The sequence below is a fragment of the Poecilia reticulata genome, chromosome 6 (assembly GCF_904066995.2).
Source record: "Poecilia reticulata chromosome 6, P_reticulata-male-v2, whole genome shotgun sequence".
In the NCBI taxonomy this organism is placed as follows: Eukaryota; Metazoa; Chordata; class Actinopteri; order Cyprinodontiformes; family Poeciliidae; genus Poecilia; species Poecilia reticulata.
In genome coordinates, this window is record NC_088835.1 from 8,691,954 (window position 1) to 8,752,901 (window position 60,948).

At 39.4% G+C, this 60,948-nt stretch overlaps 1 long non-coding RNA gene across 1 annotated transcript; it reads left to right on the forward strand.

Moving 5' to 3' along the window:
- The first annotated feature begins 31,282 nt into the window (after positions 1-31,282).
- On the forward strand, positions 31,283-49,102 carry LOC103465932 (uncharacterized). The gene is made up of 4 exons (XR_014087817.1): positions 31,283-31,854; positions 32,063-32,132; positions 46,641-46,748; positions 48,727-49,102. It is a non-coding gene; the product is annotated as an uncharacterized LOC103465932 (long non-coding RNA).
- The last annotated feature ends 11,846 nt before the right edge of the window (positions 49,103-60,948 follow it).

A 60,948-nucleotide genomic window follows, 5' to 3' on the forward strand; every position in this document is an offset into this window, starting at 1 on the left:
GAGGTTTTAACAAACGTTTCATTCACAAACGTTGTGAATGAAACGTTTGTGTGTTTCATTCACACAAACGTTGTATCAGTAAATGCTCTAATTATGACACGGAGCCTGCATTGGGACATTCTCACTGTTACAAACTCTTGAGCGGTGCCCTCATGACGTTCCCCTTCCTGTTCTTGTACTTGTTTCCTCTGCTCAGTGGATGTCCTCCACTGAGTTGAGTCACTGGTTTAAAAGTCCTCCTTCCTCTTCCTTTGGCTTTTGAACACCTCAGAGCGATTACACTCCTTCTCAATGCAGAGAGTCACCTGCAAAATTCAACTTATTGCACAAACACACGTTCAGAGCGCGATTACTTACTGTCTGCGCTGATAAGTCAGCCTCACTGGTTTTATCGGTCGATGGTCAGCCGACTGTGGAACCACTGAGGCTCCGCCCACTGAGCCTAAATCCGCTCACAAACGCACCGTGGTAGCTGTAACTCCGTCACCTCATGTGAACCCCATAAAGCAGAGGGAGTCTGGCTCCAGAGCCTCCCTCCTGCCCGACCCCCAGGGGCCAATGTCGCCTCCTGGTTCAGATTGTAGAATCCCCCTGACAAGGAATGCCCTGTTCAAACTGCAGCCGTTTATTGCAGGTGATAGCAGGGGGAAAGGTGAAGGGTCAGGTCAGACAGAGCGACTGTCTTGGTCAGTAGGAAGTAAAGGCTGAGTGGGTTAGTAAGTATTGTGGGATGGATGCAGGGGGTTGTCTGGGCAGATGTTGACTTTTTGTTTTTTTTTGGCGATTGAGATGTAAACATCAAATCTAAGAGCCAAGATTTTGTTTTTTAAGTGTAATATTACTGCTGCTGTCAATACCACTGTGATCACGATTAATCACTATATGACTAACTTTGTAAGCTTGAAATATGAGTATACACTCAGTTGTGGTTCTTGTCTTTAATTGGTAGAATTTTTATCTACCAATTAAAATTCAATAATTTTTTTTGTAGCAGGTAATGTCAACAGTAACTTAAAAAACAAAACTTACTTCACTGCACATGTATGAAAGTAGTAGCAACAAAATTGGGACAGCTGACAGATAAGCTATTTATTTTATTTTATTTTCTACTTGCTGGGTGTCACACCCCTTTCTCATGCCTCCCTGGGCAACCACCCAAAAGGCCCTTGTCAAAAAACGCCGCTGCATGGACGTTTTCAAAAAATATTTTATTGTCTCAAACCAAACATGTCTGAAGAGTCTCAGTTCTCCAGGTTTTTATATGAATTTTGTTTTAAATGTTAAAGTAGAAATGTGCGTCTCCATTCATTTCCTGTGGAGCCTGTGCGACCAGTCGCTTGTCCTACTCCAGCCGAACGGCCGGCATAATTTGTGCATATTACATTTTGAGCTACTTTATGCACATAAAGAGATGCAACCCAAGAAAGTTGGAAAATGTTCAGCTTTTGTCGCTGGTTTCTGCTGTAAACTCAATCACTCCGAGACGGAGGCTGTTGTGTCAAAATAGGCAGTTTGACAAGAAATCTCCAAACATTCAATTCGCCCAGTGTAATTTGTATGTTTGTTTGAAAACAGGTTAATCTCCGCTCTGTCTTTCCTTCAGCCTTTGCGGTGGGTGGTAATTAAAAGCTTGTGAAGCGCACAAAGCAGAGTATAACAAGGCGTGTGTACAGAGTAAAGTCGGTCCTTGTTACGCTCTATTTGCTTTAGTAAAATGAAAAAATGGATCCAGATTCTGTGCAAAGCCTAAAATGATTGAGGAAGAAATAAGTATTTGATCCCCAGCTGACTCATTTACTGCTCACTTGCAGAGAAACCATCTCGCCCTGATTTCAACGGTATATTCATTTATTCACAGAACAGAATATCAATTAGGACAAACCTTTGTTGGTAAGCTCAAAATGTTCCGCATAGTTGGTCAACGGCTTTGTTTGTATAAGCATTTCTGATTCACTCCTCTACAGGAGGTTTTTTTGGGGAGAAATGTACTCCTTTTTTATTTTATTTTTTCTATCTACAACGTCCCTAATACACCGTCGTATTTTTCTGGCTGTTCATTGATGAGTTTAATTTAATTTCCCTGCAGAATCATTGAAGTATTTCTGAATTTGAATTTAGTTTCTCTCATGTTAGACTAAATCTACTGCTACAAATCAAGAAGTTATTAATTGCTCTAATATCCTGATGGAGTGGAAATTGAGCTAAAATTCTTAAAGTGTGTTTTCTTTGCATCTAAATATATATATATATATATATATATATATATATATATATATATATATATATATATATATATGTCTTTTTTGTGCTAAACTTGTTACAAAACAACAAAGTTTATTAACACTTGCCTTGCTTTGTTCTCTAAAGTCCTTCTCATCATTATTTTGTGTCATTTAAAGCTAATCGAAGCTTTTCTAAACTAAAACACACAAAAAACAGACTATTTGGTGTAATCAAATTTCTTACTCAAGTTTAGCTTCATAAGCCTCTGAGGAGTTTAGAGGCAACACTTAAACAATGCAGCAAAAATGTCTTGTAATTGATGAAATGTTTTTGTCCTGATCTGAATCTGCCCGTGGTTTGGACAGGAGGTTCGTTGTGAAGTGAAGCGGTGGCTCACGTTAAGCATACCGCGTCATTCTTAATGTATTTGCTTTGAGGTGTGTAAACAAAAGCGTTTGAGTCTCTGTTTGGTAAGGATCATCCAGCTTTTTCCTCCTCTTCCCAGGTGTGTGAATATTACACAATACTTACAGCGATATTTAGTTTTACTGCCAACAGACCGAGTTTTATTTCCTCCGCTACCAAGAGGTTGAATGCAGACATGACCTTTTCAATCATTTTTTATTTAATCTGCTGTACATTGTTTTTCTTTAAGATTTATCAATTGATTTGACTGGAGGATACATGTGAAAAGTAAATGTAAAGACTGGAAAGCGCATTATATTTACAGATTAAACACCGTTAAATCTCCTCTTGTGGAGGAATTTTTCTGCCATAATCCAAGAGAACATATTTTCAGTCTGAAAGCAGGATTTCATGTCTTATGTACTAAAAACTTTTAATACTTTTGCTTACATTTTCATTTTGAAAGCAGGACTTCATGTCTTTCTTCTCAAAACTTGTAACGCTTGTAACTCAAAGCGTTACAAGCGCTCACGCTTAGTCTCTGCTCGCTTACGAAACATGGAACTCCCTTTTGGCACGGTCGCCTGGCAACCTCTCAGCCAATAGAATGAAAGTGTTGGGTGCGTTTGTTTCCTTGTAGCGGGTGCGACTGTGTGGCTACTTTACATCTGCCAGCAGTGTAAAAAGTTTTGAGAACAAAAGACATGAGATCCTGCTTTCAGGCTGAAAACGTATGCTCTACGTATTACGTATTATGGCAGAAAAATTCCTCCGTACTCCTCCCACTTTACAATTATGCACCATTCTTTGTTTTGGATCAACACAAACTATTCCTGCGACAAAAAAAGATACAAGTTTTGACTTACAATGTGACAAAACGTGCAAAGCTCCAAGGGGTGTGAAGACTTTTGCGAGGCCTTCGTTTCATAAGGTCAAAAACGATAGGAGTCTGTTTGTTAAACAAGTTCAGCTTAACCATTCTCTTTGCAAAACAAGAAAAATATTTTCACCTTTTTTCCTCTTCTTTTTCCTCATCTTCACCTTGACTTTGAGCGTCATCACCGTCCTCATAACTTGCTGCTGGAAACAACGAGCCTCCTCACAGGACATGTTTGGAACAGAGGGGAGGGCAAACCAAAATATGACGGCCTTTAAGGTAAAAAACGTTGATTTGCCTGGCTGCATGCCTTACACACCTGTGCAAAGCCTCCATTCACACTCCCTGTGTTTCCTGCACAGAGTCCGGTCTGTTCTCTGGGGCGTTAGCTGCTTGGAACCCGGGCAGTGTGTATCCAGGCGTAACTCCTCAGCGCTTTCGACTGGCACGCTGACAACACACACACGTTTACGTCCTTACACACTTTTCGCAGAGTCGCTGAGACGTGTGGACTGGGACATTTTGTGGATGGACGTCAGCAAATTGACTATTACGCTGAATCATGTTTATGTGCTGTTTATATGAAGTCCTAAAATTTGCAGAGTGGAACCTATTTGACTGAGAAAAAAAAGTTATTTGAGGCAATAGGAAGCAATATAGAAAAAATATTAAAAGAAAAATATTTTCCAATATTTAAAAAATATTGAAAAAATTTTTTTCTCATGTATAGAAATGAGGAAAGTGTTTTCTGATTTCTATAAACCCAAACAAATCCATTCAAAATACATATTAAAACTGAAAATAAAGTCTTCAAAAAAAATTACTTCAGGTTAAATATTTAATTTATGTCCTGAATAAAACGCTGACATTTCACATTTTGATTAAGCATCATATTTCCATCAGAAGTACTAGACCGAGTGAGGAACAGTCATTTGGTATTTTTTCTTTATGGGATGTTTCTTGTTGCGGTTTAGAGGGATGCTGGTCAAAATCATACTTACTGCATTTTTTTTCCAGTTTCCTCCCACAGGGAAAAAATGTTGGGTAAAATAAATCAGAATCAACTTTAAAGGGGCAGCATTGTATATTTTCTAGACACATAGCGCCATTTTAAAGCACAGTTGAGTAACTATGTTGCCTTCAGTGGTAATAAAAAAAACATTGATCTAAATTATAGTTGTGCTTCATGTTAATATTTCTTTAAAAAAAAAAAAAACATTGATAAATTCGAGATTGTCCATCAATTCTCCTGTATAAAATCAGCGCCGCTGAGTGTTGTATAATCATTCCAGTCTGTTAAAAAGGACGCCTTACGCTTAATGGGCAAAGATCATCGGGATTAACGTGACATTCAAGCTTATAATCACCACTTTTGAACCTTGGGGCCACAACTGTACATCAAATGCTGCTAATTACACAAACATTTGTTATGGCAGAGGAATTAAACCCATGTCGCTCCTGCTTTCTTAACTTTCCTCAGTCAATAACCTAAGCAGAGATAATCTCTTGTTAAGAGCGTAAAAGATCTGTGGTCAGCTGCGAGATCCCGTGACGAGTCGGTTATCATGTGCAGGCGGTCACACCCGGGTTAGATGGAGACCACGGAACGGGCAGGACCATCCATCAATGGAAACCAAAAGAGAACATTTTTAAAACTTAAAAAGATTTAAGTTTTTAACTTTAAGAGAAAAGTTGATATTTTCAAGGGATTGCAGCTCTTTGTTCATGTTAGTTTCAGACGGGCGTTGAATGGACTTGTAGGTTTGTGTCAGCAAAACTATTTTTGTATATTTGATACATTGTGTGATAATAAAAAGTACAGTAAGTGCATGGGCCAAAAAAAAAAAATCATAAAAAATAGGAATCACAGGTTGCAGACCCCTGATCTAGATTGACACTTTTTAAAAATATTTATCTTTTAGGATGAGATTTTTATTGGTGAATTGAGACATTCTTAAAATGGAAAATGTCCAACACAAAATATGTTTTAATTAACCACGAATTTTAATTACATCTTCATTTTATGCTAAACAGAAACACAATTCAGTGACTTTTACTTTAACGGAAAACTTTGCTTCGACCTGTTCATTACGGTTGGTACAGTATATCAAGAATAATAAGAGTGGCTAATTTCGAACAAAAAAAAATAATAATCATAATAATAATAATTTCACATCAATATTATTTTAAAATCATCAACAATTTTGCATTGTTGATGATTTTAGTCCACAAAAACGTTAAACTGGATGGCTTTTTCCGTTACGCCGCCGCCTATTTTTTCAGTTTTTCCCCTATTTTTTGCGGTAAAGCCGCCATTTTGTGCTAAATTGTGGCGACTTCATTTGAACCTACAGTGTTTCTAAGGACAACGACTCTTTATTGAGGCCCTGTAAGGTCAAGGACACACTCAAGCGAATCAGATGGCCCACTGGCTGAACAGATGGCCCAGATGATCCATTTTGAATGCACCTCTTCTGACCTGCCAGCAGGTCGTTAGGGCAAGAAGGGAAACTATGAGTGTCACATTGGGCTGTAAAAGTGCCGTCGGTGGGTCAAACAAAAAGAGCGTCACAGCTACTACTTTTCAAATTTCCATATCCTGACAGAGATCTGGAATAATCTCGTTTTAATCTGGATTAAATTAATTTTGTCATTCCGAGTTAAACATCTGTCTTCCTCTCTAGACACTGATTGTTGTGTTAGTCGCACAAATGGACAGACTGGAGTGGCTAGATAACACAACGCCAGTTTGTAGACCACACACCAAACACACACACCAGTTCATTGCCACACATAGACACACACACGCACGCACACACACACGCAGTCAAATATCTGGGTGGTCTCTCAAGAGCTACCAGGGTTAATGACAGTCCGGTTAGGAAGGATTGACTCCTAAGCCACAAATACACACATTCATGCATTCACACTCACACACTATACACACATCTTGTGACTTGTAACAACTGCGTCATGGTGACAGAGGTGACGAGGTTGTGTTTTGTTTTGTCTGTGCTTTCAGGACATGTGTGAGCAGCGTCCTGAAAGATGATTCTACAACAGTTCAATGAAATGATAAAATTATAAATTTATTAATAAGACGGACTAGAAAACAAGCGTGACAACAGCAGGATCTGACTGAACCGAGAAGTACGTATAGTGGGAACTTGAACATGAAACAACAATAAGCAAACTAAACCAAGAAGTCCAACAGAATGTAACAAACGTGCTTTTACAGTAAAATCAAAATGAGAGTGGATATTTTCTACATTACATTAGCTTGTGAACATCCAGTTCTCGAGAGAAAGCAATATTCGAGCGTACAATAAAACAAGAGGACATTAGCAATAATAGTGGGAAAACATTTTTTCTTGTTTGTTTTTAGAAATAAAAATTAGGAAAAAATAGTGTTTTGTGCTTCTGTAAACAGTTTAGACTATTTCAGTCCAAGTTTGTCCAATTTCATGAGTGTCTTAATGGCAAGAGAAGCACAAAGAGATTCGAATCGGATGTTAACGTTACCGCTGTTAGCAGGCTAACAGTTAGCTTCTTTCCAGTTCACCCATGCCTGTTCACCCAGTGTTGCCGGTGAACAGGCACGTGCTGAGGGGGGGTTAGGGGTGCTTGAGCACCTGCCCTTTTTGCTCCTTGCCCTCAAGTGCCCTTTTGGTCTTTTTTTTTCTTTGGTATTATTATTTCCTAAGCCCTCTTCTGACACATAAAAACATGTGGTAAAATGTTTTGCTTTTTTGTTTCTTTTTTGTACAACATAATAAGCCGGTCACCTTGTTACCTTTGACCTTTTGCCCGTGACGCATGACGCAATTGCCTCTCGCGCAGTGAGATAAGGCGGCTAACTGCGGAGCTCAACGTAGCGAATGTTCCAGATTACAGAACAGTTTTTGGTGAATTATTTAAAAAAAAATGTTTTTGGTGAATAAAATGGAGTAGACTTGCTACTTGTCAGGTGACGGAAAACGTTGAAGTATCGTTTCTGCTTCAGCTCAGAGTCGCGGTTTAAGCAGAGAGGTAATGAAATACAACAGACACAGGCCTCTGTGTCTGCCTTTCTCTGAAGAACCACTGAGCGGGAGGAGACAGCCAGGTGAGGAGAAATTGTTCTTATCTATCGATTCACTATTTTTATTATACAGACATTAGGCTGTTGTTGTTGTGCTATTAGCTAGCTGATAGCTAACGACTTTGCTAGCAAAGTTAGATAGGCAAAAAGCTTCTCCTCTGTATCTTTAATGATATCAGCCATTCTTTAGTATTGCTTATGCAATAAGGGCACATCGCCCGTCCAAAACGTATCATCTCCATAATGAATATATGTCCGATCTTCGAATTTCCTTTGCTGCATAATGTACATTTCATTTATTCTAGCGTTAGGTAAATGTATCTTGAAGGAAAATAGCACTTAAATAAAAGTCCAACAAGGATACTCATTTAGAATTAAAAACAACTCACCCTGAATTACCATGATAGATATAATGTATGTAATAAAAGTGTGTCATTAATGAAGGAAAAAACTCAACCCAGACTTTAAGTTTAGGGTCTGGTTCACAGAGTATGAAGTTAAATTTGTTTCCCAATTATTCAATGGAAAAAAAAACTAACCTCAGTTAAGTAAAATACAATTGTAATCAAAACTTTTGGAATTGTAATGATTCCTTTAAAAAAAGTTTTGTTTAAAATACTTTTTTTAATTAAATAACTCATTTTTTACCAAACATAAACATTTATTTGCACACATCAGAAATTTTTTGTTGTGATTTTGGGCCCTGCACACGATATCATGTGAGAATCACAAGCAAAACTTTGAGTCACAAACAAAAACTTAGAATAGCAAGAAAAGATTTATGACAAGCGCAAATAAGTTTATTTTGCAAAAAAGAAAGTTAACTTAATGAGTCAAAAATGTGTGATTTAAATTTTTTTTTTAAGCAAAACTCTCATGGTGACATACATTAACAATTACATTTTGCTTTTGTTTTTTTGTTTTTCTGCAGTTCCACGTTAAAGTTTGATGCAGCTCTGCTTTCCTGAATGGACCATCTTCATCTCCACTGCAGCAAACAGGCAGCTCTGTTTTATAGATTACAGTCACTAAAAGGTTGCATTGTGCCCTAGTTTATATTTTTAATAGTGTAATTCTGTAAAGACAAAATATGTCTGGTGGTCCAGCTCTGATTTATATATCTTGCTCAATTGCGGGTTTGAATATTGAAATACTTTCCTATAACAAAATAGACCTGCAGAAAGAAATTACTAATAAAATATCTTACATAGGCATAGTGTTATGCTCTATATAGAGATGTTCGTTAGCTTTGATTGTATATCTCACATTTTTGTAATTTATCATTGTTTATTAAACTCTGAAAGCTGAGAGGCTTTTAATATTCTGTCCTAGAATGCGGTTAGATGTGCTCTTTTTTTGTTGTTGAGCACCTGCCCCTTTAGTGGTCTCTGCACGGCCCTGCCGGTGAATACACTTAATTAGTAGACACAACAGAGCAGCTCAAGAACTACTTCCTTTCCTACTTCAAAATAAAAGATGAAGGTGTCAAATTTGCACACACTTTTATTTTTGGTATTCCTAGTAGTACCGATAATAAAACTTAGCTCATCACATGCTAACAGGGGCTATCAGATAGACTTAAGTTTGTCAAGAAATATATACCAACATTACTGTGATCTGTTGGATCGAAGAAATCTCCCCATCATTTAATGACATGATGAAAAACAAAGCTTCATGCGGCAGTGCTGAGAGAAAAAAACCCTTCTGTTCATCTGAAAGTAGCCAAAAACAAGAAGGGGCTCTAAAATGAGCGGAGATGAATGGTTTTGTGTGCAAGCCTGTAAATAACAGGTGCGGCTTTTTTATTTTTGGGGAGGTGGGGGATTGTTTTGTTTTGGGAACCAGCATCATTCCCAAACACACACACACACACGCCCACACACACACTCCTGCACTAACACCCCATCTGAGCCAAGCGAGCGATAGGGTGAGAGAAAAAGCTCTCTTACTGCCGCACACCTTCCCCACCCACTCCTTTGACAAACAAGAGGCGATCTCTTCGGGTTTGCTTTCACACACAAACACACGAATACTCGCGGCCCCCCTCTCGTCTCGCCGCCCCAAACACTGAGGCATGTTTTAATGCTGACAAATGCACACTCGAGCATCACCCCCGTCCACCCTCACCCCGTCACAGGAAAGCCCACTAATAAACACTCACTGTTGTTCTTCCATTCACCCACTCATGACACTTTAGCTCTTCATTTGCAAACATGCCCAATTCAATTGCGTTTTATGGCTCCGGCATACCATATTTTCTTTTTTTTTCTTCTTTTGCTACTAATGCATCGTTGTTGTTCTTTGCAGAACATTTGACGTTGGCCCTTTCACTTTATTGGGCAATGTTACAATTATATTATGCATGCAACGAGTGCTTGTGTGCCGATGCCAAAGGCCGGACCGACACTCGGTGCCAAAGTGGATAAAGAGCAGATGGCAGCCGCTGACAGGGTGGAAAACCTACAATTCCCACATTCGCTAAATCCATTCAGCTACCACTCCCGTGCTTCCAATTGCAAGAATAGCATGTGTGTGTGACAGAGACAGCCTAAGAGCTGGAGTTCAATGCATGCAAGTGACAAAAAAAAGGGGGAAAAAAGCATCTGTTCAGCGGTGCAGACACTGTCTGTGAATGGGGTTTACAAATGATGACAACTAAACCCTTGTGCCAGGTCAGTGACGGAAATAAGTTGGTTAATGTTGGGCTTTGCATGTGTGGAAGTGGAAGATACATTATTAGCACTGTAGAGAGATTCAGGGAAAAATGCAGCAAAGCTGTCAACAGCTGGAAACCAAACAGTTGATCTCTTTAAGGGAATTATAGAGAAGGAGAGGCGTCGGTTCAGAGTGATGTGCTCCTGTGAGATCTTCACTGTTTTTCACTCTTATCACAATCAGGTGTGGTGATCAGGCTGCCTGACCTTCTCTACTTAGTTCAAACCAACTCTAAGCAAAATGGTGGGAATCACGTTGTCTCCATCGTCCTTTCGTGACAAGTGCAGCATTGTTTTATTATTTATTCAGAGCAGCGTAGCACGAAGGTTAGGTGGCTACATGTCTCGCTAAAGAAGAAAAAAGTAAAAAGAAAATGTCTCTAATTTGCAGTAAAATATCACATCTATGCAGTGATTTTTACTCAAAAGCAAACTTTTACAATTGCTTTTAATTAAGTTATTAAATTTGGTTAAATACAGCAAGCATCTTTAAAGAAAGAGTGACCTTTATTCCTGATTTTATTGATCAGAATTGACTAAATTGGGTTCTGTTGTTTCCAGTTGATGCCTAGAAAATTTGCCAAATTTCTCTCAATAAGACAAACCAACAAAATCCTTTTAACATTTTGGATCTACCACAATTCACAACCTGACTACTTTATTTGTTTAATTAAAGTACTCAGTGAAAGGACATTTTATTTTGCTCCTCAGTCCTTTAGACTTCATGATTTTGGCTCTTGTGACAAAACGTTTGGACGTTTCTGTCTCTGGTGAATGAGACCAATTGACCTCTTGTTAAGTAATGGTTTCTCAGGAACCTTTACTTTCTACCAATTTTTTTACTGTTTTTTTCACGTGTTGCTACAATCCAAAAGCCACTAAATCGGCTGCGTATGTTAAACCTGGAATGAAATATATTTCTGTGTACCAGGTGTTCAGCCTCAGATGTCTTTGTACCTGCTTTACTTTGGCATTTTTTAACCTTTTCGTCCTGTACTTGCAGGAAAAATGAAGGGTGGTGCTAAAACGTGGGAAGATAACATAAAAGAGAGCAAGAACGATATTTGGATGCAAAGGGCAAGGAGCAATGTTTGTTTAAACTTCTTCCCACTCCTTGGACTTTTTCTGCACCGCCTGCCTGCGTCTGATTGCGAGTGAGGGCGGCGGTTTAGCTGTAATGTTCACACAACCGTACAGTAGATAAGCGAAGGGGTTAACCCGCTGCACGCGCCTCGAAAATATGAAGCAGAACAACGTAAAGTTGAAAAGGCAGACGATGCTGGGAGCGATTGAAGTGGTCGATGTGAAAGTCCTCGGTAGCTTTCGCTCACTGTCTGAAAGTGCTCTGAACGTGCAAACGCCGGCGCTGCGCGACACAGCTGTTGTCGGTTTTCTGTAAGGTTACGACCGCAAGTTGTGTCTCAGAGGAATACATTTTATGTTTATCTGAAAGAAGAAAAAAAACACAATTTCGACTACTAGACAGTATGTCAGTATGATACGACTACGAGGAGGTTTTCACAGATTGTCTCATGTCACACTGTCAGGATATGCTAACGGTTTTAGCAAATATGTAAAAAGCATATTTTTGTATAAGTATCACACTGCAGCTTTAAACTAATCCACTACTTTAACACCGGCCTGTTTGCTGTGTTCCCTGAAATTTGTTATGTTCTCGTTTGCTAAATGTTCGCTGACACCCCTTTACTCAACTCTGGGTTTTCTTCAGCAGTAAGGCAACTGAATACTAAAAAATGCCTCATTTTCAGATTTTTATTTGTAAATACTGTAAAAACTATGATTTGTAAAAACATTCACCAAGCGTGAATGTTTTGGAGGCTTCTTCAGACTTGCTGTAATACAGACTGCTACAGGAGATCCTTACTGCCCACAGCCATCAGCATCTACAGCAAATTTTTGAAGCAATGTTTTGTCAAATTTAAATCTAAATTTGAGTTTGAACAGAAAACCAATCATTACTTTACAATTTGTCACTTACAATCCCAATAAAATCGTTTCAAGCTCGTCAAAACCTCTTTTTCTTTTTTTTTTTCTTTTGGTTGTGTGGTTGTAACTTGACAAAATGTGCAAAGGTTCTGCACCACTCTGTAAATCCTTGGCAGTGAAGGATCTCCTTAATGATGTGGTCTTCACTTTGTAAACCCTCCCGTCTGGTTGCCCGGAGCGACAGGTGGTATTGTTCCCACAGAGACAGTTGCTGTCGTGTGGCACGCTCCTGAGGGTGTAACCTGTGCGTACAGACGCGGACACACCAGCCTCTTTGCTAAGCTGCTTCCTGTGTGTGTGTGTTGCTGCCAGACAGGCGGTGTCGCGTCAGGAAGCGCTCCGTCTCTCTTCAGGTCATGTTGCTGCAGCTCTTCAGGCAGCCAGGTGTTGAACTCTTGAAGTTTCTCACGTGAAGCAGACGCTTGCTGCTGCTTCTACCGTCTAGTCTGAAGAGAACCGCCCAAAAGTGTTTTTACTGTGACCCTCGGGGGGATAAGGATTCAGAGGAGCTAGCAGGGCAGACAGGATCTTTCCTGAATTTCAAATCCATTCACTTTGGAAGCCATTCAAATATTTTAATAGCTGAGGTTTGAAAACTCGTCGTTTCTTTTCAGCCTCTCTGATGTCAGTTGCTGCTTCATGTGTAGTAGGGGGACGTAAATCATATTGTGTGACTATCATTGAAAATAAAGCTAAAAAATTTCATTTATTTCCAAAATGTTCAATTTGTAGTCCTGTAGAGGTGGATTTCCACTATTTCCTCCTCTAGTTACATTCTTAAAGGGGCGGTATTGTGTAAAATCAACTTTTGTAAGTGTTGCATCATGTTATAATGTTATTTAACCATCTTATTAACATCTGGAGTGTTGCTTTTATTCTTTCATGCATGTTTGAGAAATCCTTTAATCTCCATGGCAACCATTCAACTGTGCAAAACGCCCGGTTGGACCTAGCTCCGCCTTCAAGGACGAAGCTACTCCACAGTTGCCAATGTTCTGCCTCAAATAGCATCCCTACCACCGGGGTTCCCCCACTCAGCTCCTTCAGACTAGTTAGCAGCAATTAGCAAACACCTGGTGGAACTGCGCAACTTCTGAGCTCATTATTAGCTGCTTTTCAATGAAATGCTCTTAAGAATGCTGTAAAAGACATAATGGAGTAACGGTGTTGTGGAGTGTCGGAAAGAACAGGAGCTTCTTAAAGAGACAGAGGCCCATTTTCAAGGCGTTAAATTGAAAAGTCAAATTTCTTCTGAGTCATGTTTCTTATGTCATGTAGGATATATTTTTTATAACAACTGAAGGTAACATAGTTTCTTAGTTGTACTACAAAATGATTCTATGTGCATAATACTGCCCCTTTAAATCTGCTTCAGTCAGTACAAGTGAACCAGCAGCTTTATACTGGGACCTCAACGTGACAAAAAATATACACATTGTTCATGTAATTGGCTGTTTCCATATAATGAAGCTAAAGATAAGAAACCTTTAATGATGGGGTTAAATTTGTGTTTCATTTATGGTTCAGACATTACAGACTGGAGTCTCACCAGAGGAACACAGCATCAGCTCTGCTTTCATATTTCCACACATCACATGTATCCAAAAAAAAATTAGACAAGTCCAACGTAGATTTCTTTTAATTTGTTCAAATTGTACTCTGTCTTTAAGCATTGATCAGAGTCGCTCTGGAGGAGCCTCACAGACCCACGGCTAACGTTGAAGAATTTGTCTTCTACTGGTTTACACTCCACAAATCTGGAATTTCTACAAGGAAAGAATTGGAAAAAGTCCTGCTTGCAATTTTTTAAACAACTGTTGACACCCGCAAAGAGATGCCATAGATTTATAACGGTAAGATAAGTGAAACCACGGTATTTTTTTCTTGTACTTCTCAATGATGCTCACGTGATGATCTATTATACATAATTGCAGTAAAATAGGTCAAAGTTTGTTGTTTCAACATGACAAAACGTAAAAATAAAAAAAGTTAAACTTTTCCCAGTCAGAGAGCTAACACTGATTTCAGCTCCTGAAATAAAACGTCACGCCTCTTCCGCTCTGTGGTTGTCTTTCCGCCATTAAAAACGGGCGTGGTGTGTCGTGTAGCAACCTTTATGTTTTCATTAATCTAGTCCGTGTTGAAAATCCAGTGACCCCCCCCCTGTGCGCTTCCTGTGTCCGACTTCCTACCTGGTTAATCTGCTCTCTGCAGGCAAAGAAAACAAAGGTACATATTTTTAGGGGATCTGATTCGGGACGTAACGATGTCATGAAAAATAAAACAAGTCTGGCAGATGGCTGCACGCTAAAGACAAACTGCAACTTCATAGTCTTCCAATTCATCTGATTTAACAACTTATACTGTTTATATTGATAAAAATCCAACAATAGTAAACCATCCCACCGGATATGGGGTATATGAGTTTTTATGAGATTGCTAGCAAAATATGCATTCATAAAAAAACAAAAAAGAAAACACAAATATAGAAAATAACCTTTACTGCCCCCAGAAACTTGGTGCTCTGGGCTTGTGCCTTATCTAAAGTCTCATCCTGTGAATGTGCATGGTAGCCTTCATGCCTCCAGTCTGAAAAGCAAATCATGTTAATTATTAAACTTTTTGAAGTAGCATTGAAATGTTTCTTTCTGTTTAGTCTCGCATTGCTGCTTTAAATCAAAGTTTCCCCTTCCTATAGACTGTAAACATAAAGTGATTTCTACTCGCTAACTCTACATTGGTCTACTTTTATACTGTTTAAAAAAATAAAAGAACACAGCGTTAACAAGCAGACAGAACCGTTTATCTTTATTTGGAAAAATGGGTCCAGTAATTCCCAAAACAGCTGTTAACAGTGTTTTGTATTTGCTGGGGACATTTTCTGGTGATCTGTTGTGTATTTATACGAAAAAAAAAAGAAGCCCAGGTATCCGGGATGTGTGTGTTTGTGTGTGTTGTAGCCAAAGTGAGTTTGGCTGTCAGTGCTCATTATGATAATGACTGTGGGATCTGGCAGGTGCCCAAACGCTGGAGGACGGCGGGAGGCGGAGGGACGGGGAGAGTTGGTGCGTGTGAGCAAGAAAAGTTATAATGGCTCAGAAGAAGGAGGGGAAGGGTTGCTTTGTGATGGGGATCACATTACAGCTCACCGGTCCACTCCAGACAAACACAAACACAGGCTAACACACATCGCCATGGGACAGAAAAGAAAATATGTGCCAACATACAGAGATCATAAACAAACACGATTAATCTACAAGCGGTGCTTAGGAAGTCAGAAACAGAATTTTGCAATTGCCGTCTTTCTGTTAAGCAAGTTTATTTTTTTTATTATTCCTATTTCCACAATTATATGGTGAATGAAAACACAGCTACTGTCACATGACCTCACATGACCTACCGCCTCTCCTTCCTCTCCAGAACCAAATGCAACAGGACGGAAGTATGTATCGGTCGTTAATATCGGCCCAGTTTTATTTATCGGAGCCAAAACCAAGGTGTTAAAAAAAATCACTAATATCAGCCGATGCCGATGTTAGTGCTGATGTATCGTTCCTCCCTCTATATGTTTTACCCTTTTACTGCTTTCACAGATCAATCATGATCAACATAATTTGACTATTTTTAACAAAAACAACAATTAAAACTCATCCCAAAAAAAATCACAGTTAAATAGAAATATGTAACTGTGTAACTGACAGCGTAAGTATTCACCCCTTCATGTCAGTATTTAGTAGATTCACCTCTGGCTCCAATCACAGCATGCAGTCCATGTGGTATAGATCTCAATCAGACCTACATATCTGGACGCTGCAGTTTTCCTCCATTCTTTTTCACAAAACTGTTCCTTTGACTGGGCCACTACAGAACATTCACCTTGTTGTCTTAAAGCCATATCTGTGTAACTCCAGCTCCATGTGTGAGCTTATATCACTAGGGGTTTAAAAAGAAAGAGGAAAGAAACCAATGATCTTCTTGAATTAAAGGTGACATTTCTTATCTTGATGTGTTTTTTGTTTTGTTTTTTCATTAGTGTATAATTGTTTCCTTTTTTCACACATCTTTACTTTGAGCTCCTGGTTATGTTTTCATACATTACAGACAAACATCTTCAGAGATAATGAAAGTTCATGTAGCTGCTTTGATGTAAACATTTTAGGCGGTGTAGTCTCACCACAGAGCGATAGTATCAGCCAGGCTCCGTCTGGCTGTCATAAACAGAGGAAACGTGGCTGTTAGGTGGAAACAAAAATGAAAGAAGACAGAAGAAAAAAATTAAACCAGTCAATATTTTTTATGAGCAAAAAGAAACTTATTGTAGCTGGTTTGATTGCAAAAGTCCCAGAAAAGAAACAAACTCATTTTTGGCTTGTTAGTTTCTCATTCCACATGAATAATTTCAATATTGTGGAAACAGAATCCGCTTATTGGCCATAAAAGACAGGAGGAAAACATTTCCTCACGCTCGTAAAAAGATGGAAAACACATGCCAGTATTAATTTCATCAAGTTCAAATCATCGAAACAAAAGGGATGAAGAGATTGTTGGGCTTAAATTAAAATATTCTGACCTTGAATCTCACATTTTACATTGCGCTACAGCGTTACTTCGGTCAATGCAAAACTTCCTGGTATTTCTGTATCCGTGGTAACAGCTCAGGCTTGATAAGTGAGGCAAAGACTCAGACAGTTAGTTCTGCTCAGGTACATGTAAACTCAAACACGGCCTCAGGGATCAAGTCCAGATAAATGAACGAGAGGTTCTGGCCGTCTTATTCACAGTCTCAGGCGTCGGTGTGAGGCAGCGCGTTCGCAACAAAATCCTTTAACCAGGCAGAAAAAGTACAAAAACACTGATAAGTGAATTTTTCTTTTTTTTTTTTTGCTGTTTCCTTGCTATATCCAACGGACATAAAAGTGACAAATCTGTTCTTGCTTACTAAGATAATTTCAGATCTAATTATTTGCAAAGCCACCATCTGTGGGCTTTCTTCATTAGACTTTTCTACAGGCTGTGGGAGTGTGGGAATTTTCTCCACACACTGCAAAACAGAAAATACTTCAGCATTAACCTGAAACTCAAAGTACCAAACGGTCGTGCTTTAGACGTGCAGACATAACCATTTCCCCACATTTTCTGACGTGAAGTCAGACTAAACCTTTAAAATGTGTCATTGTCTGACTGTAAGGAGCAGCTTAACAAATGCTTTCTGATTCATAGCTCCGTGTTTTGGGGTCAGCTGTGCTGCAGCATTAACCACAGGGGTCTGCTGAGATTCACAACCTTGTTGACGAAATCCAGTCATAAACCAGGCCTTGCCTTCAGATCATCTGCTGTACAGTGGCAGACATATTTTTTTGTTGTTTTTAATTTTGTTGTGTTATCATCATGCAGTAATTTGACTACATTTAAGTAGTGAAAAAAAAAATCCCATGTAAATAAAAATATTTATTTTTCACAAATAACATAATACTTTCCAGTGCTGCCAACACTTGATACAAAATACTTTTTGCCCGTTTGGTACCACGTAGCTTCTGCTTATGGCGTTTTCCGAGGTTTTGACGTAGAAACTGAGGGAACGTTAAACATTCCTCTTTGAACATCTCTGCAGGTCATCCAGAGAAAGAAAGAAAGTTGATTTTGTATCTCATTAACCATTTCTGTCTGATATGGCCACATGTTTTCAATCATCAGGCTGTTAAAAAACCCAGTGAAGTCTAGCTTGGCCATTGCCTTTTTTCTCCTTTCTCCCATTGAAGTGGATTCCTGTGATAGAATTTCAACTGGACCAATCAACGAACAGAAGGACAAGTTGTGAGCAATGACTTCCATTTTCTGCCCTAATGGTTTTGGGAACGGCAGCGGAGCTTTTCAGTCAGTGTTGGCAATGCTTCCAAATACTGAATTAACTTTAACCGCCATCTTGTTTGGATCGGTTCTTCTCACCGCAGTGAAAGGTCATTGTTTACAGCGTTACATAAGTCATCGTCAAACTTTGGCAATTAGGTAAAATTTAAAACTTCAACCAAGGCCACATCTCCGGGAAGCGATCGCTTCACAATAGTCAAGAACCCAGAAGCGACGATACAGATCGCCCTCCGAAGGACATGTTGCTTTTGGACATATTCTTAACCTGATTCATGGCAAACCCACCAGGAGTGTTTGCTGCTAAGATTTGTGATGCTAGGATATACCAACTTGTGGTTCTAAGACTGCTGCCAGTCCTTAATAGTAAATAAAATCTCCTTTACTGTGCTGATTAATTTACTCTTTCAGTGGCTAGCAGAAATTTGTCTCTGAGTCTTGTTACATTAATGGTACAAGGTACATGAAGTCATGAACAACTAATTAAGAGTTCCGAGTATTCAGCAAAAAAAGGAAAGTTCAAATTAGAAAAATGTCTAAGTTTCAGTAACCTAATAGGAACTGTTAGGAGTATCAATACCTGAAGTACAAGTGATTTCATGAAGTTCAAATATTCCTTAAACACATGACCCCACATGACGAGGACAAATTGTGACCATTTTGTTCTGTCGCTACATCTTTTTGTATTAAAATGTTGGCATCTTGAGCTTCCACACATAACAGAATCCTAAATCAATGTATTAAACAAACAAACAAAAGAAAGAAGCTTGGATTATAAAAAGCTTCAAAATATATCTCAAAGGGAAAAAAATGTGCAAATCATATTAGCTCCTTGCCCAAGTCTTATAATAAAACCCAAAATAGATGCACTTCGCTGTGATCAGACCCGACACCGCAACCGTTGTACGTGTCGCCGTACAGTAGTCGACATGAAAGCCTTTGTGATGACGGCCGGTATGGAGGCTTGACATGTGAAACCACGCAAACCACAGCTGCTGCTCTGGGGCGAAACCTCGAGCCTATACACACCGATGTATATGAAACACTGTTAACCCGCTCTTTGACATCGTGACGGGGGCGTGAGGCAACGCAGCTCGCCTGCTGTTGTCTGGTCAAGCCACAGGAAATTGATCTGCACCACCAAACAAAAGGGAGAAAGCAGAGGGGGGTCCGACCATTGCAAGGTTAATGCCTTGTGTGTGTGTGTGTGTGTGTGTGTGTGTGTGGGTGTGTGTGTGTTTGAGAAAGAGCAGCGCGAGGAAGAGATAGGCCATTTTGTCATGACGATATCCATTTAGACGGTTATTAATGGGAATTTTCACTCTTAAGCTATAGGTTGATAATAAATAAAAAGCTTTTCTTACACACTTTCCACCAAGATAACAGTGGAAACGCTTCCCAGGAGAGCTGACCTCTCTCCCTGCTGCTGGGAATTTATTTGTCTCCTTTGCTTCTTTTCCCTCCTGCCTTTTTAGAGTAAGTACACGTTAACGTGAGCTGAGCTAAGCTAAGCTAACGAGCGACCATCTTGGGTTTCGCCTTTTTTCCCCCAGGAGTCCTGAGGGAATCTTGCAGAGAAAAACATGACAACCTTTTTCTTACGTGAAAGAAGCCAGAAAAAGCAGCTTCGACCTGAATCTGAAAGTAACATGCTGCTGTCAACCCCCCTGTGGGAATATTCAATGCTAAATGCTAATCATTTTTCATCAAAAAATCTTTGCTCCACTAGCAACGGCCCAAAATCTGATTCTTTAATGTTAAGTGATTACTGAAGGATATTTTCTTGCTGTAGCACAGTGGAGAGGAATGAACTATAATGACTAAATAAACATGTACAAGATAATACAGCATCTCAAAAAATGTAACTTTTATTGAAAAGTTCATTTAAGTGACTAAATTCACTAAATGAAACGATACATAGAATAATTACACACAGACTGATATTTTTGAGCCTTTATTTCTGTTATGATTGTCTAATGAAAACACATTTGAGATTAGAATATTGCATCTGACCAATTCAATAATAATCATATCTAAAACAGTGAAACGGTGGTTATTTTCAAAAGGCATCACTGTATCCATTAAGATGGCAAAACTTGACGTAAAATTCAAAACAAATACATAAAAAAATTACACCGACTGCAAAAAAAAAACCTTAAAAAAGAAGAGATCAAGTAAATTAAGATTTTGCATAGTAAGAAATTTACTTTATGATGCCAGCCAATACAGCAGGCAAAAATAAAGTTCTATTTGCATCTTTGCTTGGAGACATATTGAACCATTTGCTGCAAATTAGCTTAAAAAACTGAAACAAAACGCCGTATAGATCCTGAAATGATTGTTTTTTGTTTTTTTTTCCTCATGCGAACATCATTTCTGACGCTCACCTGCAGGCGTCCCTGGTCCAGAGAAAGAAGACAGGCAAGCCAGAAGAAAAGGAGAGGAAAGCAAAAGAGACTAGGACAATAGTCATTCTGTCCCCAGAGAGGACCTCCAGCCATACTCCTGCCAGAGACAGGAAGTCCAGCATAATGTTTGCCAAACCGGAGGCTACGAGGGGTTCCCTAAAGGAAACCTGAGACAGCGGGACACCGGATCACAGAAGGGACCCGGGCCCCCCCTTTCTGCATGTGCAGGTACAATAGAACCTTCTGCTCCAAGGACCATTCATCACCGGCGAGGGACACGGACCCACTGTGTGTACAGTGGGTAAAAATACGACGCCTCTGCTGCCCCAGATTCAGGAGCAGATTGTGAAATGGTGCAACTGTGTCACTTCTGCCTTCAGGTGACATCACTGAACAGTAAAATATGTCCTATAATACGCTTTCCTGAAGACATAGGAAAAGTAGAGGTCAGATCTCCTTCCATCGTAAAGCACGATGAGCTACAGGATGCAACATGAGACCGGATAAATGGATAAATAAAAAAAGTTTCAATTCAGAATTTGCTTTGAGTTATAAAAATATTTTTTTAAAGCATTTGATGTTTATGATGTTTAAATGTAAATGAAGTTTTGAACAAATGAATGATTTTTTTTATGACATAGGAAACGCTAAGAAAATGAAATTGTGAAAATTATAATAATGTCCTAACATTACAAGAATATATACTGCTCAAAAAAATAAAGGGAACACTTCAGTGTTCACTTAAATGTTAAAGTGTTCCCTTTATTTTTTTGAGCAGTGTAGTTGTAGGAGAATAAAGACATATTACAATTTTTATATAATAGTATTATGACTTTAGTCTTGTATTACTTCAAATGTATTCTCATATGACTTTAATCTAGGAATATTATGACTTTTTATTCATGTTATTATGACTTTACTCTCATCATATTATGACTTTACTCTCATCATATTATGACTCTACTCTTGTAATTTTATGGCTTTTTTCCTGTATATTTTCTTAGTATGACCCTAATACTCTGTCATCATTTTTAGCATGTGGCCAGATTCCTTTTATATCTTTACATAAACTTTAAGAATGTGTGTTTTCAGAAGGTACATTTGGAAAAACATTAAATGTAAGCTCTTAAGAGAAAGGTTTACCTCGCACTGCGACAGAAATGAAGTAACAGCAGCCTGGTTCGGCCTCGGGAAACACTGAACAGGTTTTCCAGCCCAGGAGGAACATATTCCAGAAATATTTTGCTTTAGAAGCAGCATGTCTGATTTTTAGGTACAAACAAGTACAAATATTGAACCCCTTTCAATATTTGTCTAGATGAGGCTCAAAGGCTCATGAATGCAAGGCGTAAAATTTCAGGTGTTCTGATTTGTTGGAGCAACAACAAGTTCAACCTCTAGTTCAACCTGATCTGCTGAATCTTGAATAAAGGGTTTCCTGTAGTGTATTATAAGCCTGGAGGACCACCAGGCTTTACTTGTGCGCCCACCAGGCTTAGCATTGTGTATTTCTTTTAGGAAATTTTTTTTTATGATTACCTTTTTTTTAAGACTTTATAGTTGCTGTTTAGGTATTAATCTTCCAGTCTTCCATTAACGCATAACTATCAGGGGATATTTTAAAATTTCCTCTCAACTTTGAACATTTTTTAACTCAAAAACATGGCGGCCGGCTGGATGAATGACTGCCTTCGCGTCCCAAGGAGGATGTAGCAGGTTTTTTGGGGGAAAACCCTGAAATGTTTGGTTAGTTCAGCATACTCTGCATGCTGACCTGGAGTCAGTTTGGGTTTCTCACATAAAAAATGACTCAGCAGAAAACGGGGCTGAAGACGTCTAACCAGTTCAGATAAAAATTCCCTCTTGATTCTTGGTTTCTGTTTTGATAAAGCCGATGAAAGTTTCTGAGGGTTTTTTTTCTTCTTTCTTTTTATTCCCCCTGGTGTCATGGCTCGGATTGTTGTTTTATTACTCACTGTTTGTTTTTCGTAAGCTCACGCCGTCTCGCGGTTACGTCTTTTAATTCAGCCTACCGAACGTGAAAGGCTTCCTCAACCGTCGGGGCGATGACACAGACGGAGGACTTGCTGACCATCCCTCCTGACTAACTGTTGCCACGGCAACCGGCGAGGACGACTGAAACTCATTAAGACGGCGGTTGGTTTCACGGTCACTGAGGTGTTGTGAGACTCGCCTGGGTTTATGTCTGAAGGACTTCCTACCCTGACCTAACGCTCTGCACTTTGAGGGTAAACCGGTTTAAAAGTTGATGCAGCACGGTCGAGTGTAATGGAATAAATAGGAACTAAAAAAAAACCAAAAACGAGAATATTGTCAAATATCACTGATCTTTATCAGAAAGTCAGCCCTGCCAGAAACATACAGATGGATAATTTGTACATTTTCTGAATGTGTGCTTCAGCCTTTATAGGCAGTATTAGTTATCAAAAGTCTGTATTTGTAAGTCTCTTCACTTAATGAATAGCTTAATTATGAGTTCATGAAGTTTTTGCAGTTATTAAGCAGACTTTATATGTTTTGTCACCAAATAATATTTGTACTTTTAGGTCTTTTTAAATCAATATTTGTAGTTATATTTGTTTTTTAAACGGTTTCTAGTTGTTAATTTAACTATGCAGTCCATCAAAAAGAAAAGTTTTAGTTTAAGAGTAGACAGGGTGTCTGCACTCTACCTTTAGACCCAACCTACTTTTACAAACCTTTTCCAGAGGGAAGTGCTCTGATAGGAACCTTTTGAACAATCAGATGTATAATGGAGCTTGATTGTTCGGAGCTTTACATGTAAAGCACATTAGTAATAATAATAGTAATAATAATAATAAAAGTAAAACAAATGTGGTTAGACGCCTTTCAGCTGCTGATTATTGTTGACCCCTGGTCTCAAAAGGTTTCTGACACAAATGGGGATTTTTACTAAAAGAAACAAACAACAAAAAACACCCAACCTAAGCTACATTATGTTTATGATCCTACAAATTATCTGTGTTTTAATCACTACTTACTTCCTGTCTTGCCACAGGAAGCTTTAATGTAAATCTGAACGTGTGCACAGCGCTTTAACAAAAAATACTTTCCCTGACTTTTTTTGTCATGCGTTTCAGATCACCGATACTAATAAAAGATAACAAATAAAGCAGGTTTTTACTGAAAACTTAATCTACTAAGAGAAAAAGCTATTAAAACCAAACTAAATTTGCTTATTATATCCTGAAAAAGGTATGATAGACCGAAAAAATTTAATTAAGTCTTACCTGCAAAACCCGGCCCTGATTTATGCTGGGTCTGTCGACACTTTAATAGATTCCTGTGGCTCAGTGGGAAGAGTAGTCATGTTGCAATTGGGAAATTGTGGGCTTATTTTTAGCTCCCTCCCTTTCACAGATCAATACGGCCTCGGGCAAGACACTTATCCAGGATGAGCCTTTAAAGCACTTTGAGGGTTTGGTACGACTAGAGAAGCAGTGTGGAGGTTCAGCTAATGTTATCTAACCACAAAGTATGCTCAAAGATCTCCAAAAAGAAAACATGAAACAGTTTGTAAAACTTCCCAGGACTGACCAGTCCACCACTAGAGTCCAACAAGTTCCTGAGTCTAGGAACTTTGTTTTATGATGCGAAACATTACAAGTGTGTCAACAAAATAAAATGCAATAACGCAAGAAATCTGTAATACTTTTACACAGCCTGTATGAAGATTATTTTTTTTATTGTAAAGATCAATTAAATAAAAATTCTGGAAATCGTCCATTTTAATTTCAGCAAACTTCAATGTAACACTGGGTATACATTGAATTCATTAATTTAAATCCTGTATTTGAATAGGATTTTGCAGTCTGTACTCTGACTGATGTTTTCATACACATAAATCTTAATCTGTTTTTCTTCTGTCTTTTTTTTTTCTTAATTCTAATCTGGAACTGCTTATCTCTCTCTCTCTCTCTCTGCGTTTTTCGTTTTTTTTTTTTCTTTGTGCGGCTTGGATCACATTCAACACCCTACAGTCAACACTAGACCAGGGCCTTGTTTGTTCTTGTAGAGCCTCGGGTCATACAGGTGTCCTCGATATCAAGCGAGTGCCTGTTTTTAACCGTTTGATGAATCAGATCAAAAATGGCTACGGCTACCGGCAGATCTTAAAAGTACAGCGCCAAAAATCTGTGAAAACGTGCCATATTTCAAAAGGTGAAACTCACAGAGTGAAATACTCCCTGCTTTTATCTCGTGCAGTTTTGATGATTATGTTTTGTAGATAATGAGAATCCAAATTATGCCTCAGAATCAAAGTGTTACAAACAAACTGGGTGTGACAAAATGGGTGAACCAGAGATGAGCCTTCTCATTTTCAGTTTTGATTTCCTCATGCTTATTACTTTATCTGCAAACATTCTTTATCCCAGGTTACGTTTTGCCTTTTTTACATATTTTCTTTCATAAAACGTCTTATTTTAGACGAACTCTGGCTTTCTAATCAACATTTGACGTATTTGCTTAGAACAGTTAATTTGTACATTTCACATTATGCTCTTACCTTTGCTCCAGTAAACAAAAAGGAGGAAATGCTGCCTCACTTCCTGTATTGATTATTTACTGCATGTATGTTACTGAGGAATGGACCGGGTGAAGATGGGAAAAAGAAAAAGTGTTGCAATTTAACAAAATTCAGAGTTCTTAACTTGCCTAGGCTTTGAATATGTTGCTGTCAAACATAATGAAATCTAAATTTGTTTTGTTGCTTGTAGGAAATCGCATCAATAAGTTAATAATTGTAATGTGTAGTCTTATATGGAGCATCTATTTGGAGATCATTTCGTTTTAATAAATGATAAGTGGTCTGTACTTGTATGGTGCTTTATCAAGTTCAGAGGACTCCAAAGTGCTTCACATTACATTCAGTTATTCGTCCTCTTACACACACATTCACATGTTATCTGTAAAAAAATAAAAACAGCATATATATTTCTGATGTATATATATATATATATATATATATATATATATATATATATATATATATATGGACGGGTGATTTTCAAGGTTTGTTTATTTTTCTTTGATGTTGACCATCAGTCACCGTAATCGCCTTGATTACCTCAGTCACCTTGATTACTTCAGTCACCGTGAAAACTAAACAGATATACAAATATTAGAATATAAACATAAACTTACAACACACAAAACAACAAAATAAAACGTACCTCGCTGCTTTCACCGGGGAACGCTAAGTGTTGATAGTGCCAAGCACCTTTGACAATTCATTCAAGTCGTTCATTGGTACAATGATTCTGCCAGCTTTTATAGGGCCTGCCCTCATTTAGCTACGGCAGCCCGTGAGGTACATAACACACACACACAAAAAAACTTTACAAAGTGCAAATACAGTTAAACAAAACAAAATACAAACCACCAGTGCTCATCAAAACAGACAAATATTATCAAACAATCTGCAACATCCTTTAAATAATATGCAATAAATAGCCTACCAATTTGAATAATTTAGGCAACTTAATTTAAATGATTCACTATCCATTACAATATATATATATATATAGTGGTGGAGAAAGTACTCAAAAAATGTACTCAAGTAAAAGTAAAAGTACCACATTTACATTTGTACTTAAGTAAAAGTAGAAAAGTACTGGCTTTTAAAAATACTTAAGTATTAAAAGTAAAAGTACTTGCTGAATGCATTACCTAATCGCTAATATCAAATTTACCGATCGTATTTAATTTTAATACATCAGAAATGTGCCATTTTAATGAACAATGCCACTATGTAACAGAGAGCCACTGTGTTTACTCTCTGTTACATAGTTTAGACTTAGATATGTGATTCTATGCATCATAATTTCAGGGATGGAAACATCTTGTCTCCTGTCCTAACATAGCATGAATTTCACATTTTTTTGTCACTAGTGGCATTTATTTTGAAAGAAATCCAACTGGCAGGTGAGGACGTGGAACCAAGGAGCCACGTAGCAGAGTTGTAGTCTAGACCAAGACCTGCACCCTGAGCTACATGACACAATAAAATTAAGTGCACCTATAAAAATTGCTTCTCAAATTGATCTGAAAGATCCACATTCCCATAAAAACACCTAGATATTAAATACTTAGGGCTGAAATAAATGTAACCAGTATCAATTCAAACTCTTCTTCATTCTGTTTTGCTTTCATCTCTGTGCTACAATCCACAGAGGTCTCTTGCCATTCCTAAACAAATAACACACTAGGCGGTTGCCCATACTGCACGTCAGAAACCACAACTGTCTGCACCATTAAACATAGCAATTAACGGTAAACAAAGCTCAACTATGAACACTGTCCAAGGCGCAATAAGCAAGAAGTAACCAAGCAGAAGAAGCATGTGACTGTTCTCATCCTCCCTCCTGCTGCAACGTCTGCCACCATGACAGGTGACGAAAACAAAGAATGAGTTTGCTCTGCTATATATATATATATATATATATATATATATATATATATATATATATATATATATAAAATAATAACTGCAGTGTACGCACGCAGTGAGGCTTCAGTCCTATCAACCTTAGTAAAGATCTGTCCAGAAGAATCGGATCATTCCTGAATGTCATATTACTATATTGCACTTTGGTCACTGCGTTGCCCCATATATGCAACACCTCAGTCAACATCTCCACACAATAATTCAGCACATGAGTGACAACTTTTTTTCATCGCAGATGTAACATGTCAGTCAGTACAGCTAGCTTTGCTAGCATCACGTCCACAGATCTTACCTTTCTTTAAGCTTTCCTTCCAAGTCACGCTAAAAGTTGGACTAAGTCCCCACCGTCTGTGAAAGCGAAGCGCTGCTGATTTCTTATGATGTATGCAATGGACAGACATCTTCTCCCGCTCAGAGGAAACCACTGCGCATGTCTTGGAGCTCCGCGTGCGAGTAAAGGTGGAGGCGATGGGTGACAACAGACACGTAAGTCACGTTATTGCTTGGATTTTACGGCGCCACCTTAAGTCCCTGAACTTCACATTTTAACAGAAAAAAAAGAGCAACGTGACTTGGATGTAACGAGTAACGCGTCAGTTTTGTAGAAATGTAGTGAAGTAGAAAGTACAGATACATACTTTAAAATGTAGTGGAGTAAAAGTAGAAAGTATCCATTATTAATTAAATCTACTTAAGTAAAGTACAGAAACACGAAAATTGTACTTAAGTACAACTTAAGTACACCACTGTATATATATATATAAAAAAAATTCCCTTCTCACCCTCCGCGGGTGGTCTGTTTCATCCTCTGAGCTCGGGTCCTCTACCAGAGGCCTGGGAGCTTGAGGGTTCTGCGCAGTATCTTGGCTGTGCCTAGAACTGCACATTTCTGGACTGAGATGTCTGATGTTGTTCCTGGGATCTGTTTGAGCCACTGCTCCAGTTTGGGGGTGACTGCCCCGAGGGCCCCGATGACTACAGGCACCACTGTGGTCTTCACCTTCCAGGTCTTTTCCAGTTCCTCCCTGAGGCCCTGGTATTTCTCCAATTTCTCATGCTCCTTTTTCCTGATGTTGTAGTCACTTGGTATTGCTACATCCACCACAACGGCTTTCCTCTGTTCTTTATCCACCACCACAATGTCCGGTTGGTTCGCCATTACCATCTTGTCTGTCTGGATCTGGAAGTCCCACAGGATCTTAGCTCGGTCATTCTCCACCACTTTTGGGGGTGTTCCCCACTTTGATCTTGGGGCTTCCAGTCCATATTCTGCACAGATGTTCCTGTACACTATGCCCGCCACTTGGTTATGTCGTTCCATGTATGCTTTCCCTGCCAGCATCTTGCACCCTGCTATTATGTGCTGGACTGTCTCAGGGCCTCCTTGCACAACCTACACCTTGGGTCTTGTCTGGTGTGGTAGATCTGAGCCTCTATTGCTCTGGTGTTTAGGGCCTGTTCCTGGGCGGCCAGGATGAGAGCCTCTGTGCTGTCCTTGAGTCCAGCTTTCTCCAGCCATTGGTAGGTTTTCCTGACATCAGCCACTTCAGTTATTTGTCGGTGGTACATCCCATGTAGGGGCTTGTCCTCCCATGATGGTACTTCCAGCACCTTGTCTTCTGTTCCCCATTGCCTGAGACATTCGCTGAGCACATCGTCTGTTGAGGCTTTGTCCTTGATGTATTTATGGATCTTGGATGTTTCATCCTGGACAGTGGCTCTCACACTCACTAGTGTGAGAGCCATATATATATATATATATATATATATATATATATATATATATATATATATATATATATATATATATATATATATACATGTTTTCATGCGTTCAGCTTGCTAAAATGTTAGGCTAATGCTAGCAAAGCTATGCTGTTTTGCTATGGCTCACTAAAAATGAATAAATTAATTGTGCATATACAAACTTGACACAAACCACTGTGCCTTGCTTCAAATACACTACTATGTGTGCACGTCTGACTCTTTAGGCGTATCTGGTGTCAAAATGCCTGAAGGTTAGCATATTGTCAAGGAAGTTCTTCCTCACTGAACATGAAACCGGTTCGTGTGCTTGTTAACTTTTGTTGGAACTGTTTCTAAACGGTTTTGTTTGTGTGTTTGTTTGTTTTTTTTTTAGTACCCCTGTGTGTCCTACCGTTGACCTTGTAAGAATCAAAGTCAAATTACGAAAGAGGTTTTCGAAAATATTCTTTAAGACATTGCATATTTCTTTACTCTCTGTCTCTGCCCACCTGCTGTGTCTGACTCGCAAGATAAAACGTTGCCTTCATCAAAACATAAAATTAAGTGTGTGTCTGATGAAATACTGTGGTTTGACCCTGCAGGGAGACACTTTTGGTGAAAGTAAGCTGACACGCAGTTCGAGTTTGTAAGAGAAGCACCACATGCAATATGTCACCATGTTGTGACTGATGCTAACATTTTATGAGAAAAAAATAGTGAAAACTCAGAGAGCAGTGAAAAGGGTTTGGAGCCTTTTTTTGATTAGTTACATTATAACCTTGACTCTAGACTGAATCAAGGATCATAGATGCACAGACTGATGAGTGATTTATTTATTAATTTGATAAAAACATCTATTTGCAAGTCATAATCAGAACTGCCTTTGGGCTTCAACTAGCAGGTTGTTTGCAGGTGAAAACGTTCAATCAAGTTGGTGCGTGATGAGTTGGATTTCTAACAAGGTTAGTCATGTTTCTACTGTCTGTCACTGAACAGCATAGGTGATTTTTTTTTTCATTAAACCTTATAAAATCTTGGCAAACGCTTCGCAGGTCTTCCATGCTGAGTACAGATTTACAGACAACTGGAAAATCCCCCTGTGCAACTGCCACCTCTAGTCATAACTCTAATTGAAACCTTACACCAGGAACTGCTGCATTTGCTTTTACGGGCCAAATTTAGCAAATGATTTTAATGAGAAGGAGGGCAGAGGCTGTTGGTTTTTTTAAGAATAAAACTTTAGTAGGCCCTCGATTGAAAACAAGTGCTTTGACTCAGCAGGTTATGCAACTTCTGCAGGTAGGGACTCATTATTCTTAACGTTTTTCATTCATATACATTTTTTTATAACACACAATACAAATTCTGAATATTATTTGTTTTTTTTATCGTGACATGGAGCAGTTTGAGATATTTCTACTCATCATGTGAGCCAAAAAGATAAAAAATAAAAAGCAACTCTAGACACGCTTTGATTTTTTTTTTTTTCGGTGTCTTTTAAGTCTATCTGTCAAAGCAACCTTGAACAAAATTGCTGTTTTGGGGTAACTGGTGCAACATGAAACATATTTGCCCCCAGGGCAGCTTTGTTTAGGGAGGGCTTCGCCATGGCTCCAGCGGTCTGCAGTTCGCTGGGGAGTCTTTAGACTCATGTCATCAGTGTCACTTTAATTTTAAGTCATCATGTGGTTGCAGACTCGGCTGACGAGTGCCAGTCTGGCAGTAGGAAACCCAGACAGAGGTGTTCTGCTTGACTACCGTTCAGCTCCCTGTCTTTTTCTGTCACAGATAATCCAGCATTTGACTAAACATGCAATCACAGTTGGTCAGCCTTTCAGTTTTTTCCCCTTGCTTGATGTTATATGAAAGAAATATGTTTAAGAAAATTCATCCCACAATCGAGAGAAGCAATGCTAGTTTATAAGAAAAGCATTGTGAATTTGAAGTTGCCTTTCAATTAAGGATGCGAGAAATTAATTGACCTGTATTCATAATAAATTGTCGATTCATTGTTAATTAGATAAAATGTTAAATCGATTAAATAATGAAGTCTATTCGACCTTCTTCAAGTGTTGTAGTTTGGCCGCCATCCAGCAGAGGGCGCCGGTGCTCATCCTTAAGCGAAGCAGAAACAAAGATGGCGGATATATCCCGGTAAAGCGGTTTAAACAGAGTCCAATGTTGGATGCAACATGCACTTTATGCGGTTCTATTTTAAAATATAAACACTTGACAAGCTCCTTAATTATTAATTATCACTTTAATAGCGTTTATTCAGCCGGTTGATTTTGAGGACTTTCGTGAGTTAATGCACTTGTTTTGACATTCCTTCTAGCTCAACCACAAGCATTACTGTTTTATCAATGTCTCTCCGTACATGGGGGAATTACGCGTTTTTCGTATTTTATGCTTTTCATCTTTTATTTTTCTATACAGTAACGTAATAGGTTCCAGTTTTGCTATTCAAGTTTTATAAGGTGAGAAAATCACTCTTTTATGTCTTTTCAGTCAGTACTTAATACAACTGTCATAAAATGTTAAAATGTAATGATGTGCCTTTAAAAAAAGTAAATAAAAAATTCAGCATATTATGGTCGGCTAACTCTTGAGACAAGAGAAAACTCAGGTTTTTAAGCAAATGGCTGCGCCCTAGTTTAAATGTTTGGCCTCTTTGGCCTTTTCATTCTCAGTTAGGGGTTGCAGCGTATGCTCAATGACCACTTTCTTTGCTTTACCCTTTGTACATAACATCACAATTTTTAAAAAGTGTTTCACTCCGCCATATCTATTCAATGTACATTGTGCATTAACTCTTACAAAGCTCATCAATAGCCAGACAATTGCTTTTGACAACTAACATTGCTTTATTCAATGTAGAAATGGTCATAGGATGCTGGGACAAGGATGCAAACCAAACTTGTCACTTCATTGTAAACCTTTTGATGAGAAAAGACGACGGCGACGGACAGTAGCTGTTAACTGTGAGAATGGGCAGCTCTTTCTGTATTCACAGATTTGAGGGGAATATTTTTCACAAGGTAAGAAGATTAACATTCGTATATTTCATAAGTAGTACGCTTAGTAAGACGCAAATTAATGCATCCAAGTGATGTTCAAATGGGGAGTAATGATTTACCTGGCAAAGGTGGTTTTCCTCTTCAGAGACCTTGATTAATTGAAATATTTGAAATTTAGACATTAGGAGAAAGGAAATTGTCTTTTTACTGAGAACTGCTGCATCCACAGATCCTTAAAGAGAAGGAAACTCTGGAAACTGGAAGTGGTGAAGCCTTGGAGCCAGAACGCCGGTGGTGAGGTAAGCCTGCTCACACTTACCGCTACAATGATCTGATTTCCTCATGTAAATGTGAATGATCACTTCGTCCATTATCTCAAATTCAGTGGTTCAGTAAACAATCCAGCTCGTCAACAGAGAATAGCATTTAGTTACAAAACGGCCGGAGATAAAGTCACACTGTGAGTGTGATTGAAGAATCACTTTAAAACAATGATTAACAAATTTAAAAGAAAAAGAAATCATTTGGAGTTGAGTTTGAAATTGTTATTGGCAACTTTTATTAACTATTGTCATATTAAACCTCTGCATCTGTTTCTCCTTTATAGAACATAGAACATCTCTAAAGGAGAATTTATGTTAGCTCTTAAGATTTCCAGATCCAGCAGGTGTCAGAGATTGCATGTCCAAAAGATACAAACAGCACAAGTTTGTTGTCAAATCTCCAGTCTTCATTCTCTGCGCTGAAATTGACTCTATTTAAATCTTCTCCTTTGACTAGTTGATAGAAGGTGAATAAGAATTGACAGCATTCGGATCCTTTTCGCACCCGAAAAAGTTGGGTATTCATATCAGAAAGCTAGCATATTCCGGACGTTTACTCTTTAAATTAATCCTCACATGCTGAAAGCACGTTCCTTGCAAATGTGAAAAAATTCAAACTGCAGCAGTACATTAAATGTTTTCCCAAATGGCTGCCCCCTTAGAGCTAAAAAGAACATCCCTGTTTCGTATAAAGCTTATAGCTTCAACGTGGCAATAAAGCATTTAAAGGCATCGTTTTCAGTAGACACCCAGGGGAAAATTATAGACTTATAAAGGAACACAATACAGGCTCTTTAAATTTGTGCCCGCACCACCCACACAACCCTCTCCCTCAGCGCCCGTCTGCAGGTTGGAGAGGGTGCGCTGGAAAACAAAGAGTGGGGAGCCCTTGACCCGGAGCCGTGTTGCTTATATAATGACAAGGCCCTAGACATTGAGTGGGAGGGCATAAGTTGACCATGAAGCGGTATACTGTCAAGGTCCATCTATAATTAGCAGCTTTTGGCAGGTCGAAGTGGAGGGGGGACGGAAGTGCGGCTGCTGTCTAATCAGCTTTACATCAGAAGGAGGGAGGAGGAAGGAGGCGTCCTGAGTGTATGGGCTCAATTGTACGTTGCGTTTACACTGAACTACGCACACAAAGGCGGGGTTCCAGGCCTTCAAGGAACACTATTAACCCACGTTCTTTTATTGGGACTCGACATCGTCATGACAAGTTTGCCTCTTGAGCAATTGCGTAGTCTGTTTGATCTTACCATTGTCGTCCTTTCAAGTTCTAACCCCCAGGGTACCAATCTTTCTTTAAATGTTTTCCAAATTTCACACCTGAAATGGTAAACTCACCCACTTCAAACCTGTTGTTTATTGTACGGCCTGAGCTGTGGTGAAAAAGTTTAGACGGTTTCAGACTGCCTAAACTTTGTCCTCAAAGTCAAACGGAAAATGAGGACAACTTTATCCTCAAAGTCAAACTTTGTCCTCAAAGTTGTCCTCATTTTCTGTTTCTTTAATGACGAATTAATAGTGCATCCTTAAACAAGTCAGGTCTAACATCTTCACCACCTTTTTCTTGTAGTGAATTGGCTCCTTGTTTCACTACAAATCACTTACACCCTGTGAGAAATGGACTCCGGTAGACACCTGAAGGTGTGCTATGCTATATCACACCAGCACTTATGGTCTTGAATGTTCAATACATCCCATAGATGATTGATTGGATTGAGATCTGGGGAATTTGGAGGCTGAATCAACACCTCAGACCCATTGTGCTCCTCAAACCATTCCTGAAGCAAGTTTGCTTTGTGCTAGATCAAGTTTTCCTGCTTAAGAGACCAGGTCCAAATGGGAACGGATGATTGGACTAGAAAAGTTCAGTGTTCGACAAATGTGTTCCCATTGCCTCTTTGGCGTATTAATTCTTTAAAGCTTTTTTTTTTTTTTTTTTTGCAAAATCGGGGAAGTTATTTCAAATTTTGCAGCTTCCATCAACCTTGTCTTACGCGATAATTCAAAATGCACATAAAAAATAATGCTGATGAAAACACAGCTACAGACTCCATATTGCGCCAGCTTTTAATCACTTCCAAACAGCACTCATCATTAGAAAGAATGAATCATGCCAGGCCACCTCACCATAATGTCGGTCCAAAGCGCTTGCAAAATAAAAATAATTATTTACACATCACTGTGCTTACTCTTTAATCCCATGTAATTAAAAACACATAAATTGTGGATGCAAGACACGAGGTTGTGGACATTTCCAAGGTCAGGTCATCGCTGATTCGTCTGAACGTTTGCGTTGGTAACTTTTTTCCTGTAGTTGTTGCACATGAAACCTCATGTGCTCAGTTTGATTCACATATTGTTACGTTGCTACCATTAGACTCAGCCATATACTGGTTTCACCAAATTTGAACTGGTTGATTTGTTGCAAAGGATCAGAACAGCCCAACAAGCTGAGTCTACACCACGTTCTTTTTGCGTTTTACAGTCTGCACACATTTCATCACCTTCGAGCAGCTTTTTCTCATGATCTCACAAAGTGTATCTTTTCTCGACGCATTTCTTTTTCGCTTTCTCTATTACACATAATCCTCTTACAGTGTTTGCGTCTCCACCCCCACATCTGAAATGACAGGGAAACATAGATGTTGGCTTGTCTTGTTGCAACAGAAGTGGCGCAGAAGTCCGCCCAGACAGATTGTTGGCCCGGTGCCCAAGCGTAAAAAGTGATTACAAAACCCCAGCTGTGTGTCTAGAAAAGGTGCTTGTGTTTGGAGTGTGGGTTTTATGGCGGTCTATGCAGAAGCTGAAGTGGGACTTTGTTTTTTTTTTAGGGGTACATTGAAGTCTGTGATTTGGGAGGCATTTTAGCTTTGTATAGATTACAAAATGTTACTGGCTTAATCTGACAAATACACCAAGGTTTCAAGGTTTTTGATGCAAAGTTGATGGCAACAAAATCTTCTCGTGATGAAACTTTCCTGTTTCTTGGCCATCAGTAACAATTGGTTTTGAACTATTAAGACATTGACAAGGCCAGTAAACAACATGGATTTCTAACTGTTCAGCTTTTACTGAGTTGGAGAAATTATCTTTCTCAGTTCAGTTAAATTTAGTATTTTTATTCGGTGCCAGCAAATCTTTAAAGAAAACAGTTCTCAACAAATTTCTTCCCCAAAAACAAAATAAAAAAAATCAATTAAGCCAACTTGTTCCTATTCAGTCTCTCCACACAGATCAAATAATATTGCTCAATCTAATTCAGTTTATTTAATCTGTTTTATTTCCAGTTAGTAAGAAAAATATCCAAGGAATCCTGCTGTAGATTATTAGATTTGGTATATTTATTAGATTGTTGGTCCGTCAGGATATGGCGACAGTGGGAAGAAACGTTTCTCTTTTAACAGTAACAACATCAAGCAGAACCAGGTTCGGTGTGAGAGAATATGTTTTGCATCCAACTGGACAGTGTTGTAGCTCCATAAGTGTCTCCACTATGGAAAGCAAAGAGTGACACAGTTAAAAAAACAAAACACAAACCCAAATATTAAAATATTTATCAATAATGAACTTTAATCATCACACAACCACTTAAGCTGTTTCCAAATGGTCTAAACTCTGTTTCCAGATTCGTAGATAACGTCCGTTGTTTCCACGCACTTGATGAGGTTTCCTCTTCTTAACATTGTAATAATTCCTGCGGCTGCTACGCTTTATACTGCTGCATGTTGAGCTTCTGCATGTTGGTTTAGGTTTTGTTAAGCAAATAAGACTTCTATGACACTTTGGTTTTGAAAAAAAAAAAAAAAAAGAAGTCATCTTTGAGTCTTTGTATTTCCCTTTGGCAGTTCTCGCAGAGAAAACAGAGGTGACGCTACAACACATCGGTGTGCGCCTACACACAGCCGAGCCTCTTAGTTAAATCAACTGAGTGACAAAAACATTGTTGGTTCAAGTGGTGAGCAGACCCGGATGCCTCAAACTTTGCACGTACAGTAGATGCTGTTGGTTTTTCTTTCAATGTTGTTCGTAAAATTCCAATTAAATGACACCCAAATATTGTAATACAAGTATTTTGTGAACGTTTACTAAGAGATCCATGAAATACAAAATGCAAAATGCTTGTGAAACCTTTAGCAGCAACCAGTGGCGCAAAAAGTGGGCATGCAGCGTATGCAACGCATAGGGGCGCTGCACCAGAGGGGGTGGAGCACCGATGATGTCTTCGCATCCACTTGAGCGCCCTTACTCTCCTTCACCTTGCGCCCATAACGGGGTAAATGTAGCAAGTTTTACCTTTTACGTACCTTCGTGTCGAGGGGGGCGATTTATGTGTTCGCATCCACCTGAATAATATGTAGTTGCGCCCCTGGCAGCAACAACGTGCATCCACTAATTGCTATGTTTTAATCTTTTACATCATTGCAGAGGAATTTTATCAGAATCTTTGAAGAACTGTCGTAACACATGTTGACCTTCGGATGCCTACTCACTCTCCTTCAGGATTTTCTGCTTTTACTTATGGCAATTATTGATGCATAATATTATCGGCATGATATCGGTATCGGCCAATATTAGCTGTAAAATTTAATATAGGACAATGGACAAGTTGATTTGAAAAGATTTTTTTCCTTCAAGATTTTAAATTATAATTTGAAAACTTTTTTTTTGTACTTTCTCACTTTATTTGTATCTGATATAAACGTCTACCTTATGGTCTGAAACATTTAAGTCTCGCAAATTCCAAAAGAACAGAAGAAATTTGTAATCTTTTAGTGACACTGTCCACTGTTTAAGAAGATTAAATAACAAATGTGCATCTTGCTTCTCCACCGACTATAATTTGAGTAATTGCGCGTAATATATCTGAAGGTAACGCACATCTACAATTAGACAACATATAATAGCGGAGTAGAGGAAAAGCCAGTCACCATCTGCCACAGTTTCTACTCCAGCCTCTGACTCGCAGCCGGGCGCTAATCCTCCACCCGTACACCTGCAGACCAGCTCCCATGCACACTCATCTTCTGTTCCAGCCCTTCCTCAGGAGGCTGACCTGTAACCTGGGTTTGGGCTCGGTCCGGTGCGGCACAAAGGAGATTGGATCAGGTCGGAAACCCCCACACCTTTCCGCGTGTTGGATAGGGCAGGGGGCGGCCTGCGTGGACCATTTGCCTGGAGGCCATGTGCAGACCAACAGAGGCATGTCTAGACGTCTGGATGCTGCGTGATTCACTCCCAAAGCTCCAGCACAGGAAAACACTGAGGGGATTGTCCTCTGACTTCACCCAGAAGTTTACTTTAGGGGCTTTGTTCTGAGTCAGATATGTTGTACAGCTGCGGAGGAAACAGATGGAAGAATTGTGCTCTCCCAAAGTTCTGAAGTTATTAGATTTTTAAAAATAAATATCACAGAACATGCATTTGTTGAAGCTGTTCAGTCACTCCACAACTTCTTGTACAATCACTGACTTAGGAAACATTTCTGATTGTTGCTCGATCTATTCCCATCCGGAGTTGGAATAACAGGTTTAGACCAATTCTCACTTCCACTCGATGTACCCTGCGGTTTTCTGCTTTGTACTTTGTAGTGCACTGTAAGAAAATATGTTTACGTGACACATGTAAAAGAATATGTACGAGCTAAGGGTCACTTACAATTATTTTGGTTTGAGACAAAGAGTGGAGAAAAATGTTAATGCTGTTTAGAACCGCCTTGATGGATCTGAACGATCTTTCTCTGCTGCTCAGGCATGAAGTGTTGGTGGCTCAAATCCCGTAACCAGTGAACTACAAACACCCTTGCACATCTGCAAGGAGTGTGAGTGCGTGTGAGTGTGTGTGCGTGCGTGCGGGCGGGCGCGCACGCGCGTGTGTGTGTGTTGTTCAAAAAACTGCGTTCACTCACCTTGGCTTCAGAGTAACATGTCCTAACAAGCTACAGTCACTCAGAGCTCACACTTTTGCTGGAAGGATTCCTCAAATGTTGACTCCAAAAAAAAAAAAAACCCCAGCAGTTCCTTGAATTGCAGTTTGTAGAAAGAATGGACCTCCCTGAAACTGTATTTGTGCACCTTATTAGGTTATGATGTGCCACTGATCAGCCAAGGATGCATCACTGCTACGAACATTTAGCAACAAGCTTGGCAAGTCTGAACCTGCTTTGTGTTTTAATGCTTGGCTCTGTGTTTTTCAAACTTTTGTGGACATGTACTACCTCGGTTAATACTTCATTTATCACTTATGCCAGCATAAAGAGGTTTTATGACAGCAGGTTTCAGTTTTTTTGTGGGGTTATGTCATAGAAGAAAAACATTTTGAAATAGAAGAAGATGAAAAATGTCTTGGTTGGTCGAGGGTTGTGAGTGCGAGTGTAATGTTTGCTCCAAAATGTATTTGTTTCAAATTTAAAGTGGAAAATGAACAGGAAGGCACCTTAAAGTGGTTCTTCAAAATCAAATATGGCTGCCTTCCATATAGCTGGAGTAAAATATTAAAATGTATTTGCAGTCTTGTCTCATTAAATCAGTTAAAGGCATTCCAACAACTTTTAGTTAATGTGTTGCTTCATAGTTTGAATGCATAACGGGGAAAATTATTGTTAGCAATTTTGTTGCTAATATAAATTAGCCTCGTCACTGAACATATCAATTCGCAAATCCCACTGGATTTTTTTATATATAAGCCTGGTTTAAGAGGGAGTTTAGATTTGTTGAGGTTTTGTGAGGCTATAATTGGTAATAGTTCATTTACCTGTAGCATAAAAATATCAAAGTCCTTCATCATGAAGTTGTTGGCAAAGTAGCTAGCCTACATACTTTGGGTAGCTGAAGCTAACGAGCGAAGCAGATGTTCAGTGGTTCAATCCTCTTCATTAGGGATTATTTCCAAACTCCTTCTGCACAAACAGATTTATGCAGAAGGAAAACTCCAAAAATTTTTATTTTATATAGAAACGTGGACAGTGTTCAGCTGAACAAAACATCAAATTTAACTTCAGACCTATATTGCTAAAGCTATACAGGCTGTGCGCATGTCTTATTTGCTTATCTTCCAAAATCCAGAATGTTCATTTACGTTTTCAACAAACTCAGTGTAGTATGAAATATTTATAAGCTACAAGGAACATATTAACTTCACAAAGACTGACTTAAAGAAAAAAACACAACTAACCCTTAAAGCAAGTAGCTTTGCTTGCTCTACTGCTACGTTAAATCAACAGCGTTATTAGAGAAGAGTTATTTGCTCTACTCTATCAGTCCAGATTCACCTCAGCTTTTTTGCTATATATATAACTGAGCTGAATTTTTCAATAGGTGGGGGGCATTAAACGGCAGGAAGCAGTGGTTTGGTAAAGTACACCACGGATTCAACAGTAGCCAGTGGTTTATAGAACATTACTCATTAACCTGATCCTAATTATTCGGCTGGTTTTGCTGTCGGTCGTGGAGCCGGGCTGCACGTATATGTGAATGAATCCAGCCATAGAACAGCGGCGGCCCCATGGGCACATCCACCTACCCCTGGTTGCCTAAAAGCTGCTATTTACTACTTCCTCCACCACTTGAGGTGATTACTGTGGAAGGAGGCCGAGCCGGAGCTGCTGGTCCATCGGCACATAATCAAGCTCCTTGTTGAGGTGGCCACATTTCACAAAGCAGGTCTCAGACCCTGACTGCTTTTTTTTTATCTGGCAGAAAAAGGGGTGGGGGCTGTGATTGTAATTATTTGATAGCCCAGTCATTTAGCCAACTTGGAGCCCTCTGTGGAGCTAAGGGTTAGACCTGAGGTCCACAGCTGGTCCACACCACAGTCAGTCATTTGTTTTCAGCAGCGTCTGGGGGTCCCGACATTATTTATGATGCTCGCTGGTATTTAAGTGACATGTGCTTTATTGTGGACTTATAACGTAGGGAAGAAAAGGCTCCTCTGTGTTTTGAGCTGTGTTAATGAAGAAATTCAACAGCATAAGTGAGGGGTAATTTCTGAAAAAATAATCAAAAAAGAAAGATTCACAGCAAAAACACAAACTATTACCAAGTGATTTGTTATAAGTTATATAACATGAGATATAAGTGAAATAATTTGCCAATGTAACCAAGACTTTATCATTAATATTAAGGAATTGTTTACTTAAAACAAGCTTGTGAATCTTGCTAAAAAGTTACTTGCAAGTTAGTTTTGTGTTATTTCATAAGTGTACTATGAGGTTTGCATTAGAAAATAAACCAGATATGGAATATTTTGTGTTTTTGCAATATTGGCCTAATTCTCTTTTTGTGGTGTAGATATTAATTATCTGTAAAGCTTAGTTAAAATTCTAGAAACTCTAATAAGCTACATTACACCTCTTCACCTTTCTACTTAAAGGTTTTGAAGCAGATTCCAGTCTGAGCAGATTAATTAATCTGTGTCAGTGTAACATGGGTTCTGCAAGCAGATTTCTACTATAAACACAAATTGTGTACCTGTAAATGTTCTGATTTCTTAAGGTGTAATGGATAAAAACATACTATTGATTGATTGTTATTACAATTTAATAAGTAGTGCGACTGTTCATTGGCATGAACAGGATCTCATAAAAGTTAAACATGAGATCCTGTTTAGACAATGGTGTGTAATAGACACCATTGTCTAGGTGTTTTTTACACCTAGACAATGAAAGAGAAGAGAAATATATGCTTAATTTTGAAAAAGTCATCTTTCCATCTTTGTATTTTTTTTTAAGATTCTGCTGTTTGAAATCATGTTTTTTTTCTCCATTTATAACCAGCATGTCCATTTTGCAGTAACTCTAAACTGCTTCTGTCACTGTAAACAAGTTAAAATGTCAAAGTATTGCATCACTACATCAATGATTTATCATACTTATTGAACAAGTCAGATTCTGATTGATCATCCCTTCCATTTGCTGCATTTTGGTTTAATTTGACTAGAATTAATGCAGCATAAGGTAAAGTACGAAACCTTTTCCACATTTGTCTTTTCTAAATCCTCCTTTTAACTACAGATTATTACGTAAATGTGTTGCAATTTAAAGGTTAACTTTTAGAAGCTGGTGTGGCAAAAACGCCATGTGCTGTTGACTGAAATGAGAAGACTGGCAGCGTTTCAGATTCTCTTGCTCTATTTGTCGGCCCTATTGGCGGCTCTTTTCCTCACGCCAGGTTGCTCAGCCTATCATAATAAAGTACAGTAAGCTAGTGTCACCTCCCACAGCCTCCTGTGACCACTGCTTGGATATTCTAAGGCCCTAAAAGCACCTTTGAGCCTAGATTTTTTTTCTTTAAAGGGGAGCTGTTGAGATGGTTATTTTCAGCCACCAGGTGTTTATCAAGTGTAAATATAGGTTGTGTGAGCCGTGTGATTCCGTATTTACCTCACGTCCACATTTGGGTTTGTGTATTTAAATTGCGCGTGTTATAGCTGCCTACTTTGACTCTGCGCATTCAGCTTGCTCTGTGGTCACCTCGGGCGCATATTTTACCGCCGTCCTCAAAATAGCCACGGCTCCAGTGTGATTGCGTGTTTACGTGTGACGGACACTTCTTGAAGAAGGGGGCTAGCCTGGCAGCACCAGTTGTCCCGGAGCCAAACCCCCTTATGCCCATGTGTGGTTAGCTTGCTGCGCTGCACTCAAGGTAACACGCTCTGTGAGCGTGTGTGTGCGTGTGTGTGTGTGCGTGTGTGTGTGTGTGTGTGTGTGTGTGTGTGTGTGTGTGTGTGTGCGTGAGTCTGTGACAGACAAGGAGATGCCTGTGTCCGACCCAACCAATTAACTCTCTTGGGGATGGAGGGGGGCTGTGGCTAACGGTTGATGCTAACCACAGCTAAAATTGAGCTGTGTGTAAAGCCAGGCCTAGGCGGGCTTAGCGGAGGATGTGCATGTGAAGCAGTCTGCTTTGTTGCATCGGGTTTTGATGTTATTCAATATGGGCGTGGGCCCCGTGTCTGTGTGTGTGTGGGGGTGCGTGTGTGTGGGGGGGGGGTGCGTGTGTGTGTGTGTGTGTGTTTGTGTTACGCTTGTTGTGGGGTAGTTAGGACACAAATCTGTTGAATAAATCACTTTGAAATGACTCTGTGATTCTTCCATGGGAAAATAGTAGTCATGTCGTGAGAAGAAACCTTGAAATTTGAAGGACAAAAAGTTAATTAAGATTGGGATGAATTTTGGTTTTCTTTAGTGTTTAGGGTTGACCAAGTACTACTATAGAAGGCTTTAAATTGACATATGGTGCAATAATGGGACAATTACTATTAACCTGTAGAAGAGACCTTAATTTGATGTTAATTTGCTTATAGTGTTGGGATATTCAAAAATAATATCAATATCAAAAAGGATATTGGATATTTGAAGGCATACAGTTGCGCAGCACAGGAAGTAGAGGGCAGTAGAGGCCACTCCCAGCTTTGTGATGACGGATTTAGCAACTTAATTTAAAGGAATCTTAAGACTATAAAAAATTAACACAATACCGAAGAAGTTTTCTTTTTAAATAAGAGATGCTATCACAATAATAAAAATAAAAAATTATCCAAAGACCCTGGAACCATCCCTCCACAGACCCCTGAGGAGACGCAGCGTCGCAGGCTGCTGCAGAATTTTCATTATTTCCAAGGTGGCTGCTGCCTCTTGGGTGGTCCTCACCATGTGTCGGCCCACACTATAAGCAAATATGTGCGTGTTTGAGGGTACATACTAAAGTTTGTGTCCTGTTGCTCGCACATTTCGTGAATAAAATTTTGTCCCTGTGGTTCTGCAAGGTGTTACTTTTTTTTTTGTCCAAAAAACTGCATAAGACTCAGATTCCTTTCACCTCCATAATTAGCCGTGTCTGTCTATCTTTTATGAGGGCGATCATGTAAACTGTCACACAGTGAGGAAACAGCTAAGTAAGGCTGCTGACCACAGCGAAGGAAGAATTGTTATTGTGGGTGATTATTTTTTAACGACACCTCTAAAACCGAATAATTAAGGTTTAATTTTTGATTCACTTTAAATTGACTCTTCCTTTTAAGGTTGGTCATATCTCATCAATGATTCAAATGTTCAAGTTCTACATTAAAAAAAACAATTTGGTATTTCATACCATGATTTTTTTTTTTATTACTACTCTGGCTAACAATGACGCACAGATAACGTTTATAGTTTAACATATTTGTTGAACCAGATAACATTTTTTGTTTGCTTTTGAACTGAGGGAGTCTCTTCCACTTTTTAAATCTGGCTGTGCTTTTGGATATACAGTAGGTAAATTATACATTTTCATTAACACACAGTGGCGGGGCTCCACAGTGGCGCAGTTGGTAGAGCTGTTGCCTTGCAGCAAGAAGGCTCTGGGGTTGATTCCCAGCCCTGGTCCCTCTGCATGGAGCTTGCATGTTCTCCCTGTGCATGCGTGGGTTTTCTCCGGGTACTCCGGTTTCCTCCCACAGTCCAAAAACATGACTGTCAGGTTAATTGGTCTCTCCAAATTGTCACTAGGTGTGAGTGTGTGTGTGCATGGTTGTTTGTCCTGTGTGTCTCTGTGTTGCCCTGCGACAGAATGGCGACCTGTCCAGGGTGAACCCCACCTCTCGCCCGGAACGTTAGCTGGAGATGGGCACCAGCAACACCCCTAACCCCACCAAGGGTGTAAGAAAATGGATGGATGGGTTAACACAAGAAAATGCAGTCGACAAAAATATGGAAATTTTTTTTGTCCACATGTAAGCCATATGTGACTTTTTCATGGCAGCCTAAATGGCCCAATTCCAATCTTTTCTTTTTTTTGTTACCCCCTCAAAATATCTGATTTGTGCCATTTCTACTTGTTGCTCTAAATTGGATTTGTATCTGAATGATTTCAAAGTGTCTGCAATCTCAACAGTCGTGTCGCATTTTATCTGACCTTTACGTCATTTACGTGAATCACAGTTCTGCACCAGAAGAAGCCAGACATGGTAAGTCTGGACGTAAACAATGGCTGAATGTTGTAATTATAACATTTTGAAAGAATCTGTGTCAGAGAAGCGCCTCACACCACAATCCCACCACTCCCGGTCCGACTTTGCAGCCAAACTAATTTCTCTACTGATGTAAACGCTCCTCAAAAGGTTGTTGATATTAGTTTTGCTTTCTTTTTCTTAGTTTCCTTCATCTTATGATCTGCCAGCTCCTGTTGTTCAATAACACTAAAATCAATTCAGAAACGCGTCCATTATTACTTCCGTAAACAGCGCATAGCTGTGTGACGTCTATGTTCTTCTGCACATACAGGTAGTTTCAGGGTTGTAAGTTGTTTACACAAAAACCTGATGGAGGTCACGTTATTTAGTAGCGCAGAAAAAAAATTTTATTTAAGCAAAAATCTGAGTTGATCACCAAGACCTACACTGTGTGAACGTGGTCTAAGTGACACACAACATATAAATGATGATTTGAGACTCTTTGGGAATGGCGTAGCTAGCTAAAACATTAGTCGCTAACAGCCCTAAAGTTAGCCTCAGCCGTACAGCTTTTGCTCCAAAACTAAAGTACTCATGTAAAGTTTTCTTATTATTATTATTGTGCCCATTTGTGCACATTTTGGCCAAAATCTCAAATTTTGAGTGAAAGCAAACTAGCAAAGAACAAAATTATTTTAAACTCAGTTCAGGATGCGTGAAACGTGTATTCAATTTGTGGAAACATCCAAACTGAGCATTTTTAAGGTTTTTTTTTAAAACCTTACAACACCTTACGATTAAACAAACAAAAACACAGAACATTGACCACTCAAATCAAGACTAAAACATTCAGATTAGTTTCTTTAAAATACTAGCTCTCTGTGAAACTTCTATTTAAGAAAATGTTTTATTTCGTGAACCCAGCAACATTTAGTCATCCCACTCTTACTCAGAACTATGACAGCTCACAGAAATATGACAGCATCTTGTAAGGAAAGTAAGAAAGACTCAATAAATGAATGACTAAGTGTTGACAAAGAGCCTATTTCGCCCATCAACAATGAGGATAGAGTCCAGTAAGAGGACAACAGAAACGCACAAAAATTAAGGGCGAATTGAACCCGGCAAGTGAAACCTGAAGGGAAACCAGATGACTTATTGGAAACACATGTATACGCTGAGAAAGCAGGCCAACTCTGCACTGAAAAGTCCCAGGTGAGATCTGAACCAGCGAATCTCCAAACTGGAAGGCAACAAACCTATTACAGTCCACCCTAGAAATCTTATATTGATGACATGAATAAATGGAAACCAGAAAAGTCATCTCTTTACATTTACTTACATAGTGCACCTTAACCTAACAAATCTGTCAGCCTGCGTCTCCTAGGCAGCACACAAAATGGACTGTTTTTTGGAAACTCTGATGCTGAGGCAGGCTGATGAATCACTGTGGACAAGCAGGTGGCCTGTCCATGTATACTGTATTTCCAAACAATACAAAATGGAATGATTTTAAAAAGCTAGTTGGGCGGCGGACCATGAGCTTCTTCAGATGCCCTTGAACTAGACAAAGGAGGTGCAAGTAGAACATTAACAGCCTGGATAGAGTCGTAGTCTTGTCCTTCAGTGATTTGCAGTTCAGCTGTTTCAACTTAACCAAGTACCAGTTTACATAAAAACCTTTTGACTATATATGTGGGCCACAGCCAAAGTAGTGTAAAACAACATGGTAAAGAAATGGGGATTAAAACAGCAAAGTCACTCATATCTTGACAAGATCATGTGAGGAGACCTGGGGTGCATTCATACCCAACCCTGTTTGGTCCACTTTAATCAAACTCTTGTTCATTTGCCTCGAAAGTCCGATTCATTTGGGGAGGTGTGTGAACACATGATCGAACGCTGATGTGGAACAAAAACGCAAACTCTGGACTGTAAATCACTAGGTCTCGGTTCGGTTGCAGTGAACTCTGGTGCGGTCCGAATGCTTATGTGACTGCCAAGCAGATCAGAGACTGCTCCAAAAGCAGGAGATGCACAAATACAGTACAAACACAAGAGTTTAACACCAACAGGAGAAATGGCTCATTGTCTTTTACCAACGACAAAAGAGAAATCCTACAAGCACTAAAATCTGATGCTGCTTCGTTTTGGTTTACATTTTGTGAAGAAGGAAGTTGCGCTCATGTCGTCTTCTTCTGTGGTGTTTAATTCAGTGGTTCTTGGTGCAGAGCCACCAGAGACAAAGAGGTGAACATGTTTTTCAATTAGTTTAGCAAATTTGACACGGTGCAGTGTGAAAGCGAATCATACCAGTTGAAAAAGTAACAAATGTTGCAATTTGGCTTCCGAGTGGAACTGAGTCTACTGCACTAGTAGGTGTGAAAACACCTTGAGTAAAGATTCTGATTTCATGTAATTAGTGACTGTTCTTGAAAATGTCATTTTTTTTCCTGCTTCTAGTAATAAAATGTATTTTTCTGAGTATTTGTGTCGCGGTGGGATTTTGTCCTTGTTTGTGTGAACATGCCTTTGCCTCTTCCCCGCTGTCAGGAACAATAGCATGCGGTGAAGTCCTGAGCAGCAGCCAAAGTCAGGAAGAACGCCATCCAGAGCCTCAGCGGGAGCTCACTGCCTCATCATAGCCACAGCGGAAAGCAGGTGAGATATCTGGAATGCCGGAGGCTGCTTTTAAAAGGAAAGCATGCAAAAGAAAGAAATAAAGTCAAGGATTACATGCATTGTCCTGAAAACAGGAATTTGAGGCTGCAACAGAATGAGGCGGCTTTGTGGTGGGGGGTTGGGGGGCTCGTGGAAAAGCCACTGGCATTCGGTGATCACAAAATGTGGCTTTGTTGTTTTTGTTGTTTAAGATGTACTTAAAAATGCCTCCTTGTGTTAGACAAAAAAGTCTAAGTGCACTTCAAGTCACAAGCTTATAACATTTTTTAGATATGTTCTCTGGCAGAATAAGTCTGGTCTTTAGTGTTTGTTTTTATAGAAAACTGTATAGAAACTATCATAAGGAGTTTGCTGGAAAAGGTCTTGATATAAAATTTTTGCAACATCGCCTAATTGTTTATAAGAATCAACAAATATTAGGTTTAAAAAATGTCAGTGTCTTCCATCTTAGTTTGTCTGATCTGTTATAACGAAGTTCTTAAGGAGAAATAAGTAAAAATGGAAGTTCAGAACTGAGAGTTTTGAAAGATTTCCATTGGATTTAGTTCAGGTTTGACTTCACAATATCGATTTTAGCTGAAAAAAATTCATTTCCAGCCTTTCTGTCATGAATGGTCATTAATTATGTAAATTAGAAAATCGTTAACATCTGACATTAGTTGCTGCTGAACAGAGTTTTGCTAATTTAACTCAAAGACTTTAGGAAAAAAAGATTGATATAAGCATTTAATGTTAGCAATTAGCATGGTTAACAACTGTCAAAAACTGTTAAAATACCTGCGTGAATACATGAGCTCGTCCTTGAGGACTGGAATTACTCAACTGGAAATTTGCTGAATTTCCAGCAAATCTTTACAATCTACTTCTTAAGGAAAAATATCAACAGGTACACTTAAGTGGTCCTGCTGGTTAGGTAGCATATAAAAATAAACCTGAGCACAAGTATGGGCAAAAAGAAACAAAACAAGTCAAACAGCCAAAAAAAATAAAAATTACAGTAGCATAAAGGCGAAAAGATCCATTAAATATTGATGCTGACAACTCTACTGTTGTCTCTGGATAAAGTGAGTAGCTAAAGGTTATTTGTATTTTTAAAACACACCAAGTACAAGCATTTTGAAACAAAATCCAAATGCAGTGATTTAGATATAATTCAGATTTCACAGAAAAATGGGGGCTTATTTTCTGAACTCAACCTTGAACATCCTCCCAAATAAAGTTTCAGTTCTTCTTCTTCAGGGATCCATATATATATATGGTTGCAGCTTATTTTATCTGATAAACCATCAGAGAGTTGCACAAAGTGAAATAAAATTGTTAATAATAATTTGCTAATAAAATCTGAAAAGTGTGACATGCAAATGTATTCAGTAAATTGCTACTTTTGGCTAACTTCCTCCCAGAGTTAGGCTACAAAACAATACACCAAAATTTGAACATCTCACAGTTTTATCCATCATCCAAGAGGTTAAGGAGTTGAGGAGTATGGCGCCACACCAAGTGGCTGCAGCTCAGGTTGGTCAATCTGTTGGCTGTGCAACTGTTTGTTGTGAGTCCCAGAAATCTTTGAAACAAACCGTACTCAGTCTTGCTTAGTGTTTGGCACAATCACGGTGCCAATTCTTTACAAATAAATTCTTGTAATGTAACAAAATGTAAAAAAAAAAAAAAAAAAAAAAAAGCTAAGGGAGTGTGAATACTTCTACTGCCCCACATCTTATCTCATTCATCATTTTGAAGTCAGTCTCCCTTCACTGTTCACTAGTTTCACCGTAGACTCTCACTGACACTGACAAACTGCCATATGTTGTTAATAAGCACGTGCACGCCAACCCGCAGCGTGCAGACAGCGCAGGCCCAGCCCACGACTCCCAAATTTGCTGATTTGACATAAACAGGTCAGAGAGGCTGCATGCAACAAGCCTGGGCACATCAACCAGCTCGTTTTCCCTTCCAGGCTTGCATTCGCACCCCAGATCTTCCAGTCACTCGCACGGAGGGAGGGAGGACACGGATGAACTGATGAACAGATCTTCTAAAGCCAGGCTGCAGTCAGCTGTGAAGAGTCATTTGTCTTCGTGTGAAAGCAAATGCACTTTCCAAAGTAGAGTTTTCCATTTCTTTTGTTTTGTTTTTTTGTTTCTTCTGCTAAGTTCCACTTCTCTCTATCGCCCTCCAAGCATGTCCCTGAAGTGCATCTTTTATTAAAACCACATGCAGGGGGGAGGAATGGGGGGAGGGATTGGCCATTTATATCCTCTCTAATTCAATGTCCCTGCAGCGAACACCTGGAAGAGTTTTATGATAGATGGATCAGGGTTTTACAGCCAACTTGAGCGTGGCTGGAGTTGTGGGGGGTGGAGGGCGGGGGTGCATGTGATTCGTGGCATAGTTTTTGGCACATTTTAAATGAAGGCCTAGTTTAAATGTGTGTCTCTGCTGAAACAGACTGGGCAGAAACATCAATTATTGACTTAAAACAATTTCCTGTATCTTACTGAAAGTTTTTTTTTTTTCAAGTGAACTAAGATATTCTCACTAGAAACTAGACCAAAAATACGTGGTAAGATATTGTGTTTTTGCAGTGTACAGGTACAACAACCTGCACTACCCTCAAACTTCCAGGCCCTCACAAGATCTGAGCTTGAATTAGAGCCACTTGACTGGACAGGGTAAACATCCTGAATCCTCAAGTTCCCACAGTTCTGGTAGAGGACCCCTAAACCTGGTTTTTGGGGTGTTGGCCTTAAATGCATATGGTTTCTCTTTGTAGATGACAGGCCTTGTTTTATTTTAGCAAGTTGTCTTCCCTTGTGTCCCATTTTCTTCCTGTTTTTCTTGATACACCTGTGCTTTTGATCTTCTGCTGTCTGATGTTTATTAGTCTCACCTGTTTCGGATCCTAAAATCACTGACCAACACCGTTCCACATCCATTCCTTTGTCCTAGATGCCATGCTCTTGAGTTCTTGTGTTCTACCATTGCTTTTTTCTGTAGGTTTCACTTTATTATATGATAAAAGTAATCAATTCAGCATCAATCCTGCTTGTATTTGGGTCCCACACATCAGCTCATCATTCATACTCAATATCGCTTCTGCATGACTGTTTCTGCTTCTCTTCTCTTTCCACCATGTTTGAGAGTGTGTCCAAATCCAGTTCTTCCAGAAGTGCATTTGGAAGGACATACAGTACACTGATTTTGGATGAGAAGGCCTGGCTTGCAGTCTCTGCTCTAATTAATCACAAACCTTCTCTATCTAGTTAGGGTCATTGCTCTGTGCACAACCAGCCAAGTTCTTCCACACCAAACTCTCTCATCCTTATTGACTTTGCTTTAAGCACTGGGGCAAAGTCACGTTGGAACAGGGAGCGGCCATCCCCAAAGAACTGCCAAGAAGTTAGAAGGATGAAATTGTTGTAAATGTCTTGGTATGCTGAAGAATTACAAGTTCGTTTCGCTGGAACTCCCCACACTAAACCCCTCTTTGTTAAACTTCAACCTCCACGCAGTGCAGACAGGGAAGACCCTTTCTCCAGCAACTGCTAAATCCAGACTCATCTACTGGATTGGCAGACAGAGACATGATTGGTCACTCCAGAGAACCTCTCTCTGTAGAGATGTTCTACAGAGAACTCAAACATCAGTCCTGAAGGGCTGGTGTACCATTCTTCCAGAAGTGCATTTAGAGAGACTTTAAGACAGGGGTGCTCAATACGTCGATCGCGATCGACCGGTCGATCGCAGAAAGGTTTTGAGTCGATCTCGGCAGGTGACAAACTGAACGCCGCCAGGACGCTGAGGCCAGCACTTCCTCTTCTGACAGGCTTATCAAAAATATTCACTAAGATCCTAAACGTTTGTAGCTTCATTAAAAAGAATAATTATAAAAAGTCAACGAAATGTGTTAAAATTAATAATCTCAGTAATCATTGTTTCAACAAGGTGTTGCGCAATTCTGTTCCATTAACAAAAACTTAACTCGTCAGACTCAAAGACCGACTGACGAACAGAGTAGGAGTTTAAATTAGCTACTCAACCACCACTGTGTTCATGAGAGGCTTATTAATAATCGAGAAATAAATATCAAGCCTGGAAACCTGATATCGTAACGGACTAAATGTTGTGTTTTTAATGTAACCTAATCTTTGCTCGGCTTGCGGGGTGCAGGCGGTTGCCATGGCAACGGGTGTGCTTAAACGACAAAGAGACCGAGAGTAAAAAGGTAGGACATGTTTCCAGTTGATAGTCTATTCGGGTTGTTTTACCTTTTTTTTTATCTTTGCTGTGGCTCATTACACCTGCTGTAGTTTCTGAATATTCAATAAACGACAAAATTGGACTAATTACCTCGTTCGTTTGTGAGCATACGTCACAACAAACATCAAATAGGACAAATATATTTCATTAAGTTTTAACAAATTCTACTGTGATAATTATGTGAAATTAAATTAATTATATCCCGACTTCAGAAGATTTGCCTTTACCTTTATTGGGCTCTTTGGTTCCTCCTATCAGTCTGTAGTTTCTCATACTGAGGTCATCAAACCAAATTTCAGATCCACCATGATGACTGACTGGCACCTGCTGGTGTCAGGTTTGCAACCAGCTTCTGACTGAGAAACCAGTAAGCTGCTCCCAGTGTCAGAATCTCACTGAGGAAGAAACTGGATTAGGTTTTCTGTCACTTTATTATTTCTGCTATAACTGATGTATATTCGCATATAAAATAAGTCAATAAATAGAGTTTAATTTGCAATTTTTATGTCTTTGTGTCATGAGGTAGATCTCAGGCGGCTGGTGAGAGAAAAAGTAGATCTTGCTCTCAAAAAGTTTGAGCACCCCTGCTTTAAGATATCTCTTAGCTCCAGCACACCTGGCTCTAATATTAGCTCATTAGACTCACTAGAACCACATGCTAATGAGACAGTTTCACTATTTAAATTAAGTGTGTAGGACAAGGGATACATCTTTAAGTTGCAGGACTCTAACACTCGAGAACTGCAGTTTGAGACCTCTCTAGAGTTGATTGAGACTCTAGAGTTGATTATCAATGTGATTTATAGCACTACGTCTGATGCACTAGCTTGGCCTCTATGCTCTGTTCTTGAGTTTTTCAGTGGTTCAGCGGTCTGTAGATATAGAGTCTTCAGAAAGCAGCATCTATTTGTGTTGCTATGAGATTGTACAATCTACCATTACGTTGCCTGGTGTTGGTTGTTCTCAGATCGGCTCCACTTTGGTGTAACACCACGAATATTGGGAGCAGGTGGCATCTTATATTGCTACCACTTTGAAATTCTCCGAGCTTCTGAGAGCAATCCATTCATTCACAGATGGTTGCAGAAGACACCTGCATGACCATGTGCCAGATTTTATACACCTAAGACTATGGAAGTGGTTGGAGCACCTGAATCCAAAGATTTGAAGGGGTGACCCAATGCTTTATTGGCAATAATATGTAATCAAATGAGTCAACTCCAATGTGATCATTCCAATTCAGACCTTTTTAATACAATTATGCCAAATAGTTGTTTTATTGTGCCAGTCGCTGAAAAGTTACACATATCTAAGGAAGCCAATCTTAGTCACCGACACTGCAGCAATCTTTGTCAACAACATAAAGTAGAGAATCCCTTTTAAAAGAAAACTCCAGCCTCATCTGAATTTATCTATTTATTATAAATGTATCTTTACCTATACAGGGTTTACCCAAATATATTACAAGCCTGGCGGGTCACCAGGCTTTTACTTGCCCCCCCCCTCCACCAGGCTTAGCATTGCTTATTTAAGTTTTTTTTAATGTTTTCTTTTTTTAAGGCCTTATAGTTGGTGCTCAGGTTATTAATCTTTCAATAACACATAATCACCAAGTGATATTTTCAAGTTTCCTGTCATTTAAACATTTTTAACTCAAAAATACTTTGGTTCGCTGGATGAACGACTGCCCTAGCACCCAACCACCGGGCTTAGTAAGTTTTTCTGCTAATCCTTTACTAACAGCTGTGTTATTTGTGAAATGCCTAAAACTGGACTTTCACAGTTTGTTCAAAATGAGATCTAAACGTAAAGTTGTCAAAAAATAAGACAAGCTTGCTCAGCCAAAAATATTGTATCTTAATAAGTCCTCGTAGTTCAAGAGTGCGTCTATGGGAATTTTTGGATTTCAGGTGTCAGAAGTGGGAATAAATCACCCACAATTAAACGCACATTGACAGGTTTCACAGAGTTTAAATTTCTGGAGCAGAGCTGGATTTGCATTTCAAACATTATACGCCTCATCTGTCAAATTAAGCCTATGCATTCATTTGCAAAGCAGAACAGGGCGAATTGAATCCAATCTGATTTATTGATTTATCAGCATCTCATTTCCACATCAGAGCTTGGCAGAAGAGCCGTGTCAGCACACCTCCAGCTGTGGTTCAGCATTTCTGGCCCTGCGTCTCCTTTCCGCTGTAGGGAATCTCATTTGCTGTCTGTAATTGATTGTTCATAATCGCCGCCATTAGTCTCATCTCATTTGCTGACCACATATCCAGGACTAATGATATGCCATCTGTTCACATATGAGTGTGGCAACTAGTACCAGCTGGAATACCACTGGTCATCCAGAACAGAGATCCGCTTTCTCCTCAGGCCATTCATGTGTTCACTGCAGAAAGCTTGGGAGTTGAAAAGAAGAAGACAAAGGCAGGTGGTTCACACAAATTTGCTCATCTGTGGACATGGGAGGAAGTATTCTTTTCATAATATACAGGATTTCCATGTATTTTTTTTGAGACTTGTAAGCTTCTAAAACCCGGGCAGAACTGTGCTGAGAGCCGTGGTGCAGACATGATAATGGCTGCGCTGTGCTGCGCCCGATGGCCTGTAGTTTTACAGCTAGACGAGAAGCCCTTTTACTGTGTGGTAACTCAGCACCAACAGATGTGTTTACACAGCCTTTATTACCTGTCATTAACGAGCTGTCAGCATGTGCGTGTGGAAACAATTGAAGGTTTACCCCAGAGACGTGTGGGCCCAGGGATGCAGCTTTTAAAAGGTCTGGATGTGCAGATAAGATCTGAACAAAAGGGGAATCGCTGAACTATGCCTTTAAGGGTAGAATGTCACGCAGACTCAAAATTCAGCTTTTTTTTTTGCTATCTACTCCTTAAAACGTTATTAGGAAGTCCTGAAATGTTGAATAGCGTGTTCATGCACGTTGGAGAATTTTTTTATTTTTTTTTTCAACCGATACACATGATTGGTCCTACACCAATTCAGACCTAGAAATACCTCCAACAGTTGCTCTCTCAAGATATTTTTGTTCATCATAACTTCTTAAGCATTTTGTGGTTTTTGAATCCATCTTTATATGTGTAGGACAAATATGACTGCTGTAGTTCTGTAGTAAGAAAGAAGCAGAGAAACTGATAGATATCAGTGAATATGATGGGATGTTGTGGTAAAAAGGAGACGTTGATCAGTCATTACGAAAGGGGATAGAAATAGAAAAGGTGTCACACTTACGCAACTCGGTTGAATAAGCATGCACACACTTAAAGTGATGCTTTGTTGAAGCATGTTTTGATTGAATTACAACTTTCAGTCTATTTGAGTTCACCACTGTCAAGTAATTACGATGAATCCAATTAATCTGAAATAAAGTTCAAAGGCCAGGAGAAAGGTAAACTTTTCTCCAGAAATGATGAAAAAACAAAGTGATGGAAGCTAAAACAAAGGGCTAACAGAGACACTAAATGTACTTCCAGAAGATCCAGTGGGGTCTTTGAGGGCATCTGCATGTAGCCCACCTTTCTGTCGCCGTTTTGGGTGCTGAAGGGTAACACATTGAAGGACGATTTAAAAAAAAATGTTATTAAATAAACCAATGTGGACCAATCAGGGATGTGGCAGCGCCCAAATCAAGACGTGCAACAATCAGTTGCCAGCCAGTCAGAGCACCTCTTCCCCCTCAGCTCCTCCAGACTAGTGGCAGCAGTAATTCACAAGCGCGTAGTGGAACTGCGAGAAGATGTTACACAGAGCTCATCATACAAATTACTTTTCAGTCCAATGCTCCTAATAACAACATAACAGAGAAGAATCCATATCATGACACAACGCTGGAGTAGGAGCTTCTTAAAGAGACAAGTCAAAGTCAGACTTCTTTTAAGATATGTTTGCTATATTTAGCAATTTTATAAAAACTGAAGGTAATGTAGCTACTTGATTGTGTTATATAATGGCTTTAGAAAATAAATTGTGCTGCCTCTTTAAGGAAATAGAGTGAGGAGACATCTGCTTGTTTACCGGTGAGAATAATATATGTTTCAGGGACAACAAGAAACCCAAAAACTACATTCTAACATCTTCCATAATTCCAAAAATGTTAGCTTTTTTTTCATCAACAATCCTACCATGCCCACAGTGAAACATGGTGATGGCAACATCATTCTTTGCAGTTTTCTTTTTTTTAGACATAACTACAAAGACAAAATATGACCTTGATTTTCTCGTTGGGTCTAAAAAAATAAAAATCTGGTGCAATAAATACGTTTTCTAACTCTTTTTCTCTTAGTTTGGAGGAAAAAAACTTAAAATAAGAAAAAAATGATTGTAGAGGGCATGCAAAGGACTAAAAGTGTTGGTTTATTTCCTGCTTGTCCAGAGTTTGTTGCTGTTTCTGCTTGGCTGCTGTCTAAAAGCTTTGGAGAGGTCCACAGCTGCAGGCTGTAGTGTACCGTACAGACCACTGCAATTATAGCCCAGCATGTTGGCCAAGCCAACAACTACAGTGGACACTTGGAGTGTGTGTGTGTAGGGGGGGGTTAGCATTGGGTAGTGTGTGTGTGTGTGTGTGTGTGTGTGTGTGTGTGTGTGTGTGTGTGTGTGTGTGTGTGTGTGTGTGTGTGTGTGTGTGTGTGTGTGTGTGTGTGTGTGTGTGTGTGTGTGTGTGTGTCTGTACTGTTACACTATGTTTAGTTATGGACAGCTGCCAGGGGAAGGAGAGAACAGTAAGGAAGGGGCCTGTTTGCTCTGGCCCTGCACCAAAAGGCTCCTCTGTTTTCCTCAGCTGGTGATAATAGATGGAGAGGACAGACACACAGAAAGACAGGGGGAAAAAAGACAGTGAGGCTAGCAAAAAGTAATAAGAGGAAAGAAATATTTAGTGTTGAAATAAAAAGAAGGAATCAATCATCATAGGAGAAGAAGGGGACAATTCAGCGGTGGAACGAGGAGAAGTTGGCGGTACAGTGGAGAGAAATAGCATCACTGACAACTTTTAATCTAGAGTGTCCTGCAGAAGTGTTCACACCTGTAAACTTTTTCACATTTTGGCGCGTTACCACAAACGTACAACTTGGGAAACTTGTGACTTGGTGTCAACGCTAGCTTTCCTCCTGCCACTCTTCCATAAGAGCCACATTCGTAAAGTGCCAAAGTTATAGTCGTCCTGTGGTTACTTTGTCTTTGTCCATCACATATAATTCACTGCCGTTTATGTTTGTAGCAGGACAATGTCGGAAAATGTTCTGGGTGCATGAATACCTTCACAAGCCGCTGTTCTGTCAATAAGATAAGTCGGTTTTAGTTGTCAAAAGTCATGATTCTTAAGCAGAGCATTGTATATGTAATTTTAAAAGCTCAATGTCTTTACAACAGGCAATGGTACAAAAGTAAAATAAAATACAGCTCAAATATATGAGGCTTTGAGAGCCTTAAGTTCAAAATCCAGCATGGCTGCCTCTTTCTTCGCAGGTGTTCGCCACAGTAATAAAGAATTTATTTAGGCTCATCTCGGGTCCTTTTGCTAAGCCACCTGCATGCATAGTACGAAAACATGTTGCTGCTTGAATCCATAAAATGCAAAGAAATAATTGACAGCCGTCCAACTTGTTTTTACCTAAGAAGGTTTCAATGAGATGTAGAAAAGTATAGAATTTGTAGTTTCCAGGACTGGATAAGTTCAGAAAACAATGTGTTTTCATCCATCTAAAATAAAGTTGCTCTGTTCCGTGTTTGAAGCAATACCCAATGTATGACTAGTGTTCAGCAGAACCTATCCGTAAACATGGCGTACGTGTGTTTGCTAACTGCACGGTACAATGTATCTAAATGTAATCAGTAATGACACCTTTCCCTGCTGACTCTGATCTAATGTACACAAGCCAATGATTGTAGCTACAACAGCAGGACTCCTCCGTCTGCTCTTAGTAGGTAACGTAAACTGAGGTTAGCAGTTTCAGTGGATTATTGCTTTGCACAAATTTCAATGAATAAACAAAGGGTTTGTAAATGACCTCTGTAAATTGTTTTCTTCCTGGTCCATTAACAGACTCGGTTGATTGCTATCAGTGTAATCGTTCCACACTCCATCTCATCTGACCTCTTTCTTCTTTTTGGCGTTCTAGTTGCATTAAGTACTATTCTTAGTTGGGGCTCTTTGAAGTAGGCAAGTAACCACAACACTCTGAGACAGAAACCTTGCCAAATAGCCTTTAGGAAGCCTAATTGCTGAATATTGCAGACACGCGACACATAAGTATACAGCCTTGCATTTCTGTAACAGGAGCTGAGTTTAACATTTGTTTATGCCCCTGAGAGAGTTTGCCTTATCCTGCTAGAATGTGTTCGTTATGATTCATTGACTTTTGGAAACTTATGCGTTTGTTTGATCATTTGAGAGACTTCCGTTCTTTTTCCACACAGTTTTACCCCACTGGCTCCAGACTTCTTTTTCTTTCATTTAAACTCATTAGTCCCCTTTTATAAAACGCCTTCAAGCAAGGCCTGAGATGCAATCTTTCTGCTTCAGTGTCAAGTTTGAAATGAACAAACAGAGTTTGAAGTCGATCCGACAGAAGCTGTGTTTCCGTTTAAACCTATAATTTCGCAATTTGACATTTCTATAATAAATTTGCCTCATGGAAACGAGCCAATTTTGAATAAACTGGTTTTTCAATGGGAAGTTTTTGATGCAAGGATGAGGTGATGTTTTTGTTTTGTTTTTGTGGCTGTATTGAAATTGGTTTGCTTCACAAAACTGCAATGGAAATTTTTATTTCACATTATACGAGTCACATGATCAACAACCAGATGTTGCCACTGGTAACAACCTTGAAGAAGACGACAGGAAGTAGTTGGAGGATAATGGCGTGGCATGATTTTTAACGACTTATTGCGCAAACAAATTCATTCATGTGCAATTTTAATTACGTTTCTTATTTATTTATTTATTTATGGAAACGCCAGCAATTGCAAAATGTTGTTTTTTTCAACAGCGGAATATCAACAAAGTTTTTCGCACATTTGTAACTTTGTTAGCATATAGAAAGTGTTACTTAGTGTTGCACCAAGTTTTTGAGACCAATGGAAGTCACTTGTATCTTATGTAGTAAGTAGAGGTGAAATGTGGATTGGCTACTCTGACAAAAACAACAATCGAAGGTCAACAGACAACTTAGTTTCACCTCTGTTTTGATCGTGAAGGCCACAAATCCAGCTGGTTCTGCTGATGATGTGTGGTTCTCGTCTCTGTTTGACTTCATCTAGAAAGAGATGGGCGTTCCACTGAGGGACCTGTACGATGCTCAGCCGAGCGCAGTCAGACTTGTTTTGACTCTGCAAAGCGACTACACAGGAGCCTGCTGACCTTTTCATCTGTCGAAACAGAAACAGGAGGCAGTGAAGCAGCCACCTTAGCTAATTGGGTCCCACATCTGACACAGGCTTCCTCAGTGATGTATACGCCAGCAGTGTCCAACACTGTGGGCAGATCAAAGAGCCTAATTGATGGGATTTTTTTCCGCCCCTCCCCTGTCCCTCTCCATACCACCAAGTATTGATTGCGAGGCGCATTACTCCGCTAGGGTAAGAGATAAAAGGGCCACGGCAGAATTTTAAGCATAATGGTTTGATAATGCCGGCCTTTCAGTGTCTGAAACTGAACCACAGCGTCAACGTCAAGAGCGGATGGGAGTGAGGGCAGATTAAAGGGGCCGGTTCCTGGGGCTCAGTGTTTGTTGTTGTTCAGTTCAAAGTTTTCTGTTGACGATAAGAGCCCCTTCTGATCATCAGACTTTCTTTGAGAACTATTCACACAGCAGCTCATTATGCCCATCTGATAAAAAAAGGGGGGAAAAAAAAGGCTGATTTGTGTTTTTATAACACAGGATAAATACACTATCTGAATCCCAGTGGGTTTGTTTGCTTAGTTCGCTAGTCTATTTCTACTGGCTGAGCCACAAGTGTCTCTTAAGGCTGATAGGGTTTCTTGGGAGGCTTTAAAATCCCAACACTCTCGGCCTTTTGTTGAAGGACTCCGAAGAAAGGACAGCAAATCCTCTTGGATGGAGCAACGGCAAAGACGGGAACTGTTGTTGAGACTTAGGAGGCTGTCAGCTCATCATGAAAGAAACCTTCTGATTCACTGAGAAAGGATGTTAGTCTTTCTGCTCCCCCGCTAATTCAGGGTGAGGCCTTCAAGGCCCAAAGAGAAGAGCAGCTAATGTAGAGCTGCTGCACCTTCCAGCTTTGTTTCATGAGGACTTTTCATTTGGTTTTAGTTGTTATTATCCATCTATTATTTTAAACTTGCAGGCTCACAGGGAAGCTGGTGCTTATTTTCAGCGGTCATCCGGCAGAAACATCTTTGACAAGTCTCCAGTTCATCTCTAATTATTAAGATAATCACTTTTTCTTATTTCCTGTCTTCAATTCCGACCTCTTGTCAGTCTTCCTAAAGGGGCAGTGTTATGTAAAATTGACTTTTTTGAGCTTTACATCATGCTCTAATGTTATTCAAAAACATACTTGAGATCATACTGAGGTCATTATCCAAGCCAGTTCTCAGTGAAACGCTGGTAGAAACGTTGTTAAACTGTTAATAGAGAAGCCATGTTGTGATTACTTCCTGGAGGCGGAGTTTCAGAAGAGCAGGAGCTTCTTAAAGTGACGGAGGCCCAATTTCAAGGTGTTGAATTACCAAGTCAAATTCCTTTTAAGTCATATATAATATGTTGCATTTTTTATAACAGCTGAAAGTAACAGCTACTTGACTGTGCTATAATGAAAAAATGTGCCTGGAAAATACGCAATACTGCCCCTTTTAATAATAAATAGGCCTCCAGTGAATGAGAAAGTCTAAACAAGGATGGAAATCCTTTCATTTGCTGTTTTATTCAAATATAATATTAAAAATATTCCACTTTGCGTGTGTACAGCATTTACTTTGTTCAAACGTTTTCACATTTTCCCATCTTAAACCACAAACTTTTAACCAACTCTGCTGGAATTTGAAGGTGTAGTAGACCGACACACAGTGTAAGATGTCAGTGAACATTAACTGTCTGGCCTTTGACTGGACCATTCTAACACTCTGTGATCTGAAGCTTTGCTGTCAATAGGATCAGTGTTCTCCAACAGGGTGCTCCGTCTCAAAGCTGGAACAGATCGTCTTTTAGGGTCTCCCTGTATTCAGCTCTGTTGATCTTTGACCGTCTTTCGTGTCCTGAGTGAAGAACAGAGTCCACACAGCATGATGCAGTCAACACTGTGTTTCACAGATGGGATGGTTTTGCATGGGGATTTGCTGAGTTACAACCTAACATTGTCCATTTGTTTGTAATGAGAATACAGAGCTGTGACATAACTTATTAGTTATTTTAATTTCTTTTTCGGTTTGTCACATTTTTATGGGATAGTCCCTCTGCTTCTAACACTTCAGCTCACCTGAGATCAGTGTAGTGGGAAAAGTGGGAAGGGCGTATAATCAAAGCGGTTCTGTGATCTAGTTTAATCTGGCTTTCATTACTGTGTTTGGTGCCAGAACCGTGTCCACTCCAGACTAATTATATACTTTAAAAGAGCTTTAATTCAGTGATCCGGTGTTGTGGAGGAGCCCAGTGAACACTTTTTGGTTTGGGTGACGGTTCAAGCTGTGTGTGAAAGCAGTCACTTTCTTTCTCTGTGTGGTCATGAGCCACACAAGTTGTGATCACTGTGCGTGTGTGCATGCGTGTGTGTGCGTGTGTGTGTGTGTGCGTGTGTGTGTGTGTGTGGGAGGCTTTCCATTTGTGTCTGCTTGTTGTGTGTTCCCCTCTTGGTAATGGGGCTTTGTAACCATTTGTAATGTGACGACAGTCAGTTGTTGCGGTTTGCTAACTTTGAGTTGGTCAAATTATAAACTCGTCGC